General features: G+C 43.4%; 2 protein-coding genes across 10 annotated transcripts; one reads left to right on the top strand and one right to left on the bottom strand.

Annotated features, from left to right (window-relative positions):
- Positions 1 to 7,833: 7,833 nt before the first annotated feature.
- On the top strand, positions 7,834 to 29,570 carry LOC103638286 (DNA oxidative demethylase ALKBH2). Of its 7 annotated transcripts, XR_004852607.1 has the most exons (7): positions 8,110 to 8,480; positions 14,952 to 15,303; positions 21,500 to 26,748; positions 28,193 to 28,309; positions 28,500 to 28,686; positions 28,758 to 29,056; positions 29,141 to 29,570. XR_004852607.1 is itself a non-coding variant. In XM_008661241.4 (4 exons), exons 1-4 carry the CDS (start codon positions 8,145 to 8,147, stop codon positions 28,955 to 28,957), a joined length of 840 nt encoding a protein of 279 aa, XP_008659463.1. In that variant the 5' UTR covers positions 7,834 to 8,144; the 3' UTR covers positions 28,958 to 29,570. The 7 variants fall into 7 exon arrangements, 1 of the variants encoding a protein (XP_008659463.1); XR_558679.4 differs by lacking the exons at positions 14,952 to 15,303; positions 21,500 to 26,748 and having other exon boundaries at positions 7,834 to 8,480; XR_002749227.2 differs by having other exon boundaries at positions 28,500 to 29,570.
- Positions 29,571 to 30,644: 1,074 nt separating this feature from the next.
- LOC103638287 (sister chromatid cohesion protein PDS5 homolog B) lies at positions 30,645 to 50,115 on the bottom strand. Of its 3 annotated transcripts, none has more exons than XM_008661242.3 (33): positions 49,679 to 50,115; positions 48,082 to 48,285; positions 47,800 to 47,981; positions 46,242 to 46,368; positions 45,874 to 46,092; positions 45,484 to 45,700; positions 45,255 to 45,400; positions 45,006 to 45,151; positions 43,930 to 44,079; positions 43,790 to 43,838; positions 43,524 to 43,712; positions 43,136 to 43,318; positions 38,315 to 38,466; positions 38,091 to 38,217; positions 37,826 to 37,978; positions 37,681 to 37,746; positions 37,455 to 37,591; positions 37,258 to 37,375; positions 37,011 to 37,145; positions 36,715 to 36,914; positions 35,978 to 36,128; positions 35,737 to 35,880; positions 35,574 to 35,654; positions 34,927 to 35,478; positions 34,734 to 34,835; positions 34,505 to 34,578; positions 34,353 to 34,404; positions 33,166 to 33,252; positions 33,048 to 33,082; positions 32,799 to 32,858; positions 32,275 to 32,435; positions 31,195 to 32,177; positions 30,645 to 31,096 (listed from the first exon to the last, which is right to left on the bottom strand). In XM_008661242.3, exons 1-33 carry the CDS (start codon positions 49,766 to 49,768, stop codon positions 31,061 to 31,063), a joined length of 5,508 nt encoding a protein of 1,835 aa, XP_008659464.1. In that variant the 5' UTR covers positions 49,769 to 50,115; the 3' UTR covers positions 30,645 to 31,060. The 3 variants fall into 3 exon arrangements, with proteins under 3 accessions (XP_008659464.1, XP_020399459.1, XP_008659465.1); XM_020543870.3 differs by having other exon boundaries at positions 46,242 to 46,362; positions 49,679 to 50,091; XM_008661243.4 differs by having other exon boundaries at positions 45,006 to 45,148; positions 49,679 to 50,018.
- Positions 50,116 to 72,089: the final 21,974 nt, after the last annotated feature.

Genomic DNA, 72,089 nt, shown 5'->3' on the forward strand with positions numbered 1-72,089 from the left:
GCCCCTATCTAGCTAGAGATCCTTATCTCCTAAAAACTCTCAACAAACTACTAACCGATAACCTTCCTAGATAATCTCAACTAATCTCCTAAATAATCTCAACTAATCTTCTAATCTTATCTCTAACTATCCTTATCTAATCCCCCTTGAGGGCCCATGGCTGCTGCTACCGCAGCCCCTCCATGGGCCTCCTTAGGCCCTGACACTACACCCCTCCTGGACAAGCAGCTCGCCCTCGAGCTGCCGCATAACGGGTGCTCAAAGACCGAGTCTACTTGACCCAAAACCAAACACCTAGAAGACAAGCCTTTTACATCTCGGCTTATCTTATTATTCTGAATCTGATTTTTTACCCCATAAGATAAGGCGGACACGCACGTGTGCAGCCACCTGGATCCCATGGACGCCATCTGCACAAAAGGGGAGCACATGGATGGGCACCTGGAATAGGTCGCAACAATAACCAGCGGAGGCGCCCTCGTGGCGGTCGGTAGCGGAATGTGGTGGTGCTAAATAGTGTGCCCTTGTTGATGACGAGGTGAGTGCCTTCCCTACCGCCGCTGCCGTAGAGTTGAAGTCCGTCGCCCGCTGGACACGTATCATGCTCGCACTTGGAGATAGCGGCCTGGTGCCACTGCTGATGGCCATCCGACAAGGTGAGGTCGCGCCCACGTGTGCCGAGGTCAACCGTCACCAAGGCTGCCTCGAGCATCTGCCGGCACATCTCTCGCACTTTCTGTCGTGCAAGGAAGCCACGAGCAACAACTTGTATGCCCACAGCCACCGACGTCCGGAGCCGTGTGGACAACGCCAGCTGGTGTTGCTCATGTTGCACTGCTGCCTTGATTTGCAGCAGCCCTTGCTCAACCTTCTGGAGCGTGGCTTGCATCTTTGTGAGATCAGCCCTTATGTTGGTCCACAAATCTCCCATCGATGGAGCTGGTGATTGCTGAGTCGTGGCTGCCCCTAGTGGCGTCGCCCATGGGGACGAAGACGCCGTCAACGAAAATGATGTGATGAAATTTGGCGTTGTCCGTGGGGATGGGCACGCCGGCGTCCAGGATGTGGTGACAAAATTGGCAGGCGATGCTGCCCATGGATATAGGGACGCCGGTTGCCAGGATGGCGTGATGAAGGTGGCATACGGCGCAACCCATGGAGATGGGGACGTCGGTTGCCAGGACGGCGTGACGAAGGTGACATGCGGCATTGTCCATGGAGATGGGGACGCTGATTGCCAGGATGATGCCGCGAAATTGGCAGCAGAAGCCATGGGATCAGATCGAAACCCAAGCTAGCCGATAGCAGATGTTATGGCCGCTAGATCGGTGAGGGATTGGAGAGGGGTATCGATGGGCAGGAACACCGGCCGGGGGCCTCTGCCCACGGCCGAGCAAGAGGAGGGTTTCTCCCTTCTAATTCTTGCCTGCTTTATTTCTCATCCATTGATTACATAAATAGGCTGGTTGGCTGCCCCTATCTAGCTAGAGATCCTTATCTCCTAAAAACTCTCAACAAACTACTAACTGATAACCTTCCTATATAATCTCAACTAATCTCCTAAATAATCTCAACTAATCTTCTAATCTTATCTCTAACTATCCTTATCTAATCCCCCTTGAGGGCCCATGGCTGCTGCTACCGCAGCCCCTCCGTGGGCCTCCTTAGGCCCTAACAGTGATGGTCATAGGGGTCGCAGTCATTCTCGATTAGTTGGTATTGGTCCTTGTGACTGCAAATTTTCTTTATCCTTATGATCCATGAAATCACTGTTTTATATTCACTATCTTGTTTTATATTCACAATTTTTTCCATCCTCAAGGTTCCTGTTGCAAAGTATAGAAAACAACTAGTTTCTAGGCATGGTCTACTATCTGCAGTTTTAGTTTTGTTGATTACTAGATTCAACCCTTTTTTGTTGGCAAATTGCTTTGAACTGCCAACGATAGTCACTAAAATATACTTTAGGTGTTGTGTACTTCAGGTGTTGATAGTAGAGCTCTTGTTTGATAGTGTACTGCAGTTGCACTGACCACTCTTGTTTTCAGTTATGCGAGTTTACAGAAATGCAGTAGAGCTGAAATGTTGTGCGAGTTATGCAGTAGAGCTCTTTTCTCTCTCTAGAAATGTCGTGCGAGTCAGTTATGCAGTAGAGCTGAAAGTAGTGGTTTCATTATATCGGAATGGTAATTTGATAGTGTTTCTTGATGGATGAATCAAATGTAGAGTTGAAAAAATATTGGCGGCTGTTTGCACTATGTATTTTTCATTGGACATTTATGTTTGCTCTGCTTTTTCATATGGTATTTTCTCATTTTTCTAATTTTATGGTCATGAATTTTCTCATTTTCTAATGGTCTAACTTTTTTAGGATTTTATCTTATTGACTCGAGTTACCCTAACCATGATGGTTACCTAGCTTCTTACAAGGAACTAAGGGCGTGTTTGGTTCGACTTTTTTCTGAATAGCTTTTCTGAAAAGCTGGCTGTGGGGAAAAGCTGGCTGTTGAGAAAAGCTGGTGAGTAGAATTTAGGTGTTTGGTTCGCCAGCTGTGCAGAAAAGTTGTTCGTTAGAATTTACGTGTTTGGATAATCAGATTCTCATATTGCAGATTCTGTTCGAACAAACGATAAACTTGAACTCAGAACCAACAAAAGGTCATTACACAATAATTAGTGGAGTTCATTACATCATAAGTACCGTTACATTGACATAGTTAACTACGACACTAATGCATTAGCAATTGCATCTCGAAAAGCACTCATATCTAACTCATCAGATGTGCTACTACTACTCTCACCTGAAGGTACATCATGACTGACGGTATTAGGTCCTAGTTCATCAAAGTCTCTATCGTGTAGAGCACTATCTCTAATGAAGTTATGCAATGTCATACAAGCAATAATTATCTTGGATTGTTTGGTAAGCGAAAAAGAAGGGAGACTTAATAGCACTCTCCACTTCATTTTAAGCACCCCAAACGATCGCTCTATAACATTGCGTAGCGAAGAGTGTGCATAGTTGAATACTTCTTTGCTCCCAATAGGTTGCCTCGCATTTTGCCATTCTGAAATGTGGTACTTCTGACCCTTATAAGGTGCAAGGTACCCCTTTCTATTTGGATAGCCTGAATCGACAAGATAGTATTTACCTGCACAAACATGGAATACAAAAGTTAAATACTTAAGACATAAATTAATAGCGTATGATAAAAACAGTTCAACAAATTTATATAACTTCCGGTGGATGGGGGAACCTGTCCGCATAAGTTATCAAAGTATCTTGTAATACTCTAGTGTCATGTACGGATCCTGGCCATCCTGTGACAACAAATGTAAACCTCATATCGAAGTCACATACGACCATTACATTCTGCGATGCGTAACCGTGCCGGCCTATAATATTTGGCTTGCTCCGAGGCCGGGACTGCCGCTGGAAAGTGACTACCATCAATTGCTCCTATGCAATCCTTGAAGTGTGGCCAAAATCTCGCCTCGTGCAAACGAGGATGAATCTCGATGAAATTTGGGTCTTTGGGCTTGATTATGTCAGATGACATCTTATACAGTGCATTAAGGACTTCACTATACTTGCGACTAATTGTTTCCAAGGAGTGACCAAACTTATTCCTTATCTGCCTAAATGATTGTGGACCCCCACATGCCCACAAGAAAATGCCAAGAGCTTCCATAGTACTGACACCCCGGCTTGGAAGCATACCATAATTTTCCACCAACGTGTCATGCAATCGTCTAAAAACAGTTCGTCGCATGCGAAACATGTCGAAGCAGTCGTTACTATTCTCCAACGTTCTGTGAACCCATTGAATACCAGTTTCAACCATTGTTCTTCTAGGAACCTGACTAAAAGGCCTGCCCCAAATGTCTACAGCATATAGAGCAACAATCAATTCTGCATCTCTGTCATCCATTTCATGATCATATGTGTGTGCAGCAGGGTCACACATCTGCATGCACACAAACAAGAGCCACATATTCATATGTAACCACATTTTATAAGCCACAGATTAATGAACAAGCACAGTTTACAAGCCACATATTCATGTATCATAGGTGACAGAAAGTTCACAGAATCACATTGTTCACAAGCTTACAACTCAGATTATTGAAATACATGTTCAACTCGAATATTTGGAAAATTGTTTGAAAGGGAAAATGATACGTACGAAAACATAATGTTCTAAGATGACAATCCTCATAAAACTGAAACGACATGACTCATAAAACTGACACAGCTAACATAATACTGAACATAAGCCTCTGTTGTCGGACGAGCAGCATCTAATTGGACTTTTTAAGATCTATCTCGGAAGCTTTGCGAAGCCAAGCGTTCCTTCCTTCTTTTGTCTTCAGGGATGCAAATACATCTCTATACTTTTTCTCAATCAACAGATGAGTGGCAAACAAATGTAGGTCGCTGCCTTCTGGTGATCCATCATCGATAACTTGTTGCAACTGCGCAATAACCTCAACACGAACTGGGTCCGTGTCAGCAGAGGTAATGGACTTGTTAGTGGTCATTGAACGCGACTCAAAAGCCTCCACTAGGCGTTTCATGTACTCTTCCCTCGAATCTTTTTTCTTCTTTGGTTTAGGAGAATCATGCCGCATCTTACGCTTCCCAATCGCATTTGTGCATGGGTCAGGTGTGCTGTTTTCACCCCCACCTAAAGTGGCTTCCAAATGATCATCAGATGATGAATTAGCATCCTCGACGCCAGGAACAAGGGTTCTTTCATTTGTGCAGACAATGGGTCCAAACATAACCTTTCGCTCGTCCTCATTCTCTAGGGGGGCTGTTTTGAACATAATACAACATGGCATTGCCTGCAGCAACATGGTAGTTCCTAGTTTGAGAAGGCCAATACTATTGTTAGTCTAGTAAAAAAATTTCTACTTACTTCATTTTGCTTAGCCCACCACTCATCTGGCGCACTGATTGAACCAGTATGAGGGTCTCGACCAAGACATGTAGCCCTTTCATTAAGAGTTTTCCACTGTGTGAACATTCTCTTTAAGGAGTCCCACCTATTCTTCATTTGATCCCTGGTGTAAGTGCGACCAGTGCGTTCCTTAAACTTCCTAATGAGGTTAGCATACACTTCTGCATTAAGAAAGTGTTGTGGCCTGTTCCGGGCATTGACCTCTTCTACACAAATTTCTGTGTAATTTTTTGTTGCTCTACTATCCCACTTTGCAATCACTTTGCCAGACTTGTCCATCTAGTGCAAAAAAAGTGTAGAGTTTTGAAAAAATGTAGTGGTCTCGAATTAAGAAGAAAACAAAAACAACACTGAACTGACCATAATAACATAAGGTAGTACCAGAAGTAGTAAAATTCGGATTTCCTTAATTACACAAAGACTACGTTAATTAAAGAGGTACTGGACACAAAAGGACAGGGAAGACATTTACACCAGCCCATTAAGCAAAAGCCTGATCATATCCCTGTTTCACTAAGACCTTACTACAAGGTGAACGAAGTTCTAACTTAAACCTCATTGTCACTAAAGGAAGGCATTTGATCCGAGTCATATTCAATTCCCCAAAACCTTTCGAAGTGCTCGGCAAAGTCCCAGTCTGGACTAAGGTTGTCTTCCCCAGGGGGTGGTGAGGACAACTCTGAGGGTTCGTAGTTGCTCTCAGGCTGGTGGGTTACGTTGTTGACCTTGTCCAAATACTCTTGGAAAACCAGAGAATCTTGCTCCATCATGCAAGCAATGTCATCCAATGCTACACGAAGTTTGGTTGCATCAAAGGAGGTCAACCCGCGTCCAGGACGGATTGTTTCCCGAGCTACGGAATAAATCTTGTCCGCAATCTCTTGCATCCTTCTAATTGCCTTGTCGGCTATGGAGTCTGCTGAATCCATCTGATGTGGATTTAGGTGGTTAGTGAACTACACAAGGGGACAATCTACTAACTTCCATTTATTCACATGAATTGCGTGCTAAGATGGACAAACTTTTGGTTGAAGGTACTAACATATAGGTAGTAACTAACAAATTATGAACTCAACCCTGAACATACAAAAGGTTGTGACAAACAAAGTAATAAAGCCCCCGAGTAAACCATACAAACAACAGGTACTAACTAACAAAGTATCAACTAATCCGTCAACAAATAATAGTGAAACAACAGATGAATGGTATCCCAAGTAAACCATAATAAAAAATTGGGTCAGCACCTGTTGATAGTATACTGCGCAACAAATTGAGTATCACATTACCTTGGTTGAACTGGATCTTGGAACCGAAGACGAAGACCTCCGAGTTGATACGGTTATCTGAAGGCGACAATGCACAAAAAATGAGTTTACTACGTGGAGCTGTAACAGTACTGATGTACTGAATAAACTGGAGATCACTCGGCAGTGGTTCAAGCCTAAACAAATAGCAAACGGGGCAGGACGAACCCTAGCAACACGAGAGGAGGGGGCGGCGAGGGTCGGGATCGAGGCGAGGTACACCGTACCTGGGAAGATGACGGCGCGACGTGGGGGAGCAGAGGAACCTTCACGACGAGAAGCAACGGCGCCGGTGTGGGGGAAACCCTAAACCCTAGCGACAGTAAAGGGTCAACGAACGTCCGAGGCGGCGGCGGTGAATGAGAGGGTCCGGATGGAGGTGAGAGCCCGTACCTGCGAAGACGAAGAAGACGGGGGGAGAGGATCCTTCGCGACGGGGCTGCGGCGACGACGAGGGTGCGCGAACCCTAGAAAAGACGGGAATGAGACGTGGCGTAGGGAAACAGACGGTTGGGATGGACGAGTTCGCGGATGGAGGTCGGCCGTACCTGCGAAGACGACGGCGGTGGCGCGTTGGGTGCGCGGCGGCGGCGCGTGCTTGGGCGAGTACCCTAAACCCAACGCGAAGTGGACAGACTTCTATCCGAAGCCAAGTGAAGGCCGCTTCCAGCGGACCGTGCGCGGGGGGCTTCTTACAGAAGCGCGTCGGGCAGAAGCCGCGCCAAAAGTTGAGCGTTTGGTTCCAGCTTCTGCTTCTGGCGGCCAGAAGCCGAGCAGAAGCTGAACCAAACACCACCTAAGTATCATGTGCCAGAGTTTTGAAAAGGCCCTAGCCAAATGGGAAGGAGTTATTCAATTTTTGTCACTCGTCTCTTTGCAACGTCATCGAGCATCCGTTTGGCGTGTTGAAGATGAAATAGGTCTTGTTACCTTCATTAGAGAAAGCGCTATGGCAGATGCTGATTTTGAAATGTGTGACAATGATGAGAACTATATACTGATTCAGAGCAACAATTTGTTTGAAGAAGATGGTGATGAAGAACAAGGCATGAACGTTTTCTGTGATAACATTGCAAATGTGTTGTTCATCATGAGAGGGTGACAAGTTAGAGATGTTATTTGTGTTCATAAAGTAGTTCATTTTATACCGCTGTGAGACAAGCTTGTATGATTTTAAAATTTTTAGTGTTTTTTGTTGGTTGTTTGACTTTGAAAAAAGGGGCATTTTAAACTGTGACAGAACTGCTACTATAACATTTGAAAGAGCAAAATACAGGCTGCTTCAAAAACCAATGAACAACTGCCTCTCTCTGTAGAAAAAAAACACGAAAAAAACTATAGCCACGAGAACAAACTGAGAACGAATGTCTGCTTCTAGCTATTTCTCTCTGTAGCCGAACACTGTGCATGAACGGCTGCTTGTCTCCGTGAACGTGAACAAGGGCATGTTTGCTTTTCTTTCAATCCATATGGATTGGGTGGGTTTAAATCCCGAACAAATTAAAATCATTCATATTTTTTCCAATCTCATCCAATTCATATAGGATAGGATAACCGAACAAGTTCTCAAAGTTATTAGCTATGATATCCAAATAACACCTAACTAATATTTAGCAGCTAATAGTTAGCTAACTATTTTTGATAGTAACTTGTTAGCTAGCTAACTATTATCTCTAGCCCCTTAGTAACAAAGAATTTAAAGGGGTCTATTTTTAAATGGTTTGTCACTAAACCAGCCCTAAATATAAGAGAGAGATTGTGTACAACATTTGCGTAACGTGGTGACGGTGATTTCCATACGTCTTTACTTACCGTTTCCTCCCAAGCTTTTCTTTCCGCCTTCGTAGTTCCCACCGCGCCGCACCCGCAAGCCAGCATGGCCCCATCTACACGCGCCACTCTTTCCCTTCCCGCCGCACCGCCAATGGCTTCGCGCCTCCGCCTCGTCGACCCGACCCCAAGCACAGACGCGGATTCCGCTCAGAACCCAGGCATCTCCGGCAAGGCAGCGGGTGAAGGGGAGCGAGTGGGAGAGGCGAAGACGCCGCAGCCGCGGCAGCCGGATGTGACGGACCTTGGCGGCGGCAGCGAGGTGGTCTACATCCCTCGGTTCGTGGCTCGGGAGAAGGCGTGGGAGTGGTTCGACTACCTCGACAACGCCATCCCCTGGACACGCCCCGAAATCCGCGTCTTTGGCCGCTCTGCCATCCAGGTCCGTGCCACCTTCATTACTTCCCAGTCCGAAGTATCATACCCAATATCAAGAATGCCACATAGAATGCTGCCAGAAAGATACACCTCCATAATGTATAATATCATACTTATATGTTTATATGTTTGAACTAGTTAATTAGTGCCATGTTGTGTCTGTTAGAATAGACCCAAACATTATTTTGTTTTGTTTATAACCTAAGATATCGTGTCAAAGCAGTATTTTGTTTAGGGCATGTACGACTCTTAAGACCATGATTAGTTTTCTAAGTACCAGAGATAGCTAAAAGTTTGTATGATATAACTCTGAATCCTTGGATCATAAATGCACTTAAGAAACAATATGTATAGAGAATTATGTAGAGACAGGCTCTTCGCGAAAACCTCATCTCTTGTTTTTAACTAACCTCATAGAGACCCCTCAACATACCTCATTTATACCTCATCTTAAATGAGGTTGTACATGCCTTTAAGATACCGTTTTCTCTCTCTCTTATTAAATGCCTTGTCACATCAAAAAAATTCTACATGGCATCTCATTAATGAACTGGTACTACCGATTGGGAATAGCCTTAGTCATTTCTTGCACAGCGTTCGGAGGTTGTTTAAGCATTGGGCCGACCAGTGCCTGCTATTTGGGCGAAATTAAATGCTACTCTTGCAACAAATTTGATCTGGCATGGTGGGCCATTAGAAGGGGATACCATATTGTGATAGTGACCTTGATTGTTGACCATATATCTTTGCCTTTGGGCGCTATTGTCTTTAGTGGTGGAAACGGTTGGGATATATCCCGTTCCGCTCCGATTTCTGCATTGACTCGTTCGAATTCGTATTTATGGGCATCCAATTCGTTTTGTTTTTTACAATGCAAAAATAGGACGTAAACGATATGAGTGTTTTTCCGACCGTTTTCAATTTTCCCGTTTTTAGTCGGGATATCACTTTTTCACGTAGAATGTCTCTATTTAGATAATACAATGAATAAATCATAGACGACTATGTCATATCACAAAAACTAATTTGTAATTGATTATTTTCTTTGGTAGCCATATGTATATTATAATATATTGTTTCTACGTGTCTAGACATGAGATATTTCAATTGATCGCAATACTACTTTATTTTTATACTTTATGCAGTGATGTTTCCGCTTATGTCCAATTTCAATCCGTTATCAAGTTGTTCCGTTCTTTTTCGTTATCCCGCTAGTCCTGTTTTCGATCCTATTTTCAATAGTCCTATTTTTTATTCCGTTTCCGAAATAAAATGTGAAAATAAAAATGGGAGAGGGGTTATCCCAATCGATCCTTTTTGTTGTCATCCCTAATTGCCTTATTGCCTCTAACCCTAGGTAGCCAATGTAGTTTGTTAAAACATCAACCCAACTAGTGTAGAAATTTAGCTATAACAATCTGATCACGCCAGAAGATCTAGTTAGATCTGTACCATTATAAATTCACCGATTTTGAGGTGCGCCATTGGAACTCAAGAATTTGTGCCAGTACCGTTACAATTGTGCTGCAATTTGAGATATGCCATGAAGGCCCCTTAGACCCTCGGCCAGGTGTATGGATGTGTACCTTATTTTTATATGGACCCTTTTGCCCCTGTGCAAATGCAGAGTCACGGCTCACCCATGTATCACCGTTCCCCAATCTCTTCTCCAATTCTCACTCAGGTAAGGTAGTCTCTCCCTAGCTTTCCTAATTACTTGACCAAGGGTGTCTCATCTCACCCTTGTGGTAGCACTGTTTTCTCGGGTGGTTCTCCATGTTTCAATTAACACAGTAATCTTATCATGAACAATAATTAATCAACAATAATAATAAAGGATGATCATGTATCAAATTTATCTTAACACCCAAAACCACATATAGCAATAGCAGGACTACCCAAAAGTTCATTGGTAAACAAGGTATGAAGATGACCAAACTAGGGTGACCTATTGGGTCCCTTCAAAATTAAGTCTAAACATGCCATAGTGATTATAGAGAACATTATTGGGTAAATAAAAATGGTCAAGGGCACAACTTGCCTTCCACGAGCTCCTGCTCAGTAGTTTCACCTGTTGAGTACCGGGGTCCTCGGTCGCTTGCTCGTCTACCCGCAACAATACAAACAAACATGGTATAGGAGAAATTAACATAACAACAAACATCAGAACAGAATGCATGATAATATTCTGCGCATCGTAACGAGATCACAGGTTCGAGAACCACTAAATTCGGAGTTGCGGTTATAAAGTTATGATTTTTTAAAGATTTAGTGTTAATTATAAAACAACATGAGTGCTTGATTTTATCTCTATGCTACATAGTAAAACAGGGTTACCAGATGATAAGTAATATTAATAGGAGTCCAATGCGACTGGATTGAATTAATTTGGGTTTAAAACAAAGGAGTTATGGATTTATGAAGTGTTAGGGTTTAGTTAATACATAAAAACCATTTTCTTATTTAATTTATTAAATCTGAGATCTATATTGGACTGCAGACACGATGTCTTGGAAGCCTAGGGTCTTTTTCATAAATGAGAGGACCTAACGGTTGGATTCTTTTACTCTGATGGGGACGGCGAGTTTATTTCAAAATTACTGAGGGGCTCTTATGTTAAAATGGTCAGCCGAAGGGGTATTCTCGGATCACGATCGTTGGATCGCAAGCCTACAATCAGGATTAGATCTCCAAACATCTGAACCGGTATGCTACGTAGGCCCTTAGATCTAGATCTAACGGCCAGGGTTTTAAATCACGTGGATCGCACACCATTCGCCCGATCTCCGATCGATGGCCAAGGCACGCACGATTGAAACGATACGCAAGATCAAATCAGGACCGCCGGTTGGTTGATCAACGGTAGAGTTTCAAAACGCCAACGATCTAATCTGGTGCGTTGGTGGCGGATCCAACGGCCACCGATTCATCCCACTACACCTCCCACCCGCCGTTCCAGCACGGCGGCGCTGTCCACCCACGGCGGTGCGCTACGCCGGAGCTAGGCGAACGACCCTTCTGACAGCACCCTACCCCGGCTTACAGGTTCTGCGCACAGCGGAGGCAATCGCGAACTAGATGAAAAGTTTATTACCTCGATTTCCCGGTGGTGATGACCCGCTCTACGGCCCGAGGCGGCACGGAGGGCGACTGGAACTCCAGTGAAGAATTGACTTCACCACCCGACGCCCCGATGGCCAGCAATCCGCACGCACGAAACCACGAGATCCCGGAGTATACCCCTGACCTACTTGCCATCGATACAACGCTTCCTTCGTGACACCGACCACAGCGTGAATGGCGGCGGCTGAAACGTGGCCTACTCCCTACCCTGGTGACGGCTGCGGCTTGTGCTCTTGTGCGAGGAATAGTAGGAAAGGGGAGGAAGCCGCAGGACGACCGATTCTTTATGCCTAGCTTCAGGTGTCCTCGGACCCGGCTTCCTCGTGGTGGTTGCAACAGATCGCCCGCAAGAGGGGGAAGAGGGTTCTGACCAGAGGGGACCACCTGTTGGTGGCAGGTACTGGCGCAAGAGCACACATGCAGCTGACCTGCGGGCCTCTGGTGTCAGCACGCGCGGGCGCAACCTGGCCGCGTGAAGCCAGGTAAGTGGGCCGCCCGAGGCATTCGGCCCAGAGCCAACTCTCCTCCTTGTCCTTTGTCTTTTTTTTCCTTTTTCTTTCTCATTTTAATTCATAATTTGAATTCAAATTTTAAATTAGGATTCCTATTCCAAATTAAATGCATCACAATTGTATCTTCAATTTAAATATGGATGCAACAACCCAAAACACAACATGGAATGCACATTTAATTTATACATTTAGGTTATGTATATAATTATTGGTTGTTTAAATTGCTTCCATTGTTTAGATATGCAAAAAGAGAAGGAAATAAAGACTCACATAGAACCCTATAATTTCCAAGGCTTTATTGTGTGTATATATATATTCTCATAAATTTGGGTATTACACAGCCGGCCTTGGTGCGTGAAGGAGATGGTGTGGTCGATGAAGTTCCAACTGATTCGGCCAAGGGTGACCATCCACTGGGTCCCCAAGACCAAATCATACCCGGCGAGCGGCACGACGAAGAGGTCGACGGAGAACCGATCGCCCTCGATGATGATCGGGGCACGCCGGATGACGTCGGGGCAGGTCACGCGCTCCCCGTTGGCCATAGTCGCCGTGAGACGTGGACGGGGCTGGATCTGCAGTCCGGTGCGGCGCGACGCAGCTTCGGCGAGAACCCGTGTCGAGGAGCGCGACGAGGGTGGAGGCGCCCAACGATACCCGCACCTGCAGGGATTTGCAGATGGGGACGCCCGCAATAGCCTGAAGTGATAAGACAGGAGCGGCCTCTTCCTGTCCATCGGCTACCCGATCGTTGTCGGCGCCCGCGATCTGGACGCCTTCCACGAAGAAAATGTGGCGGCAGACACGGTTCTGGCCGCGGGAGTACGGTTCATTGCAATTGAAGCAAAGACCGAGGCGTCGTAGTTTCGCCTGTTCCTCCTGTGACAGGCGCTTCAACGGCTGGCCTTCCAGCCGAGGCGGCGCTGAACCCGCCGGTGGTGCAGGCAGCGGTGGGCGAGGGCCCTGCGCGCTTGGCGTGGCCAGCAAGGCGCGAGGGGCGCCGCGGACAGGGGGTTGAGCCGACTGGGCCAACCCCATCTTCTTGACCTACCGGGCGAGACTCATGGCCCCAGCGAGCGTCTCCGGGTTGTGGATGCGGACGACGTGGCTCATCGGAGGGAGGCTGCCCATGTATAGCTGGACGCGCTGGCCCTCCTCGAGGCGACCCGCGTGGGGCAGGAGAGCCTAGAACCGGTTGGAGTAGTCCTCCATCGTCCCCGTGCGGCGGCACTCCGCCAACTCGAACAGGGGCGCCGATCGGAGAGGCGGCCCGAACCGAAGGTTGAGCAGCTCTTTGAAATGCCCCACGGTGGCGTGCCCTCGTCCTCCTGGAGTTGAATGTACCAGAGTTGGGCAACATCCTCCAGGTTGTACGACGCCATCCACACGCGCTCCTCCACCATGGTGCGCTGTTGGCGAAAGTACGATTCGCACTTGTTGATGAAGAGCATCGGATCAGACTTGTCGTCGTAGCGGGGGAAATCCAATTTCTGGAATTTGGGAGGGCGCTTGAGATCGTGAGGCCCCTCCTGGCGAGCGCCCCCGCTGTTCGCCGATGACGGGGACGACTTCTCCTTCATCGCAGCCATCTCGACCTTTAGGGTGGACATCTCCGTGGTGATCGATTGTAGCGCCTCCATGACATCCTTGATGGTTGGTTCCGCCATTGGTAGCGGCTGCGTGGAGGAGGCAGTGGAGGTTGGCGGTGATGGCGGTGAGCTAGGATGAGGGGCGGCGACTGTGGAGGACTGGGTGGAGCAGGTGGGAGAGGATCGACGTGACCGTGATACCAGGTTGTCAAGCGCCTCAGCACCTAACAACGTCGGACCACGACTACGCAGTTCGTAGTCGCGCTCCAGGCCTTCACCGTGAGGGAATTCCTCATCGGCGGCTTGAGAGCACGCGGGAGAGAGAGCAAGTTTGGATAACTGATTTCTTGATTCCTTTTCCTCGAAGTTTGGTTACAATATATATGGCCAATGTCCCAACTAATCACTCCTAGATTTAAGGCATGGAAAGGAAACTAATCTTCTATTTCTAAATCAGGTCACTAAAGGTGGCACCTTCCTGTGCCGCGCGAGCAGCACGCTCTGCCGCGCGCCTGATGTCACGACGGCGCCTATACGTTTGCCCGTACATGACATATTAACTCTAATCCATGCAATCAAGTCTTGGTTAAGAATTTTATTGTAGAAACTTGTTCTGACGAGATTGCAATAGAGAATGAATTATTAAAGCAAGAAGTGGCTCGCCTTGATAAGGCTTTGTATGACAAGAAAGACAAAGTCAAACAAAAACCTAACATCAACCAGATAACACCACTGCGGGAGTGAAGAAGCCGGTTGATGGTGAAACCGTGGTTTGTTGGTTGTGTCATAAGAAAGAACACAAGTCTTACCAATGTAAGGGAAGACTGGAGGAAAATAAAAGAAAAATCCAGCAAGCAAGATCTTCAACACCTACACCAATAGGGATGAAAACGGGTACATATTCGTATAGTATTTTTTTGGCTTTTTTCTTTGATTGTGAATAAATAGGATATAAAATCATCTATGTAAATTGATATTCTTGTTTTTAGCATTGAGCTTGTAAAGTTTAATAAAAAGTATACCTCAAATTTTATCATATATCTTCTCAAATGATAGATATAAAAGTTGGGTACAATTCGAATAAGGATACGATTACTTTTTCACCTTTTTTGTTCTAGAGAGCAAATAATGTATAAAATAATTTATACAAAATTTTATTCTTATCTATAATAATGTGCTTGATAACACAAGAAAAGATTAGCATCAAATTTCATACATATCTATTTTAAAATATTAGATTTGTTCTAACAGTTCGGGTACCCGTTTTCATCCCTACACCAACAAGGTGGACAAGAAGGCGACTTCACCGTACTTGATCAAGAAGAAAAATGTAAAGGTGATAGCCATCAAGGCCAACAAGCAAGCCAACAACAAAGGAAAAGGGGCCAAACGGATTTGGGTGCCTAAGGATATCATCTCTAACATGAAGAGCACCAAAAAGGTTTGGGTTCCAAGAGGGAAGTGAGAAGTCCGAAGGACTTTGTGAAATTTGGAGACTTAGCAAAAATGGGATGCATATCATGAGATACATCATATCGAATCAAGTTTATTACCAAGTGTGTTAGTGAACACTATGAAACCAAGTTCTCCACCCATGACTAAGGTAACTAGATTTGTAATTTTTTTCTTTAGATATGCATATCTACTTTCAAATGTCTAGTTTTACATTTCATGCCTAGTTTTGCTTTCAATTGTTATGTCTTTCAATTGATATGCCACATGTTAAGTAATTATGAATTTTTGGTCTACATGTGGTATTTTACTTTCAATTGCATAGCATGCATACTAGGTAAATCATATGGTAGGATTGCTCACTTTAAATTCATATTTTGGAGCAAACCTACATGATTTTAAATGTCAATTAAAGCATGGCACATATATTAATTAAACTCCTAAATGAATGATACTCATGCTTGTCTTTCAATTAATATTCTATAACTGGTACCATTTTGAATTATTTTTTCTCGAACGCGCAGGAGAGTTGCGCATCATTATATTAAGAAGAAAGAAAAAAAGTCCAAAATGGGCCAGTACAAAGAGAACCACCCTACGGTGGCCAAACCCGCACATACACGAACTGATCCATGCTAACCAAAAAACACACCACTCCTGCACCAGAACTAGGTATGGCCATATCTTCCTTAGCCCAGTCGCCCCGGCCAAGCACCACATTCTCGTGTCTTCCTTGATGTCTTGAACAATAATGGAGATACTTGGAGACACTCCCTCAAAAACACAAGTATTACTATGTTTCCATAGCCACCACGCCACAAGGGCCACCATTGTGTTAAAACCTCGCCTTTTCTCCTTAGGTACCCTAGGAGAGGAAGCACACCACCAATCCTGGAACACAGAGGAGCCCAGTCCTGCCGTGAACTGTTACAAACCGACCATAGACAACACTATAAACTAGACCTGCCTAGCAAACACATATGTCACCAAGAGATGTCGCACGATCTCATCATCTTGGTCACAAAGAGGGCAATGGTCTGGGTGATCCATCCCTCTGCGGGGCAAACGGTCAACGGTACAACATCTGTTAAGCGAGGCAAGCCAGAGCAATGATTTCAAGTCGCCTGGTCGAACCCTGGGACCGACCAGGCGACTAGTCGCGATTAGGCGACGACTAGGGCGACTAGTCGACCCCTAGTTGGTCCTAGTCAGTCCCTGGTCGTCCTAGACTAGTAGTTATACTTATATAGGTATATATATAAATATACATGTATACATTATATAAATTAGAACAAACAACTAGGATAAACAAACATATTGCTTCATTGTGATTTGTGACTTACCTTAACCTGATATGTGACATGTGACATCCCATAATGGAGTACAGAGAAGGGGGAGAAGTGGGGGGAGCAGGAGGAACCTTCAGATGACGTGCTCATCTCGTCACTGGTTCGCAGCCACCGCCGGTTGGAGACTGCAGCAGTGTAGCAGGCGAGCAGGACTGCAGGAGAAGGGGCATGGGACGCAGGGTGCTGTAGCCGCCGGCAATCAGGAGTCCAGGACTGCAGGGGCGGTGCCAAGAGAGGAGAGGAGACGTGTAGGTTGGAGACTGTTGGCGGCTAGGTTAGAATAGGAGAGGGTACTCTAAATTAGACTGTAGATGGGCTAAAAAAGGCCCAATAACTAAACCCTAGCCGGAACAACCAGGACACATAACTCGGACGACTAGTCGCCCTAGTCGACGATTAGTCGGACGACCAGGACGACTAGGTCTTCTAGTCGAGTCGTCCAGCAAATCGTGTCCTAATTGCCGACCAGCCTGACTAATCGCGATTAATAGCGATTAGTCGGACGACTTGAAATCATTGAGCCAGAGGAAATATTTACACCTGGGAGGCGCCTAGGTCTTCCATATACGAGTTGCTGGTTCAAACCTTATTGATCCCACAAAAAAACTTTCATATGCTGATTTAGAGTAGCTGCCCAAAGCGGAGGGGAACCAAATATGCTGATCCAGGATCTCTGGGACTAGTTGAATGCCTTGCAATACATCCCAACACATAAAGAATTCAGAAAAAGCCTGTTGGGATGTGGCCCCCCAGACATCATTGACCCACTGATTGTTGACAAGAGCATCCCGCACCTTCCTTCTCTTGATAATGCATTTAGGGACTAAGGAAAACAGGTTGGCGGCCAAATAAGCTAGAGATTTCCCCTCCAATCATCTATCATCCCAAAAGAGAGTGTCGGCCCCATTGCCATTACCAACCACAACACACGGAAACATCAAACATAGCAGCAACACAACTACGCAAGGGTGAAACTTGAATGTCAAGGCCTACCCACAGACGATTTGGTAGGGTTTTCTTCAGCCACAACCACCTCATATGCAAAGACCATCCCAACATCTCCAAATTATGAATCCCCAGACCCCCAAGCTCACGTGGCCTGCAAACGCGCTGCCAGCCCACTAGACAATGCCTGCCTTTCACGTCTTTCCTTCCCTTCCACAAGAAACCCCACATGTTGTCTATAGCTTTAATCACCCATTTCGGACACTGGAGAGAAATGAGATGATATATCAGGATAGCAATGAGGATTGAGGACAGCCTGAATCAAGGTAGCCTGACCTGCCGGATGTATAAGCGCTGCCTTCCACCCGGGAAGCCGATTCGTGATCTTGTCAATCAAAGGAAAGAAATCAGACTTGTTAAGCTTCCTAATCCACAACGGTAAACCAAGATAGTTGAGGGGGAACTGCACCACATTGCAAGGCAATAATCTGCTGCACCACAGCCAAATCCTGCTCCTCACATCTGATAGGAGTGAAAGAACTCTTCCCAATATCCATGACCAGCCTGGACGCCTCCCCAAAGATCCTTAGGATTTCTTTGATCAACATTAAGTCAGCATTCCTGGGCTAAATGAATAAAACCACCTCATCGGCGTATAGAGACAACCTCTGCCCATTTCCTCTCTCCATCAACCACTGAAGTAACCCCTGCTCTGAAGCTCTAGAAACCATAGAGTTTAAAACGTCCATCACCAAAATGAATAACATGGGAGACAACGAGCCCCCTTGTCGGAGTCCACGCTGATGGGATATGAGATCTCCCGGCTCCCCGTTCACAAGCACTCTAGTCAAGGAAAAGCGCGGTAATTTCGAAAGAAGATTACACCAGATCGGTCCAAAACCCAAGTATTAAAGAACTTCCAGTAGAAACATATTATTGCTTTTAAAGTTGGTCAAAATTTTATTAGCAATTACTAAGTATAAGTAAATACCAAACCCAATTAAGAAGTAGAACAAAAGTAACAACATCACCTGCGATGCAATGCATATGACAAATTGAATTTAGTTCCATAGATTAATCATGTGAGGGTCCGAGCTGCTCATGACTGTGAGCACGGCTAGTATACCAGTTTTACACTCTGCAGAGGTTGCGCGTCTTTACCCACAAGTCATGTTACCCATCTGCCAAGGGATCGCGACTTCCCATACACCTCTACCGAGGAGGCGAGGCAGGGTAACACTACGAGGCCTTTACAAAGTTCCACTAGCTTCAGAAAACCCGCTACAGTTTATAGGAAGCTCCAATGCAGGAATCCCTTGCATGACCGCCATCGCAGCAAAATCATCCCGAGGGCCTCCCTACACTGACCACTCCCCTACTGCCCTTGCCCCTTTCGGGTAAGGTAGTCCTCCACTAGCTTTCCTAATTAATCAGCCAAGGGCGTCCCATTATACCCTTGTGGTAGCACTGTTTTCCCGGGTGGTCGCTCCATGTTCCAATTAACATAATGATCTTATCATGAACGATAAATAACAACGGATAACAAAAGTATAATCATGAGTAATGTATCTTCATACCCAAAACCACATAAAGCACTAGCAAGTACTACCCAAAAAGTTCAGTGGTAACAAGGTATAAAGATAATCAAACTAGGGTAACCTATTGGGTCCCATCAAAATTAACCTATGCAGATCATTATGATTAATCAGAACATGGCTGGGTAAAAAGAAGTGATCAAGGGCACAACTTGCCTGGGACTTGAGATTCCAGGTACCAACTTGCTCTTCAGATGACACGTGACCTCACTGCTAAACGTGGCAATACAAACAAAACATGGTATAGGCAAAATTAACATTACACCAAACATAAGCACAAACTGAATAATAATAATCGACGTGTTGCTACGAGATCGTTGGAACAAGAATCACTAAATTCGGAGTTACGGTTATTTAACTATGATTTTCTAAAGTCTTATGTGATTAAACAGGAAAACTCAATTCTAGGTCGATTATAAATCATGTGAGAAAGATAATCGAAATAATTAACTAACTTTCTGTTGATCAAATTATACTTGATTAGAAAACATATTCTAGCTCCCATTATAATCATAGACATAGTAATCTTTAGTTAGTGAGATAAATCTACTAAACATAGGATAAATAAATGACTAATATAAAAGTATATGATATGATATAATTAGGGCTAACACTGTGTAGGCAATTTTATTGTGAAGCTAACGCAACTGGAACGAGTCAATTCGGAATTAAAACGGAGGAGTTATGAATTTCCGAAATTATTAAGTGCTTAGCATAGAATAAATCAAGTGAATAATTTTAATTCAAGCTTCATGGCTAAACAAAGATACTAGATGATAAATAATATTAAAACAAAATCAATGTCACTGGAATGAGTCAATTTGGAGCTAGAATGAATTAAATACGAATTTCTCAAGTTTCTTGATTTATTTGTGTACTAAAAATCAATTTCTGTATTTAAATATTTAACTTCTCTTTTCCCTGGTTGCGCGCATAAAAACAGAGGAACTCGGGGTTTGATTTGTAAGAATCCTCCAGACTCCGCTACACCTAAGAAAGGATCGCGGGTTGATTTCAAAATAAGGCAGGGTCTCTTTAGCAATTTAACATGACCGAAGGGGTATCAACAAGGATCAGCCGTCCGATCACACACCTGCGGTTGAGATCAGATCCTGAACCGGCTCCCAACCGTGCCCCTCCGATCAACATCAACGGTCTGGATTTTATTTGACCGAGATCAACACGGACCCGTCCGATCTCGCGTCAACGGCTGGGATTCAAAATGTGAAGGGGTATCCGCATCTTCTAATCTTAGCCGTCCATCCCAATCCAACGGGCCACAGCGTTCTCCTTCCCTTCGACCACCAGAGCGGCGGCGGCGCACTCCCTTACGGCGGTGCCATTGCCGCCCAAGGCCATCCTTCGGACCGGCGCCCAAACACCACCGTCGACTAGTCCTACTCGAAGCTGAGGTCATCGCGAATATACAGGAGGGGTTCTTACCGACAGGGACGATAGATACGGGGCTTCCCACGACGTTGGGCGGATCCGCGGTTGTGCCCGACCACCAGCGAGAAATTCCGGCCACCCAGACCAACGGTGAGCTAAGCGAGAGTACCGTGAGTACTGGTGCGATCCAACGAAGCATCAGGGCTAAGATTCTAGGGAGCGCTAGTAATGTGGAGAGACCCTAAGGTGCGATGGCTCTCGTTCCCCTCCTTATCTTCTCTGCTTGCCGCCATGGCTCATGTCGCAGGTTTTCCTCTCGTGATGAACCGTGGTGGAGTTGGCCAAGGGTGGTCTTGGATTTATAGCGCGACGGTAGAGTCCGAGGTGGGGAGAACGGCCAGCGGTGGAAGCGGAGAAGAAATCGCGGTTTGTTGGAGGTAGGAGAACGAGCTGTCCGAGCGGGCCCACCTGACAGAGTCACCAGCACACATTGCCGGTTCGTGAGGCTGAACAGCAGCCCCCCGGTAGTAGTTAGCGCGCGCGGGCCACTTGGGCCGAGGAAGACCGCAGCTGGGCCGAGCCAGGGAAGAAATCAGCCCATGCGCGTTTTCCATTTTTCTTTTATAATTTCTGTTTTATTTCCAAATCAAAAACTCAAACTAAATTCGAATTCTGGTTTTAATTTCAAGATTTCAAACATCAAACCAAATTCTAATTATTCTATTACTTGCACTGAAATTATTTATTTATTATTCTCCATATTGTGTAAATATGGAAGAAAAGAATGACTTTATTAAAATTTCCTTTCTCCCCTATATTTTATATTTTCATTTGAGGTCAATTTAAATTATGATTCCTTGATTCAAATAAGATGCATCACATAAATAACATCAGCATGAGGTGCACATTTCTTTATTTATTTGTTTGTTATTTGCATAATTTAATGCCATTAGTTGAGTATGTAGAGAAAATAAAAAAGGAAATCAAGGAGTCCCTAAAAACACCCACTTATTTATTTATCTAATTATTTTATTATTATTTTTTCTTATACCAATTTTGGGCTTTACAGAATGTCAGCAGCCACGACGCGGCCAGGCTAACATCGCACAGGCGGAGGCAAAGGAGGAAACTTTGCTTCTAGCACACTCAATCTCCAGCGGCACCGGCCGCAGTGGCACTCCACCTTGATGAGTCGAAGGCACGCGCTTTCCTCGGCGATGGCTCCAGCAACGACATGATCGAAGGATGGTGCCTCGACACCGGCGCCACTCATCACATGACCGGCCGACGAGAGTTCTTCATCGAGCTCGACTCTAGCGTCCGAGGCTCCGTCAAGTTTGGGGATGCCTCCGGCGTAGAGATCAAGGGCGCCGGCTCAGTCGTATTCACCGTCGCGTCTGGTGAGCACAGGCTGCTCACCGGAGTCTACTACATCCCTGCGTTGAGGAACTCTATCATCAGCTTGAGACAGCTGGATGAGAACGGTTCGCGCGTGGAGGTCGAGCACGGAGTCATGAGGATCTGGGACCCCTCTCGTCGCCTTCTTGCCAAGGTACACAGGAGTTTAAATCGGCTTTACATCCTTAACGTGAAGGTGGCACAACCTTGCTGCCTTGCTGCTCGTCAGGACGACGGGGCATGGCAGTGGCACGAGCGCTTCAGGCATCTTAACTTCAAGGCCCTGAAGCGGCTCAGTGCCAAGGAGATGGTACGAGGCTTGCCGTGCCTTGACCATGTGGAGCAATTCTGCGATGTCTGCGTGTTGACAAAGCAGAGACGGCTCCCCTTTCCCTAGCAGTCGAGCTTCCGAGCCAAGGAGAGGCTCGAGCTCGTGCATGGGGACTTGTGTGGCCCGGTGACACCAGCCACACTAGGAGGACGACACTACTTGCTGCTCGTCGATGACCTCTCCCGCTACATGTGGGTGATGGTCCTTGGCAGCAAGGGAGAGGCTGCGAACGCCATCAAGCGTGTACAGGTCGCTGCGGAGGCGGAGTGCGGCCGCAAGCTGCACGTGCTGCGCACCGACAATGGCGGTGAATTCACGACGGCTGAGTTCGCTTCGTACTGTGCGGATGAGGGCGTTCAACGCCACTACTCCGCGCCATACAGCTCGCAGCAGAACGGCGTCGTCGAGCATCGCAACCAAACGGTTGTGGGGATGGCTCGGGCTCTCGTCAAGCAGAGGGGAACGTCGGCTGTCTTCTGGGGAGAGGCGGTGGTGACAGCGGTCTACATCCTCAACCGCTCACCCACCAAGACACTCAACGGGATAACACTGTATGAGGCTTGGCATGGGCGCAAGTCGGCGGTCTCTCACCTACGGGTCTTCGGCTGCCTCGTGTTCACCAAGGAGCTTGGCCACATTGGCAAGCTCGACGACAGGAGCACCCCAGGGGTGTTCATTGGCTACGCGGAGGGCTCGAAGGCGCGCGACGTAGTGTTCGACGAAGGGTGAGGATGGGCCTGGGACAAGGCGATGGACGACGACACGACTCCGACGTACGACGACTTCACCATCGAGTACGTCCACTTTGAGGGAGCCGGGGGAATCGGCAACTCTTCTTCGAGCAGGTCTACCCCAGTCCCCAAGTCTCCAACTCTAGCGCCACGCTCTCCAGCTCCGGCTACAACGAGCTCTTCGCCACCATGCAATCCAGCCACGACTCCGGCTACAGCAAGCTCTTCGTCACCACGTACTCCAGCACCGACGATACCCTCTCCGGGAACGTCATCGCCGACACCAGCCCATGTCATGCACGACCCGGTGGAGCTCGTGACCCCGCTTTCCCACGACGAGGAGTGCGTCGACGCGTGCTACGACGGCAAGCCGTTGTGGTATCTTACGGTGGAGGGCCTTCTCATCGACCCGTCGGTGCCGGACTTGGCCTCTCGCATTCTGGCGGGAGAGTTGCATCTTGCATGCAACGATGGTGAGCCTCGGTCTTTCACAGAGGCCGAGAAACACGCGGCTTGGCGTGCCGCGATGCAGTCGGAGATGGACGCGTTGAGACGAACCGCACCTGGGAGCTCGCTGATCTCCCTCATGGTCATCGCACGATCACCCTTAAGTGGGTGTTCAAACTGAAGAGGGATGAAGCCGGCGCCATCGTCAAGTACAAGGCTCGCTTGGTGGCACACGGTTTTTTACAGCAGGAGGGGATCGACTTCGACGATGCTTTCACCCCCGTGGCATGGATGGAATCCGTGCGACTCCTCCTTGCGTTGTTAGCCTAGGAGGGCTGGCACGTTCATTACATGGACGTCAAGTCGGCGTTTCTTAACGGCGACTTAAAGGAGGAGGTCTATGTACACCAGCTGTCAGGTTTTGCGATCCCTGGCAAGGAGGGCAAGGTGTTGCGCCTGCGCAAGGCCCTTTATGGCTTGCGACAGGCACCGAGGGCGTTGAATGCCAAGCTGGATTCCACGCTCAAGAGGATGGGCTTCATGCCAAGCCCGCACGAGGCGGCCATCTATCGGCGGGGCAATGGAGACAATGCCCTGCTGGTGGGTGTCTACGTCGACGATTTGATAATCACCGACGCCAAGGATGCAAAGGTGACGACGTTTAAGGAAGAGATGAAGGCCACCTTCCAGATGAGCGACCTGGGGCATCTCTCCTACCTGGGGATTGAGGTGCACCAGAGTGACACTGGGATCACACTTCGCCAGTCGGCCTACGCCAAGCGCATTGTTGAGTTGGCTAGGCTCACTAATTGCAACCCAGCTCTCACTCCGATGGAGGAGACGCTGAAGCTGAGCCGTGACAGCACGACGGAGGAGGTGGATGCTACTCAGTACCGGCGTCTTGTGGGGAGCCTTCGCTACCTCGTCCACACACGACCGGATCTGGCATACTCTGTTGGCTACGTTAGTCGGTTCCTGCAGCGACCGATGATGGAGCACGAGCAAGCTGTGAAGAGGATCGTCCGCTATGTTGCGGGGACTCTCGACCACGGTCTCTACTAGCCGAGGTGCCCTGGGGAGGCACATCTTGTCGGGTACAGCGACAACGACCACGCCGGTGACATCGACACCAGCAAGAGCACAAGCCAGATCCTCTTCTTCCTCGGCAAGTGCCCCATCTGCGAGGTCAAGCAGCAGGTGGTGGCCATGTCCAGCTGCGAGGCCGAGTACATAGCGGTCTCCACCGCTTCAACTCAGGCGCTCTGGCTTGCTCGCCTGCTCGGTGATCTTCTCGGGAGAGACGTTGGAGCAGTGGAACTCTGGGTGGACAGCCAGTCTGCCCTGGCGTTGGCCAAGAACCCCGTGTTTCATGAACGGAGCAAGCACATCCGGGTGAGGTACCACTTCATCTGTGACTGTTTGGCAGAAGAGAGCATCAAGGCGCGCTACATCAACACCAAGAATCAACTTGTGGACCTGCTCACCAAACCCCTTGGGAGGATCAAGTTCCTTGAGCTTTGTTCCAGGTCCGGGATGGCTAAACTTTTCCACAAGACGACACACAAAAATTAGGGGGAGAATGATAGAATAAGTCATGTGGTTTTCGTGTGGAGGACAACATCTCTGCTACAACATGTGGAGGGCAACATTTCTGCTATAGGCAGGCAGCACAGCAGCAGCAGTCTTTTGACTGTTGTAGTGTGGCAGCAGCAGGCAGTACAGCAGCAGCGGCAGCTGCAGTGCAGTCAAAATGCAGTCTTTTGACTGCACTTTAGCATCTAGAGGATAGCACCTATGTGCTGTAGTGTGTAGTGTAGTATGTAGTGTATTCTAGTGCAGCCTATAGGGCTATAAATATGTGTCCCCGACCCTTCTAAGGTTATGTCATTGTGTAGTGTTTGAGAAAATAAACAGAAAATCGCCCCAACTCATAGTGTCATCCTTGATGAGAGTAAGAGTTCCGTTGCTTACACTTACAACCGTACACAGTTTGATGGAGTTTACAACTCACAAGCACAACAAGAGAGGGGAGAGTACACACACAAGAGCAAGCGCAACAACACAACGCAAGAGAGAAGATCACAAGAGCGCAATCACACGAAATCACAAGAACAACCTAGAACGGCGCTCGGATCTTACTAGAATCACTAGAATGCGTTGTGGCAGAGTACCGGAGTGAAGTATTGCTCTTGGCAGTGCTTGGGGTGCTAAAGGAGTGCGCCATGGGGCCCTTTTTATAGCCAAAGGCAACCCCATAGTTGTTGCTCCTTCCATCTAAAAGATGCCAAAAATCTGCTGTCTGCGGGGGCACCTGATCGATCCGGGTCCATGTGCACCATCTCCGAGATCTGACAGCCTCCTTCCTTCTGGGGAGCGCGCCGGACCGGGTCCATGCACCACCAGACCGCCACGTGTCGCCTTCCCGTGAAGTAGTCGTTGGCGCCCGGAGCTAGCCGTTATTGGACGGTCCGGTGCGCCACCAGACCGTGCAGAGTATCAGTCCAATGATTTTATAAAATAACATTTCGAGACCTCGAAGTTCAACCGTACAAGTGGTCTGGTGCACTAGGCCGCCAAAGCGCCCGAGTCTGGACTCTGGCAAATCGGTCCGGTGAGTCCCAGACGGTGACCGACAACAATGAAGTTCCGCCAACCCACAACGGCCACGGCAGTACCAGCAGAGGTGGTGAACCTGATTATTGTCTTGTACCTACGTTGTTTGGCGGGTGATCGACCCAAGACTTGGTTATAGTGGCTTCCTTTGGCTGAATTTTTTTTATAATACCTCATACCAAACTGTTGTCAAATGTACTCCATTCAGAATTGTGTATGGTCGTGATCCTCCAACCATGTTATCCTATAAGCCAGGGATGGCCAATGTGGCTGCAGTAGACCAGCAACTCCAGGATCGGTACGTTTTCTTGGAAGACATCAAACAAAGGTTACTCCAAGCTCAGGTAACAATGAAGAGTACTCAAGGTAAAAGTCGCCGAGAGGTGCAATACAATGTTGAGGATTGGGTTTGGCTACGTTTGCAACAACAGTCAGCAGTTGGTGTCACAACAGCAGCATCCTGCAAACTAGGACCTAAGTTTTATGGTCCTTATCAAATTCTGCAGCATATCGGGGATGTCTTGTACAAGCTCCAGTTGCCGGCAAATGCTAGGATCCATGAAGTGTTTCATGTAGCACTTCTCAAGAAGTTTCAAGGGGATCCTCCGGCAGCACCAGTGCCCTTACCGGCGGTCCTCCGTGGCAAGATGCTCCCTGTTCTATCAAAAGTGGTGAAGGCTCGCTTGAACAGAGGTGTCTGGGAGCTTCTGGTACAGTGGATGGGGCGCGCGCCATCTGATGCTACCTGGGAACAATGTACTTAATTGAAGAGGCGTTATCCAGAAGTCCAACTCGAGGGTGAGTTGTTTGTCGGAGAGGATGGAAATGTTATAGATGCTTTTGTGGGCCGCCACTTTTCTAGGCGTAGGAAAGGGAAGTAGAGCCGATCAGTTCATGAATAATAGAAGATAAGTTTTCTTAGAGGATTGGTTTCCTTTTTGTATGATTTCCTAAATAATAGCAGAGGATTAGCTCTACAGTAGGATGCGCCAGGGCGCCTTCCACTATAAGGGCGGCTGGGCATCGTTTGTAATAGGCATCCAAGAAATAAAGATATTCCCTCAGAGCAGGATCATCCTGGCTAGGCACAGCGCGGGCTCAGGTGATCTAGGAGATCAACGTCCTCCTCACCCCTACGCCCTACACCATTCACAGCTCCCTCTCCACTCCCCCTTGAGAGATACCAGGAGACCCAGGTCATGAGCTTACTAGAGGGAAGTTCGTAACAGGGTGGTAATGGATTATGATCCAAATGTTTCTTCACAATTTGTTTGAGGTCTTAATTAATTTTAGTTCAAAAATGAATAGAAATAGAGTCTGATCCTAATCCATTATGATTCTTAAATTTTATAGTGTAAAATTTAGAGCTTATTATCACCCCTAGGTGTGGATAGTGACGTACCTCAAACTTTGGTACAGTTATAATAGCATTGGCACAGTTTCTTGAGTTTCTCAATGGCACTTTTCAAAAAATAGCTAGCTATAATAATGTTGGTACATGCGCCTTGCTATGTTGGGGTTTCTTGAGTTTCTCAACGGCACACCTCAAAAAATAGCTAGCTATAATAATGTTGGTACATGCGCCTTGCTATGTTGGGGTTTTGGAATTTTTGCTCCTAATGAAGTCTAAGTTATGTGAAACAGTTGCAGATCATGTAAACTGATTGATCGTCATACCATAGTTCATCAAACTAAACGCTAGTGTTGAGCAGTAGTACAAATTCTGTGGCTGAAAGAGGCTGAGGGTGGAACTCATATGTAGGGTCATTGAGACAAAAATCTCCATTAATACAGCTTACTGGTAAGACCCTTGCCAATCATACTAAGGGCAGTCCCAATGCATGGTTTCTACAGGTATTTTCTAGACAAAGTATAATTTAGACCCGATGCTCCCAATGCATGATTTCTTGTAGTAATTTCTATGAAGCCAAAAATTTATTGAGTACTTGTATGCTCCGCAAACAGAGAAAAATCAGGTGTGGCAAAGAAACATGTAGGAGACCATGTCGCCACATCTCACTGTCTCTTCTGTCTCCAATTACGTTAATAAACAAAGCAAAAACGTCAAGTTTTGCCAGATGGACATTGGTAGAGTGGTAAACGAGATTTGTGATTCTTCGATTGCTGAGGAGAATGTATTTCCCATCAGTTGGGGAAGCGAACTTTTATCTAATAATAATTGTGTAGTGTTGGTAGGAAGCCACTGATCCAGGTACCTTTTCCTCTTGCTTTTTTCCTGCAGCCTAGAGATGTGTGCTATGTTGCAGATGAAGGGTTGACAGATTTGAGATATAGTGGCCATCAGCCTCTTGCACATTCTTGGGATGAATTCCCCGTGCTCAAGGACGTCTTGAAAGTGGTAAGGAGTGTTCTATAGATACTCTTTCATGTTGTTATTGTAGCCGGTAAAAATTATCTGCTAGACTGGCACTATGCTTAGGTGTCCTCTAGTTTGTGCCTGACAACTCCTCTACTACAGTAGGAACACCATTGCAAGATATCAGAATGCATCATTTCTTGTGATCTGCTGATTCATTAATGTTCATTAGGTCCATGAAGCCCTTCCCGGGAGCTATTTCAACAGCTTGCTCCTGAACAGATACAAGACAGGTTCAGACTACGTTTCATGGCATGCAGACGATGAGCCCCTCTACGGGCCGACTCCAGAGATAGCATCTGTTACCTTTGGGTGTGAACGTGACTTCTTACTTCGGAAGAAGCCTACCAAATCGCAAGGTGCGGTCGTAGTGTTTTGTTATCGTAGCACATCATTTAGCCGGAATTGATTCGCTGTAAACATCTGCCAGCCACTTCTGGATCTGGAGAAGCTGGTCGAAAGCGGCTCAAGGTCGATGCACCTCAAAAGCCACATCATTTTCTTCTGAAGCATGGCTCGCTGCTTGTGATGAGAGGCTACACCCAGCGGGACTGGCAGCACTCGGTTCCGAAGCGAGCCAAAGTGAGCTCACCAAGGATCAATCTGACTTTCAGGCATGTACTGCGGTGACACACTCTCTTTAGCATGCCATTGAAATCACAATGAAGCTGTCACTGAATTCGAATCTAAGCCCAACAATTTTGAGTGGATTGACAAGCAAAAAAATAGGTGATATGTTGTCTCCTTCCTTTCCATATCATAAAGAATGCAATCGTAGTCATTGTTCTCAAGCTGATAGTTCTTCCTTCTTAGAATGTTACGTGTGTGAAGCCTATCCATAAGGAGTAGCCAGATAAAAACTCTCAACTTATTGCAGCACTTGGATTTCCATATCCAAACAAAGTGATCTAGTGGTTGCATGTTTCTGTATGGAAGACGATAAATTTTCTTTGAGCTAAAATTGTGTGCCCCCCACCCCCCAAAATATGTAAATACATTGATCTCTTGAATTGTTGAGGATCTGTTCAGTTGCAAGCATTGCGTTGAGATCTTGGAATTCCTGATACGCTTGTGAAGACAGGGGTAAATAGAAGTGCTACTCCAAAGACTGATGAGATGAACTTGGAGACAGATGTTTTTGTTCTTGGCATAAGAGAAGAATATGGGATAGGTTTGCTGTAGCAACTTATCATTCTGCAACAATACATTTTGCAACTCCTCTGTAAAGATCTTTTAGCCAAAATGATGTCCTTCCACTAGAAAGGTTCTCTTTCATTTTTTGCATGCGGCACTTTGCCATTAGTGTAGTGAGTGTTCCATATTAGATTGGGTTTTTTAAGATGGTGCCCTCGATTTTGGTGGTGTGCTCAGTTTTACCCTCAGTGGTGTTTTTTGCTCAGTTTTGCCCTTCTGTTCTATAGCACTGGAAGGGCAAAACTGAGCAAAAAACACCACTAAGGGTAAAACTGAGCACACCACCAAAATCTAGGGCACCACCTTAAAAAACCCTATTAGATTGACCCAAGGGATGTTCCCATAGTAAAGGGAAGACAATTGACAATTCAATACTCTTGCAAGAATAGAAGCATTTTGCTCATCCACATTTAAGGGAACCATGCAAGATTTATTGTAGTTAACTTTGAGCCCAGTTGACTGGTAAAATGTTTCTAGGAGAGATTTTAAGCAGAATAATTGACGCTGAGAGGCTGAGAATTAAAATTGTATCAACATATTGAAATATAGGAAAGCCTGGACCATCCCTTGAGGGAAGAGGCAGATGCAACAGATTAAGTGAATGAGCCTTGTTTATAATGCATTGGAGTAAGTCATCAACAAGAACAAATACAAGAGGTGATAAAAGTTCCCTTGCCGCACACCCTTTATGCAGTGGATCTCTGAGTACAGATGTAATGTCAGTATCCATAATATATTTAACCCATTGAACCTAAATCTTAGGGCGCTATGTTCTAGGATGTCAAAAGCTTTAGTAAAGTCCAGTTTTATAATAAGAAGCTCCTTCTTAGATTGTTGACATTAATGAATACATTCAAAAGACCATGCAAGACAGCCCTGAATTGTCCAAGATTTGATAAAACCATATTGGACACCGATTTTCGGACCAAACAATGCAAGTCTCCGGAACGTTCTTTTTAGCGTGTTGATTATATGCTCTAAAGCCAAGCGAGCTGGAATTCCTGCCACCTTTACCATCATGTCTCGTAGATTGTTCTGCTAAACATCGAAAACACGCACAAGATTGACAGTACAAAACTTGTGCGGTAATTATGCCAAAACTCTAAACAGAAACCATACCGAGTACAAATACTAAACCTCCAGCGTCAGATTCTAGATCCAAAGTAATATGGCAAACGAAAAATGGATGCCCACAGGTAGTTCGACAAGTGTCACTGGTTTATTGCCTACAACATTTCTACAAGAGTTCGACGGCATAGCACTATGTCCTGCAAAAGAGCTGACGCTCTCCAAGATATACAAGAAACCAGGGATACCATGCCATAGCTTAATGGGCAACAGGTGCCCGCATCTAATAACATTACAAACAAATCCTATTCCACTGTTGTATACTAACGTGTTGCTATCCAAACAAACATTTTCTACAGTACAACTGTCAAATTGCAAAGGGTCAATCAATGAGATATCCACATCTCCGAACGTTTGCCTGCCTGTGAAATCTGCAAATCCTACTATGAATGGTCAGCTGAGAAAGCAAGACTATGTTGCTTTTGCTGTACGTTTTTTCCACACGCTCTGCACATTCAACAGGAAGCAAATTGGTGAGAACCTTAAATTAAAAGATGGGAAGATTCTGCTCATTATCGAGACATAGGTTAAGTTAATGCACTCACAAGAGTATCGTTGTCTGATTCCTCGTTGCTCAAAGTATGGCCATCCAGCTTTTCCACATCTTTGGGCTCCTTTCCTGCCATCCCTTCCATTTCCACATCTTTTGGGTCCTTGACTGCCTTTTCTTTCACTTCCGCGTCTTTCGACTCTTTGCCTGCCGCATTCTCTTTCGTTTTTACATCTTTTGAGTCCTTCCCTGGCTTCTTCGCTTCGCCATGTTTGGATTCTTTCCCTGCCTCCCCTTTCACTTCCAGGTCTTTGGACTCTTTCCCTGCCTTCTCTTTCGTTTTTACATCTTTTGAGTCCTTCCCGGGCTTCTCTTTCATTTCCACATCTTTGGATTCTTTCACTGACTTATCTTTCATTTTTACATCTTTGGACTCCTTCCCTATCTTCTCTTTCATTTCCGAGTCTTTGGACTCCTTCCCTGCCTTCTCTTTCATTTTCACGTCTTTGGAGTCCTTCCCTGCCTCATGTTTCAATTCCACGTCTTTGGAGTCCTTCCCTGCCTTCTCTTTCACTTCCAGATCTTTGGATTCTTTCCCTGCCTTCTCTTTCATTTTTGCATATTTGGATTCCTTCCCTGTCTTCTCTTTCATTTCCACATCTTTGGACTCCTTCCCTGCCTTCTCTTTCATATTCACGTCTTTGGAGTGCTTCCCTGCCTCCTCTTCCATTTCCACGTCCTTGGAGTCTTTCTCTGCCTTGTCTTTCGTTTCCACGTCTTTGGAGTCCTTCCCTGTCTTCTCTTTCACTTCCGCATCTTTGGATTCTTTCCCTGCCTTTTCTTTGATTTTTACATCTTTGGACTCCTTCCCTATCTTCTCTTTCATTTCCACGTCTTTGGACTCCTTCCCAGCCTTCTCTTTTATTTTCACGTCTTTGGAGTCCTTCCCTCCCTTCTCTTTCATTTCCATGCCTTTGGAGTCCTTCCTGGTCTTCTCTTTCTCAGCTAAGCTAACTATTACTTCCTCCATGTGGCCAACTGTGGTATAAAAGAACACATTAGGCTCAGCTATGATGAAGGAATGCATATTGTGAAAACAACAGGCTCATACAATCAATTATAACTAGGATCATACCAGAGTTTACATCTTTGTCAACATCTGAGTGCGCAAGAGGACTGGATGAATCTGAATCATTGTCACCAGCTCCAATACCCTCCTCTTCTACAGAATTGTTTCTTTCTGCAGTCTTTCTTCGCTTATCATTGGGTTGCCCTTTCTTCTTTGGAGGCAAGGACCTATTATAAAGATGGAGTAAACAGATGAATCACACCATATGCTTACAAGACTGAACTATTAAGTTACATGTACCAACCACAACCTAAAAGCTTAAGCTGACGGGGAGAGGTGAGCAATTCACTTGTATTTTAACACTCATCATCATGTCGAGGCTCTCTCAGGCCTCATACATGGAATAGAGTGATACAATTATGTTATTTGATTGCGCTAACCACAAACTCGAGACATCTAGCTCCGATACCATATTAAGTTGCATACATCAACCAGTTTAACCCAAAAACTTAAACTGGTGGAGAGAGATGGGCAATTCACTTGTATTCTAGCATGAATCATTACAATATTTCAAATCCATACTAGTTTACCTCTTTTTTGACTTTGGTTGGCTAGGCGGAGACTTGTTGCTGCTAGTTCCCTCCCATGCTCTGCAAGGTAACTAGGGGTCAATAGTTTATAAATGACACATGTTACTATAGAATACAAGGACTTCAATACTAAATTTATGTTTAGTTATTTATGTTAATCCAATACTGCATGGGCCTGTTTCTTAGCTTCCAACAGTGTCACAGCAGTTTGCTATAGTAGATTCTAAAGCAAACAAAATACCAGCTTACCTTCCTTGGTTTGTCCCAAGATCCTTCTTTTGCTTCTACAATATTGAGTAAACAAAAATGAGTCAACAGTATCTTCTACATTGAAAAAGTAAAGGAGAAGGCACTAAAAATACTCCACCTTCACTGATGAATCATTACTTTCAATCAATATCCACTTCTCTTTAGCCAATATAAGCACTTCAACATCTCCGTCATCATATAGCACCTACCAGGGGAAGTAAATTGCATAAGTACATCCACTGTGTCTACAAATTTCTAACAATTTGGACTGAAATTATCATCTCTAGAACTTCCACATGTTGAAATGGCATTGAGTTGATACTATGTGTAAATGAAAGTTGTTACTGTGAGCACCAAGCACTCAGTTCAGTGGTGTAAAGAGTAGACAATGCTAAAGTAATACCAGTGCTTCCGTATTCTTAACCTTTTGGAAAGATAACCTATAGCATAAATACACAGTGCTAAAGCACAGCTATTATAGTGGTTTTGGTGATTTGCAAGTGGCTTAAATAGCAGCAGCTCATTGTCATTTTGTACTTGCAAAATCCTATGTACAATCATCAAGTGAGGTTAGGTAATGGTACCTGAGTAACAATTCTTTACACGATGAAATCACATATGGTGTGTTTTTTTCTCAACCAACACAGAAGAGTTGTGTGTCATTTCATTAAGTAAAGAGAAGCACGAGAGGCTAAGCCTGCTCCCCAAACACCCAGCTATACATATGGTGTTTTGTATATTATTTTCAGATTTAAAAATTAAAATGATCAAATACACACTATGCTACTTAATGGAAATATTTTCTTAAACATACTTAGTCGAAATATTTATTTGTAAACTTCAAAATATCAAACTATTTATCTAAGAAATTCCATTTAAAAATTCTATGGAAATAACATTTTAACTGAGATAGATTGAAACGTAGAAAAGTGTTACATAGGCAATAAACAACAAAGGCACTACACAGCAGACACTATAAAGAACCCAGATGTTTACAACAGCTTTAGATGCGACAGGTCATTGCAATAATCGTTATTTAAAATATAAGTATAAACTAATATTATGTGTCACTAAAGTTTTTTTTGGAACAACAGTAGTACCTAGTACCTACCCTACTCATTTAACAAGAATCCAAGGCCGAACAAAGAAGTCATTACATTCACAAATACTCAGCTGCATTCACCAACAAATAAAGTGTCCAAACACAAAGTAAACTGTTCTTTACGGTTGTACTTCACAGCAGTAAAGATGGATGAAACAAAATACAAAGAATAGATTATTAATGCATCATTTGCGGGAGCTTACCGTATGTTTTTTCTTGGATGAATCGTATGATTGAACAGTACCTTCATAAAATCTAATGAACAAAATAAACTTAAAAGCAACCCCACCTTCAGGAATAACCTAATTGCAATAACATAAGTACAGATAACAATAACATTTACTAGACAACATACCGCTTATCCAAAGGCCACCAAACTTTTATTCGGTGTCCTACCAAGTCGGTACCGCTTGAGTCCTGTGTTGAGCACTGCAGGCATAAACACATTCTTAGCAGCCAAAGACAACAGAAGGAAAATTGCTTGCACAATAGAAGGAAAATGCTTCCTTCCAATGATTTGCACAAAAGCTGTGTCTAACACAATGGGCTTATAGATAGAGTAGAATTAATCAACTAATATTTACCTGTACTAACCCAGAAATCGGTTTTGACTTTTGACTTTTGAGTGACCCATTTAGACTTCTCGGCTCAACAGTTCTCTTAGTACTCTCTGCATCAGCAGACTTCTGAAAAGGTTGAATACGAATTGAAACAATCATAAACTAAATTTCAAAAGTTTTGATGATACATAGATATCATAGAGATGTAATAAATCACCTTTGGAACACTGCTCAAAATATCAATATGAGATCTCTTAGCACCCTTATTTCCTTTAGATACAGGGGTTCTAATGCTGGGAGATACTAACAGTTCCGTATCGATTGAATCATCTCTGTTTTTCTCCTTCAATTTAGTTTCCAAGGAGATACTGGTCCTCTCTGTGTTAGGAGTATGTATTAGACGGTCATCACTGTTTTTACTACCTTTTGCTGAATGTGGTCTACTCTTAGAAATTGATCTTTTGCGTTTAGGTGAAGAAAAATCAAGTGGCTTCTTGTTACTATTTTTTGTATCTGTCTGGCGCTTCTTAGGCTTGCCCTTTTGCAATTCCTCCAAATCTTCTTGGTTGCTCAAGTTAATTTCTCTTACTAAACCCAGGACATCATCATCGTTCTCGGCATTTACTGAACTACTAGATGGTGCCTTCTGCTTTTTCTCCGCCTTCTTTTCTCCTCGCAATTTAAGAAGTTTGACAATTTTCCCAAGAGGAACTTCATTTCCAAATTCATCAGTCATATCAATAAGCATCTTATGTTTGGGAGATTCAACCTGGAAATACATTAAAAAAAACAAAATAGTGCAGTTGAGACAACATGTAAAGAAAGCTGAGCTACAATATCAACAACCTATTATGCATTAAATACCTTATCCATGTTTGCAGTCATTACAGCCTCAAAATGAGCCAGTACTTTCTCACATCCCGGCCAAATCTGCCCATAACTCTCCTGCACAATATTACATAACTATCAATACCAAAAGCCTTATGAACTATCAAGCAGTTATTTCATGCTTTGTTGGAGCACACACCACAGAATTTTCATTTTGGTTATCCTGAAGCGGTGCATAAAGTTGGGGAGGCAATGGAACGGTTTGAGCTTCTGATAAACTCGTTTGGTCTTGGCATAGCCTCTTTGCAATAAGAGTACCAAGATCACATATAGCCCACAGAGTCTGCAAACAGCATATCAGAACATTAAGTCGCACTCAGTAGCAACGATCATGTACAACAACTCAAATGAAGAGTGAACACAGCCCAACACATTTTTACCTTGTTCTTATTTCCATCAACCACATCCTGTGAAGATTTGATACTTTTGAATATAGATATTATTGTAGTGAAGCTATCCTTTTTCATGCCTGGAACACTATGTTGCAAACCTTCTTCCCCCAGGAGGATTGAAAGAATCAGGTAAAGTCGCCTGCAAAAGGTTTTTTTCATAAATATATGTATGTACAACCACATGTCATTTCAGCTAGAAGGGTGAAGTTAACCACATTTTGATTCCTTAGCCCAATGATTCCACGATTTTCAAAATAAACTAGAATGGACCTTACATTAACATCTAATGGTGCATCATTAGGGAATAACCCACATAAATGCAATCTTTTAGCAACTATGCGGGATTTAGATGGCCTATCAGCCTATGCCAAGCACATCCTACACAATCTTGAAACCCATTTTAGGACCCAACAATTAAGCTTTTCAAGACTATTGTCAAAATGCGAAGTTTGTTGACATCAAAAAAATGCCTTGTGTATAAGGAACACGCCAACATTACAAAAGCACATGATGTTCAAACATGGTATCAAGTAAAGTAGACTTGAATAATATTATGACGATAACAAACTAGAACATACATACTATCAGATACCAGTAAATTGCACCGAATCCTTGTTATCCTAACATTTCAATGCAAGGGTGCAGATCATGAAATAATATTCTTGAACAGGACAAGTAAATCCATGATAACAAGAGAACAGAACAGAAAGAGTTATATTAGATACCAGTAAGTTGGACCAAATGCTTTGACATTTTCATGTTCTTCAATGTCCGGGGATGAAGGATCATGAGCAAGGGCATGAACCAAAAAGGAAATTATATATTCTGGGTAAGCCGTCAACAAATTCATATCTGCTTGGACTGAAAGTTGGCGCATCTTAACTTGTTGGCATATCTGAACCACTTCAGTCAGATTGTACTTGAACTGAGCAATGCATGGAAACAAGAGAAACTAAAAAATGAGACTCAATCGATTATCTTTCAAATAAAATCACTTAGTAGGCTTGTTAACAATATGAACCTCTTCTAACTGTGGGCCATGATAATCGTTAACACCAAACATGAAGGCGCAAGCATATTTTGCATCCAAGGCCCTTTCCTTGATATATTGAAGTACTTTACAAAGAAATAATTTCCTCACCTGAGGAAAATCGTCCTGGAAAAGAATAGAAATATGAATTTACAAAGATGGTGACATACTACAGAAGAGTTAAAAATACAGAACAGGACAATAGAAAGCATGCCAGCAGCATTTCCCAAAGAAATACCTGTGAAATCCTCAAAGTCAAATAAAATACATCAACAGGCACTTTATGGTCCCATTGTTTTGATAAGCGGAGAACAGCTTTTGCTGCTGCAAGCCTCAAATGGGCCTTATCAGCAGCACTGCAGTGACATAAAATATTCAATATTATATAGTGCAGAATATCTACATCACAATTGAAGGGTATGTATCTACTGGTACCTTGAGACCATATTTGGAGATATATCACCATAGGTAAGAATATTCTTCAGAATATCAATTAACTTCTCTATTCCTGGCTGTGCATGAGCATCCTTGCAAGGTATATAGCTCTTCACCAAAGTTTTGATGCCATAAATCTGCAAGATAGAATAACACAAGAGACATAACCAACAGTCAAGGGCCATTGGTGGTTGGATTGTAAGTAGAATACCTTAATTTCACTGACCTTCAGCAAACAATTATGTGTACTATCACCCCATTCAGATTTATTAGAAGAATTTTGAACCATATCCTGTGGGCACTTGGAAGTGTTATGAGTGATGACAATGGTATAAAATAGAATTGAGAATCTAAAGAGAGCGAAATCTTACATCATTGCAGTCAAGAATTTTTTTAATTATGAAACTTAATATCTCTTCTTTCCGTGTTTCAAAAATCGGCATCGCTATTTGGGCTATACAACCCAAAGATTGCAAGATAGATGGTATATTCACTTTCTTCTCTTCCAACAAATCCACAAGCCTCTACAAGGTTGCAAATGCAACAAATAATTAAATAATATACTTGAATTGTCAATAGTATATGCTTATAGCATTGAGAAATAGCAACAGGAGGAATTAAGTTTGTAATTGATACCTTGTAAAGAACAGATAGTGACATAAGACCATCATCTTTTGTAATGGCAGCAAGTGCATGAACAGAGTATTTAGCCTGCCTCCGCGTACCCTCTAAGCATAAACGCTCTAATAGAAGATCAAGGGAACTGAAATAGAAGCCACATCAATTTAGTTTTGTAACCTTAGTAGTATCAAGACAGAAAATAGGATCCCAAGAAACAAGATGTTCTTAAGGAGTTGGACCTTGTTGAGGCTAACTGTTCACGAATATTGACACCAGCCTTTGATAACACATGTGCAATACCCTCTTTAAGCACTTCATTATCCTCTTTCAGGAGTTCAACAATGTCTTCTTCAAGTCCAGCCAAAAGAGATGGAAAGAAACTAGATATTGCCTGCACAAAAAACGGATTAAGAGGTTAGAAGCATTAAAACAATATTTGGACGAAGAGACATCAGACAGTATTGGAGATACAAGTACTTCCACTAAGAAAACATCAATGCACCATTAGTTAGAGATCTTATATAAACATGAGTAATATACTCAGTGATGTTAGGGGATGCTATGAACATTGTGTCATGCTCCTGGGGTTTGGTGAAGTGAGAGAAAGTAACCATCGGCGCCAGGTGCAAGAGCCTAGGAGCAGCAGGAACTTCTCATTCTAATCATTCTTTTAACTTTATAGAAGCTCCTACCAATATATGGAGATATAATTTGGAATCTTCAGATATTGGATATTATCTAATCTAATCCTAAGCAGCTCATAGATTGGAACAATATAGCCTAAACCCAATGATCCATGTTCAGGAAAAAATCAGATCACTGGGGGACCATTGAGGTAGTGTGTTAAGAACATGATCTCCTGCGATAACTGAAACAGCACTGCTTGGTTCTCGCTTCCTTGGAAAGAACCATTGCTCAATTAAGATCCCGAGTCCATTATTTGAAGGAGGGTGATGCCAACACGTTTTTCTTTCATGTGCAAGCTCGCTATCGTAGTAAGAAGAACCTCATATCTAATCTTCTGGTTGGGGATCGGTTGGTCTCCTCTCATGTTCAAATGGAGGAGGAAATACATGGGTACTATTCGAACCTTTGTGGTTCTGAGTTCCAAAGGCATTTCACGCTTAATTTAGCAGGTTGTCATAGAGCTCCCTTGGACTTATCAGTTCTTGATCTTCCCTTCTCCGAGAAAGAGGTTAGGGACACTATTGTATGCCTCCCTTCTGATAAAGCGCCTGGGCCAGATGGTTTCACGGGTCGTTTCTATAAAACCTGTTGGCATTTAATTAAAGCTGATCTCATGGAGGCCCTTTATTTTCTTCATCAGGGGAATGCTCATCAGTTGGGGGGGCTGCTAAATTCTGCCTATCTTACTCTGATTCCCAAAAAGGCGGATGCTTCTACTGCTGCCGATTATAGACCGATTAGCCTTATCCACAGTTTCGCTAAATTGATCACCAAAATCCTTGCTAATCGGTTGGCTCCCCATTTGCATCTTCTGGTTGCAGCCAATCAGTGTGCTTTCGTGAGGGGGAGATCGATCCATGATAACTATATGTTAGTTCAACAATCGATTAAGGCGCTACACAGGAAAAGGCTTTCCAGTTTGTTTTTGAAATTAGATATCTCTAAAGCTTTCGATTCAGTGTCTTGGGCTTTTCTTCTCGAAGTATTGTCTCACCTTGGTTTTGGAATTAAATGGCATAATCTGATTTCCAATATTTTGTTTACTTCTTCCGCTCAAGTTATGCTTAATGGTGTCCCTGGAAATATTATTATGCATCATAGAGGACTCCGTCAAGGAGACCCTCTTTCCCCTATGCTGTTTGTCTTGGTGATGGATGTCCTTAGCAGCCTCTTCAAATTGGCCGAGGATAGGGGTTTGTTACATGAGTTAGATGATGCTAATGTCAGATGCAGACTCTCCATATATGCTGATGATGTGGTGCTGTTCGTAAAGGCCACTTGAGGATGATCTGAAATGTGTTCGCCTCATTCTGGACTGTTTTGGTGCAGCATCAGGCCTGGTGTCCAGTATGCATAAAAATTGTGCCATTCCTATTGGCTGTGATGTGTCAGCTATGCAGGAAGGTTGCGGGACTCTTCGGTGTGCACCGGCTGCCTTCCCTTGCACTTATTTGGGACTTCCAGTATCAGATAAAAAGCTTAGGAGGAGTGATCTAATGATATGGGTTGACAAGATTGCTGATCGTCTACCAAATTGGAAAGCACACCTTCTTAACCTTGCTGGTCGCACAGCTTGTGTGATTTGTGCTTTCGGCTATCCCGGTTTATCTTTTGATTGCAATGAATATTCCCAATTGGATGGTTAAATCTATCAACAAAATTAGAAGAGGGTTTATTTGGAAGGGGAGGAAAGAGGCTAATGGAGGTAGCTGTCTAGTTTCCTGGGATATTGTTACAAGGCCTAGCCTATTAATCTTGGAGGTTTGGGAATCCCTAATCTGCAGTTCATGAGCTGGGCTTTGCAATCAAAATGATTATGGCTGGAAAAAATGGACCCAAACAGGCCTTGGCAGGGATTGAAGCTTCCTATACAACAGCTTGTCAAGAATCTGTTTTCAGATTCTCTGATCTATATAGTTGGGAATGGGACCAGCACTCTGTTCTGGACCGATAGATGGCTAAATGGGGCTGCAATCAGGGATTTTGCCCCTGAGGTGTTAGCCAAGGTGGGAAAAAGATCCTTATATTCAAGAACTGTAGCGCAAACCCTTGAAAATTGGTAGTGGGTTAGGGATATTAAAGCTCCTCTCTCGCTGGCTGGGCTGCAGCAGTACCTTCTGTTATGGGATTTGGTGAGGGGAGTTGATCTATCCCATGTTCCTGATCAGCACAGGTGGAGGCATGAGACCTCAGGGATCTTCTCATCCAAATCTTGTTACAAGAGCTTATTCTCTGGTTCAACCACCTTTGAGCCATGGAGAAGGCTTTGGACGACCTGGGCTCCTCCTAAATGCAAATTCTTCCTTTGGTTGGCTATGAGGAATAGGTGTTGGACCGCTGACAGGTTAGAAAAGAGAGGGTTACCTCATCCGGCTGTTTGTCCATTATGTGATCAACATCAAGAGACAATTCAGCACCTCCTAGCCTCATGCATCTTTACCCGTTAGTTTTATCTCCTTTCGGCTTGGGCCATCTTACTCCTGTTGATGAACCCTCTTTCACGGAGTGGAGACGTCTGGTTCTTAGAGTGCCCAATGGCAGGAAAAAGGGGCTCAACAGTATCATCATTTTGGGGGCGTGGTGTGTTTGGCTGCACCGCAACAAAGTGATCTTCAATGGGGAACCCCCTTCCCTAGCCAATCTACAGAGAAGCTTCTTAGATGAATGTGTATGTTGGGTGATGGCTGGAGCTAAAAAACTAGGTTATCTAGACCTAGCTAGAGCCTTGAATGTAGTTGGCTCTGCTCCCTAATGTTTAGGGCAGCTGTGGGGAGGGTTAGTCTAAGTGACTCTTTAGACGGTTTTTTGAATTCTTGTTTTCTGACCTCCATGAGGATCTTGTATCTGGGTCTTCTTTAGACCTTTGTTTCTTCTTAATATATAACAAGGCGCAGTTCTCCTGCGCTTTTGAGAAAAAAAAAAAGAACATGATCTCAACATAGGTCCGAGAGAAGGGGACCCAAGGCCAGACGTCTGGTAACACACTAAAAGTGGCAGAACCCAGCAAGGCCCCTTCTTGTGAGACCTAGCCACCTAGGGTTTTAACCCTTATTGCCTTATTGGTGGCATCAGAACTGCACATCCTACCAGTGGCAATCCATGACAAGCTCAAACTTCCTTAGCTCATCCTAATTAACTTAATGGGCAAGCTAATCAACGTGTTACAGGCCTGGGACTCATGCATCATAACATCTTGCAACGCTATTTAACCATCATCAGCAACTCCATTACCAAAATCATTCATCCATGAATATTGTTACAGATGTCATGAGACATTTCAACTAATGCCAGTCCTCGGTAAACCAAAATAGAAAGAAAGAAAACCACATCTTAAACCCATGATAAAAGATCATTAACCTGGACCTGGAATGGCATATACACCATTAGAATTGCACAGTAGCACCGCAACAAGAGTTTTTGCTCGTGAATTCATATGTGCTGATGTTATAAATTATATAAAATAACTCAAAAAAGCAGGAGAGCTGTGTTTCTTTGCATTAAGAAGAAGAGGGGTGAGAACCCTTACAAACGCACACAACACAAAACACCAAAACAAAATGGAACACACAGAGTTGTGTTACTGCAATTATATGCAGCCCTCCTGTGTATTTGAAAATAGAAACGATTAAATGCCCTAGGCCCTTGTCATCAGCCATCACCAAATAAAATAAGAAAACCCTTTGTGATTGATAACCCAGCTGCACCACAGGCTATCAGACCATGGAAAACTAGAAATGAAACTGATTCTAATTTCTAAACTTATGTGATTATCTTACTGTACCTTATCTTTATATAACTAGTCTGTCATAAATCATCGCCTACCTTTTAGCTACATTGGGCCTATTTGGGACAGCTTTTTCTAAAGAGTTTTTCTGAGAATCTGGGTTCCTGTCACGAAAACCTGGATATCGCAGGGCTTGGGTGCGGAGAAAGATAAAGGGGTCTGCACGGTTCAGGGTTTAGGAAGTGACGGATTCTTCCCGTTGCGACGACTCGGCAGATTCTACATTTACGTTGATTTAGACGATTTTCACATAAGCAATTCTCACGGAAGCGGGCTGAGAAGCGAAGCGTTTGGCTGCCAGAAGCTGATTATAACGGTCAAAATCCGACCAGAAGCCGAAACAAACAAGGCCATTGTATATAAAGCATTAGAGTATTAGACAACAACAAACGAATTGATCTCAAGATTTCAAACATTCAATAAATCTTCCAAAAGAAACAATAGTACAATCTGAGACATACAAGAAATTCAAGAAGTTATTCCAAACTTTCTTGATACCCAAAATATGAACAAACGGAAAAATTCATTTACAAAGCAATGGCAAATATGTTGCACGGAAAGAAAACAGTGACTCAAGAGAAAATTTTACCGTTAGAAGATTCATGCACGATGAGATGAGTTTTGTATTCCCAGAAGTCTTCTGTGCAGAAGCTTCTGCAAGGATCTCTTTTGCATACTCCTTGTTTACAAGTAAATATGAACATCTCATTGTTAATGTGCCAACAAAATTATAAAGCACATGGTTTTCACCAAGTATCTTAAGCAACTCTGCCTGCAGATTACATATCAATTCAAACTGTCTTAGTATAGCATATTCATAACAAGCCAAACAGGTAAAGTTATTGCAGATATCTTTGACCACTGGCAGAGTATACACAGGTAACTACTATTGTCTATGTTTAGCTTGCAAACATCTCACTCCTATGTAGCAACTGTTGAGTGTTGAAAGCAACCAAAAGTCTGAATCAGAAGTGTACCCGAAGAGACCAAGCCTTCTCAAATGTAGTTGAACAATTAAGCAGGCTAGTGAATATTTTCCAGAAATCGGCATCTTTTAGCTGATGAAGCATGTTCAAGTTCTCCTCGCACTTCGCGGAGTCACTAAATAAGCGAGAGATGTTCCGGAAACATCCAAAGATTCTTTTTTGCAGATCAGGGGCATCTTCCTGCGTTAAAAAAAATTAACAAGGTAGCCAAATCAATCACACAGTGACTTTGCAATACGTTCAAGATTCAAACTAACCTGGCTTGGTTCCCGAAGCGATATGTATTTCAGCATTTCTTGTTGCAGTCTGATATTAGAAGGTGAAAATATACATATCAAAATAATTTTCAGAAAGAGCTCAACATCAATGTACACAATCTATTGACAGAAGATGAGACCTTTGCTTGTGCAGGAGAATTTGTTCAAGGGCTTTCATCTCAACTTTATCGAAGTATGTCGCAGCTGTAATCCAATGTTTCACTCTTCCCTTCATTTGGTACTCTGGTGAGAACAATGAACCACTCAAAATAGAGTCGATTGACTCTGGCCTGCACCAAATAAAGCAATCATATGGGCAGATCTCATAGGCTCACGCTCCATTACACAAATAACACAATAACAATAGGGATCTCCCCTACGGCCCTACTGCATTTCAAAAAGAAGGCGATAAAAAACATTTCACCTCAACAAAAAACTATACCATTAAACAAGTTTACACATAATAGTGTACAAAGCAAATGTCTACAATGGAATAAATATGAATGTGTGCACAGAACATGAACATAGTCTCATAATAAATGTTCAAAAGGCTACATAGCAGCAGTGAACTTACAAAAAAAAATGCATGAAGCGTGTGTCTAACTCAACAATATCGCAGGGGATTTAATTTGTTCATCATTTGGTAGTATGGTGGATATGGAATCATAGAAATGGATGTATCTTTGAGGGTGCAGAGCTCAATTTCAAAAATGAAATAAAATAAATCATGCAAGATATCAGTGATGAGTTTGAGTTGTGTGGCAAGAGCCAAAGGTCTTAGTAGCAAATGATCATGTGTATTCCTATTTTGGTCGCTGCTAGTAGTCTAGCAGTTTTTTAAGCATATGCAAGCATTTATTCCGATGCAGTATGATGCATAGCAACACTTTTACAACACTTTTGGTGACTATCACACTTTGTCACCCTTACACGTGGTAAGCATGGACACACATATTTGAATAATGGAATAAGTACAGCAAGGCATACAAATTGAATAAATTAGCTTGTTTGAATAACTAGCGCATTTTGCTGCAATAAGTTTAGTGAAGTGTGGCAGACACAACGTTCGAGGTGAAAAAACCAGGCACCACAATCAAACTGAGCTTAGCTAGAAAATGTGTCTATCACAGATGGATTAGGTTTGGCATCCCACAGTTTATTGATGTCAAATGATATGGCAAGAGAAAAATATTGCCCAAGAATAATCATATCTTACCTAAACTCTTTGTCATAAAGACATCTTAATATTTTTCCAGGTATCCACTCAAAATCATCAGAATTTGTTGAGCTATCAGAATCCCTCTGGCAGTACAGCTTGTAAATATCTGCCAACCTCTCCATGGTATAGCACTTCACAGCCTGCTGCAATTTTTTTAACAAGAATACACATACTTTGAAGTAATCATACAGATTAAAACAAACAAGGAAAACACAAGCATGTGGAGAATAGCAAAGAAAAACCAACCGATTTATCGCGGACACGCTCTGCTACTACTTTAATTGTATCAATTGGAATAGCATAAGGAGAATGGGTAGCTACATCACAAAGTGCAGCCACCACTCCCTTCCGCACATTTTCTTCATAATCCAACAATCTGTCACAAAGTGCCTCTGCCAGGAAGACAGCCATCAGTACAGGCACAATTTATTGATCAGACAGATCAAATGAACAACTACAGGGGTAACCTCCTTACTGATGATTTCAGGAGCTTCAGCTCTGGAAGGATTTGATATTAGACATCTCTTCAAATACTCAACCACAGAAATACGGATTTCAACAACTCTATCAGTCAGTCTCTTGAGGAATTCTGTGAAAAGAGTCTTGAAACATTCCACAATAGAGGCTCCAGGTAAGGAAAAAATTTCCCCAAGTAATTCAACTGACTTAGACCTGTTATCTACTTCATCTGCCTATAAAATATCAAATATGAACTTTAATCAACAAATACCATCTAAAAGAGATAAGTCTCTTAAACACAGAATAAGAGCACTTTGTTTTGAACTAATCTTTGAGAAAAATGTAACAGTTTTTGTTCACAACTTTCATTTAACATCTTTGAGAGAAGTGTGAGACAAATTCATACCAGTAGCTCCCCAGTAATATACGGCACGATCGCCTTAAGAACCTTCGGAGCACACTGATATAAATCAAATACAACTCCCTGGTGATCAATTTGATCATTAGAAGAACTGCCATTCCCAGCCCATGATGACGTTAGAAACTTCTTTATGTAAGGTTCAAGCTTTGTAGCGGAATGCTCAATGACACTGCGAGCAAGTTTACGAGCAGACATTGCAGCACCCTAGTTATAAGAAGTTGCATAGTAGTATTTTAGAAGACAAATCAAATATATGAATATGAATATACTGAAACAGCAGAGGAAGAAGCTGCCAAAAATCTTCTTAACATCTGTAAAATGTATCAGATCATCTTAAAAGAAAAGGTACTCACAGTTTTTTTCTGCCCCAATGCTGACAGCAGTACACGTAGAAGACTCTCCTGTACATCTTCACTCTCATCTATAATAAGGATCATTATTGCCTGCATTGACTTTACAATGTTTTCTTCATGACTGTCGCTGATTACACAAGAAAAGTGGAAAATTCAAACAAGGAGAAATAAAATATAAAATAATAAAATAATAAGTAGTGTACACATTTCTACCACAATACATGGCTAACAGTAATATTGCATGAAGAAAGTTATCTGGCATTATGTTCACAATAATAAGTTCAAGTCCTCTTCAAGAAAACTTTAATTTGAGTGCTTATTTCTTCCTAATTACAATGTCACCTAATTCATCATAAGTTGTTCAAGATTTGTCTTCTTTTATGAGTGGGTGTGTGTGGTGGTGGGGGTGGGGGTTATTAAGTTGCATGCACCAATCAATTTAACCCAAAAGCTTAAGATCGTGGGAGGAGGTGGACAATTCACTTATATTATATTCTAACACTCCCCCACACATTGAGCCTCTTTTGGGTCTCTGACGTGGAATATAGGAGTGAGCAACAATTATTTTATTTAATTGTGCTAACCAGGATTCGAACTCGAGACATCTGGCTTTGATACCATATTAAGTTGCATGCATCAACCAATTTAACCCAAAAGCTTAAGCTCATGGGAGGTGGACAATTCACTTATATTATATTCTAACAGGGGTCACTAGAACAGTTTTGGCCAGGCCAAAGTATTCAAAAGCATCAATCAAGGAAATCAAAGATTCAAAGCTGCTAACTCACATGCAGGTACTCTTATCAAAGCTGCTAAAGTGCTAGCCCACATATCAATATTGTGACAAAGTAGTGTGTCATTCGCAAATAGCTATTCCAGACACCAAAACACCCACAGATGTACAATAGTACTCCATAAAGAAAATGATTCATTCATAGGGTTTAAATTTTTCAGGAGTGTTGTACAAATCAAAGCAGATCACTATGCATTAAGAGTTTTATAGTAAATTATCTACTTTCCCCTAAATATCATTCAGTTAAATCCCTATAACTTCAACCTGCAAACGAGTTCCCCATACAATTCAAGTTCTGAAGTGGCACTCCATACACATCTTAACTTTATAAATCAAGCCATCCGCACCATTTAATTTCCTCCAACTGTATTTGAAACAATTATTTTCCTTATGATTTTATCTATCAAACAGTTCCGTGATAGTGTTTCACACCATAAAATGATAGTAATGGTTTAATACATATGTTCCTAAGCAGTATATGTTTTGGGCAGATCTTGAGATCTTCAAATTCAGGCCTCAACACACATTTATAAGTTTAGAAATAAATATGACAAAAATATCAAAAGGAAATTATATGCATAGTGAAGTAGAAAAAACCATGTTCAAAGGACAAGTAAATTCTATTGAACTATCTTTCTTGTAGGATTTCTTTACAAAACAACAAATAGTGAGAAAATAAACAAAAGTAATATTTGAGCATTCATGCTCTGCCATAATAGGCACTGACATAGCTGACATGGTATGATGGTAGTGCTGTTAAATTACCTGACAACTCCTAAAAATGTTTGAAACATGTTTGTAATAAGATCATCACATTCAAGATCTAACATCACAACACATGCTCGGTATCTAGCAACTGTTTCAAGAATAGCAACTCTCCTGCCAAAGGATTGACTATTAACATCACTGAGTCCGCCAAATGTACCCACAATCAGATAGAATATATCCTGCACATGGAAAACAATCTCAAATCACAAATAAACATGGTAAAACTCAATAAAGTTATATAAAACAGTCACCAGGTGATTTGAAGGGTATGATAGTTACCCTTAAAATGTCATCGTTGTAGGGAGCATCAGGTGCAGTTATTCTTGTAATTTCACAGAAACATGTTGCCAAGAGAACTTTGACATTGTCATCCTCATGCTTCAGCAATTCTTCTCTGGTAACAGCCTTAAGACTTGGTTGAATAGCTTCCATCACTGAGGACCCCGGTGATTGCTCTATTCCACGTAAGCATTCCACAGCTTTCTGCAGCACTGTTAGCATCAATAAAGCATCTAGGGCATACTTACCAAGAAGGAAAAGAATTTCAATCAAACAGGTATGTATGACCAACCTATTTAATAGTAAAATAAGACATGACAGTGCCTGTGTTGAGAGATCATGTCAATGGTAAGCAGTTAATTCCTGGTGGCATAGTGCTACACTAACATTGGTGACTGCTCTATTAGAAGTGAGCATTCCACAGTTAAATCCTGGTTCCATAGTGCTATCGGTCAGGATAGCTATTATGTATGTTTGCAATTGCAACTACAAACTCCTCTTAATAGAGATCGATACAACAAGTAGCTATAAATTATGCTATTTAACACACGAAGGTTGAACCCATGGAGCTGTCCACATCCTAAATTCTAACATAGAACAGTCCACGCCAGAACATATAAGGGTCCAATACCAATAATGTGGCCAAATGGCACAAGATTCACTGGACAGTTTCCTTCCCTGACACATATGGATGGGCATTTGGTCTTTCAACACATGCACAGATGTCAAACATAATAGAACTGTCTCCTGTGATAAATAGCATCGATATTACCAAAATTAAACCGCCGTATAAACACAGCATTCAAGGTACTGCTAGAGCTAGACACTTATTGCAATGGCATGCAGCTCTCCTGTGTATTCGAGGAGGTACTGTTAGACAATAACACATGTAAATGGTATTCTTATAAGAGCATTTCCATGCAACATGCACTGGTTTTTTAGAGAGAAAAAAAGATATTCACATGAACCCACCAAAACAATTCAAAGATTAAATCTCCAGCTTCCATTGGCTACTGTAAATCCTGTAGTGTAACTGATACAACAACCTAACACTCGAAAGGTAAGGCCTCTTTAGTGCTAAAACCCCATAAACCCGAACCAACAGGAATCCCTTCTAACACTGGAGAAACTAACAAGCCTACGGGTGCCAAATTGCAACCACAATTTCAGCAAATAAAACTTAAGAGAAGCACATGAGTTGGACCTCAGCACTTCCTCTGACCCAAGCCAAAGGATTCCAGCCAGAATAAGCAAAATCCACCAGGAATCTAACTATTCAAGAGCTACAACACCATGTACAGCACAATCTTGCCACAACAAACTTCTTGCTTCCTAATTACCCAACCCACCGCAAAAAGCTCACTCCTTCAGAACCCTCTCCGCCGCTCAATTGAAGCCTAACCGTCCAAACCTAGCACCCCGAGCACCCAATTCGCACCAGAAACCCTATCACTAGCGCCTTACCTCCAGCAACCTAAACCCTAAACCTGCCGAATTGTACCGCATGAGCCACGGATCCACGCAAAGCCCGCCCCTACGCCGCGGAGTCCATGACTAAGGTTCGCAGCCAACCAAAACGGAGAAGCTAGGGGCTCACCTCGAGGAGCTTGGCGAGTTCGTCCGCAGGAGCCGGCGCCACCGCCTGCAGCTTCTCCCCCAGCTCCTTCAGCTGCTCCGCGGCCGCCATACCCGGCCGCCGCGCCGGATCGACCGCCCAAATTCGCGCAGCAAGCTCGCAGCCTCCGCCTCCAAGCGCACTCGTTAGGTTCTAATCTGAGAAAGAAGGGCTCCCTCGGCTTTTGCTGCTCTCGCGCTGTTTCGAAATTTGGCGTGACGGGGTGGCGGAAAAGAGCGAGAGAGAGAGAGAGAGAGAGGCGGAGAGCTCGTGAGCGGAATGGCAAAGCAGAGTGGGTTGAGATCGGGTTGTTCTGGTTTCGGTGTCTCGGAGTCCAGCCCAGCCAGTGTGCCGTCCGGGTACGCTGCCCCACTGGTGCGGTAAATCACGGAGCCCGTCTGTCGCGCGGGTACTGCGCCGCGGATGGTCATGCACTCATGCGGCTGATATGTGACGCAGTCTCCTTATACGTCAGCACTGGTGGAGCAGGACCTAAAAATAGTGTATGGCAATGGCAAAGACATATCTTGGGTAAAACAAAAGTTTAATAGAAAATCATTATTAAGAAATACCTTAGATGAAAAATCATTTGTAGATTATATGCCAAATCAGCAATTTAACCAAATATAAGCTGTCAAACAAAAGGAACATAAATTAGCACTGAAATAAAAAGCTAAATTTAATACAAGATATTTAAGTAGACTCTAGTGACACGTATGATTATTTTAGTTACGTCTAGGAGACTTTGATAGTTGCATATTCCTATTCTACTCTTTTGAAATGTCTTTTTAATAGATTATATAGATCAATTCCTTTAAATATATCCCTCTCAATATACACCACTTCCACGAGTACTAGGATGTGTGCTGCTAGCACGGCTAAAATAGCTCTTCAAATCTGCACAATAAACTTAATTAGTCCTACTCCCACTACGAAATACGAATAACTAAAATATATAGACAATATTATTACACATAACATAACTACAGAGCCTTTCTTTTTGTCGACCGAGCTTCAATCCATTGCAAGCAGCCAAGCAAACATGCTAGCAGGGAGTTCAGCTAGCAGTAAAGCAAGCAGACAAGCCAAACAAACAGGCTAGCGGAGAGCAAGAAGCCAAGCAAGCAGGCTACTGAAGAGCAAGCAACCAAACCAAGCAAGCTAGCGCGGTCGTGATCAAGCATGCAGCAAGCTAGCAGCGAGGCTGCGAGACGGCGACTCGGTAAGGCTCGGGCGCGCTGCTGTGCTCGGGTGGGCGGCCAGGCGGAGGCGGCCGCGGCCGCATACGGAGCGAGCAGGCGGCCGTCTTGTGCGCCTGCGGCTGTGCCTGTTGCGCGGCCATAGAGGGGAAGCACTAGCAGGGAGGCTGCGGCTACCGGGCCTAGATGCCTGCTGAATACCTAGGTTTTGCTCTTTTACTTGGCCGAGTTGAGGTATGGCGTGGGCCATACTTGGCCATAACGGGCCCTTCACCCCTGTACGTCAGTGAAGTTTGGAACAAAGACGGTAACAATGGTTTGCGGGGCCGGTCTAGGACTAGGATACTCTTCGAGCATCTCTAACAGTGCTTTCAATGTGCATACCTACCACACACAGGGTTGCAGGTGAACAAGATCAACAAGATTGTGGTCCTGTCAAGCTTCACCAACTATGGTGACGCGTGCGGCCATTGTTCTTACACGTTGTCTGCCAACCCCCGATAGAACATACGATACGACAAAGAGTATAGGTCGGCCCTCGGACGCAAACTCTGGCTCGTCTGAAGTCGACCTCGGTCTCAAGAGCTTGGCCTCGGTTACCTACTACCCGCATGTAACACCTCGTACAATCCATGGACCGGCGGTACTCACTCCTGGCAGCTCTCTAGCATCATATATCGTCCCCACAGACCAACACAGATCTTTTGTGTGCACTTTGTCCTCACGCATGCGCACCCAAGAAAACTTCCCGGTTAGTCACCCATCCCAAATTGCTCCAAGTCAAGCACGCTTAACCTGGAGGTTTTTTCGAGATAGACTTCCGAAAAAGAAGATGCACCTTCGAATAATGTCAGGATCAGTCACCTAGTAATGGTCATAAGGACTCTAAAGTCGTTCAAGTGAAAGGCAAAGTCGTCATAAAAAATGATCCTGAAGACCTTCGTATGAAGGCAGGATCAATTCACCTACTAATGGCGACAAAGGCTCTGAAGTCCTTCAAATGGAAGGCAGAGTCACAATAAAATCAAGTAATGACAAAAAGGTTCCGAAGTCCTTCAAACAAAAGGCAGAATCACAAAAGTTTGAGTTTTTCGTAGCAAAATGTGTTTGTAGAGAAGGAACAAGCGTACCATTTTCATTATTCATTTCAAGTAATGTATGGTTAATCTTTGCCATCTTTGACAGAATACCTTTTTCTTTTTTTTTGTGCAAGACATTGCATGTGTTGTAAACGAAACTCAAAGCGGTTTGTTGTCTCTTATAATTGTATTAAAACGTTCAACCTTAGTTTCAATGGCGATAATATAGCGAGTTATAACGCCAAAGTTGTTCAATGCCTTTGTTATGCGTGAAAAAAGGGAATGTGTTTTTTGCCCTCGGCTCAAAAGGCACTAGTTTTGTTTCGCACATCACAAAGCATAACACAACAAGCATATGAAGCCTCTTATATTACACAAATGGATGTACATGGTCCTTTACAAAATACTTAATTCTCTTCTTTCAAAATTTCGTTAGCAATTCATTGCAGATTTTCAAGACGACTTCATCTAATGTCTTGTTCATATGATCAATAAGAGCCAATGATTCCTTCAACTCCTCATCTTCTTCAGGATTGTACTCTTCAACTTCCCGTGGAAGGGCATCTTTTTTGCAACCTTGTCAAATACACATAATTAGAATAAGAGCTTCAGTCAAGGTATAGAATTAATACCTTCAAGTTCTTTTCTCCTTTGAGATTCTCTTATCGCCTCCGCCTCCTTGGCAACCTTTTCCGCTTGCAAACCACAAACAATATAAATAATCTAATTAAAACATGTGAAGCAACAACAATCTACAGTCTGACCTTCTCCAAGTTATCTCTTGTTGTGGCTTCGACCAGATCCCTTCCCCCAACATTCTAGATCTGTGTAAAAAAACTTCTTCTCCACACTGGAGGCTTCAGTTGAGGGTCTTTATACGTCTTCGAGTGACATTTTAAAGCTTGGTTGCCCAATAGTTTTTTAAATGGTTGCAACTAGCCTTTTCAATTACCGAATATGTGCTTCGAGCACCTATCCATACGCATTAGTCTCCCCGAGTAGATAAAATCTCATCAAAAGCTTATATTTCCCCGTCCACCCATGTGACTGCCCTGGCCGCATCGCCATAAACAAAATCAATCTTGCTCGATAAGGAACCAACCAAATAAAACATGTTTTCTATTTTTTGTAGCTCTCAGTGGTTGTGGAGAAGCATTTCTCCGAGGACCTTCGTAAATCGATAGTCCTCTAAAGTTTGTTATTGTCATCTTCAAAAACCTCTCTTTTAGCCTTTTCAACCTCAAAATTTTCTCATATGTCTTCCATTTCTTCTCTCAATTTTGCCATTTTAGCTTTATGAGCTTCAACAATCTTTTTCATTTCATTTTCAAAGTTATTAATTCTATCTGAGTGACGAAGGTTCTTGGCCTCAAGCTCAGCAATCCTGACATTTTTCAATCTGGCATCCTCCAATATTTTTTCTCTTCACCAAGGGAGTGGGGATCAGATCGACTTTCAATCAGGTCAATGCCAATATATTGAGCATCTCTTCTTTTTCTTCATTCTTATGACAGAGTTCGATAACCTTCGAGCAAGGTTGCTTATTGCCATTTGAGCACTGTTTTCTTAGGAGTCTTTCTAAATTTTCTAAGATATATTGTAATAATATTTATGTAATCTTTATTTATGCTTTTAAACAATGTTTATGATATATTATTGAAAGTTGCCTAGAGGGGGGTGAATAGGCAAGCGAAAACTTTTTCAACAAAAACTAGAAACAAATTGGGTAAAACCGGTTCAACCGGTGTCAAAACCGGTTCAACCGGTTTACACGAGCTCAACTAAAAAATGAGATATAAAACTAAATTGATCTCAAAATTCACTCAGTTATCTTTGGAAATGAAATGTCCTAGATGATCCACATGGTTCAAAGTAGTAGATCTGAGAAGGTGACTTCTCAAAATCCACACACCAAAAAGATATGAACAATTCGTTCATGTAATGGTGAGATAACGAAGAACACAAACAAACACAATGAGGAATAACACAAGAGACAAGATTTGTCCCGAGGTTTGGTCACACCACAAAAGATGTCCCTACTTCCTCGATGAGGCACCCACAAAGAGTCGGGCCTCTTTTAACCCTAATCCTCCCTTTGTCAACCACAAACGCCAAGTCCACACACTAATATTTGCTCAAACGAGCGGGTAATACAAACTTTCTTGTGGTCTTCTACAAGATTTGGAGACTCACAAGCGACACCTAGTCGTCTAGGAGCTAGAGGCTCCAAGAGTAATGAATCCCACAAAGAACTTGATGTAGTACCAAAGCTCAAATCAAGAAGAACAAGAAGGATTTGGAGATGAAGCACAAAAACCGCAGCTCTTCAATCTCACTCAAAGATTTCTCCCCAAAGATTTGAAATGGAAGAGGCAAGAGGTGTGTGAGAGAGAGTGGGAGGTGTTTCTCAAGTTAGAAATGGAGTTTGGTGTGTGCTCGTATGTGGGGAGAGTGGTAGGAGTGAGTATATATAGGTGGGGCTTCAAAACTAGCCGTTGGGCTGATTTTGCTGTGGAGGACCGATTGAACTGCCCCTAGCTAACTGTCAGTCTGTCTGCCAGTCTGACTGGCAGACTGCTGGACAGTCTGGTCATATTGACTTGACACTGGTTGAACCGACCCTAGGGGGCGGTTCAACTGCCCTGGTGTCAGCTGACAGCCAGTTTGACTGGCAGACTGCAGGTCAGATTGGGCAAATGTCCCAGTGACCGGTTGAACCGCCCCTAGGGACCAATTCAACCGGTTTTGACCAGAAAGTTTAGGAGAGAAACCAAGTTCAACTGGCCTGGAGGCAAGTTCAACTGGTTTTTGGTCAGAGAGTTTCACAGTTGAAGTTGAAGTTTAACTCAGCTGAAAAAACTTGACTCAGCTGAATAAGTTCAACTCAGCTGAAAAAGCTCAACTCAGCCGAAGAAGTTCAACTCAGCTGAAAAATGTCAACTCAGCTGAAAAAGCTCAACTCAGCTGAAGAAGTTCAACTTAGTTGAAAAAGCTCAACTCGGTGAAGAAGTTGAACTTAGCTAAAAAAACTCAACTCAGCTGAAAAAGCTCAATTGCTTTTCAACAGGAACACTCTCTGTTTCTCAATCCTTAAAACAGTCATACACAGAGTGTCCAGGGGATTTTGGTTTTTGAAATAGCTTTTGAATTTGGAGGCTTGAGCTTTAGCAAACACCAACCTTATTTTTGGATCCCCCTTGATAGTATGACAATTCCTATACTCAAGTTAAATAAAATATAATTAAGTAATCTCCTTTAGTAATTGGTGTCTCATGTGTGATTTCTCCATCGCGTTGCTTCATAAGGATCACAAACATCTTTGTCTCACCTTATGAAGCAAACACAAATCAATCCCTGTGACTTGGACCATTTCACCATATATGAGTTCAAATCATGGCTTCAAGTCACCTTACTAATGCATCAACACAATGTAACTTTCCATATTTGATTAGTTCACCGACTTAGTGCAAGTACTCTCTTCTTCACCTTAGCCATTGTACCTCGGTCCACAAGCTGTCGCTTGGCCTTCACCTTCGTTTAGTCCCTCGAAGCCCTTTCCTTGCTGTCTTCACCCTATCAAGCCATTCTTAAGTCACATCATATTGAGCATCCATTGAGAGAATCATTTCTTCAATATTGTGAACCTTGCTTGAATGTCATCTAGACATAAATGCTAAGATCAGTCAAGCTCTAGTTTGATTCTCATAGAAGCATATATGGACGAATAGTAATATGGTCAAGCCAATTCACGATTCATCATATCTTATTCACTTTGGCTTGACCAATCCTTTTAATCACTTCAACCTCTATTCTGATCATATTTATGCATAGTGATTTCGCAGGTCTTGTCCATATATTGAAACCAATATAGAGACCATATTATATCCATTTGCATTGTCTTATTGGTTATTTAACCTTGTGTTGAACCTTTATTCACTGATCATGATACACTATTCAAGTATGTTCATCATACTGAATTTCCTATTCAACACTTAGCAAACTTGTTAGACTTTTAAATATGTTATTATCCAAATCACCAAAACCCACAAAAGGGATGAATGCACTTTCAATCTCCCCTTTTTTGGTGATTGATGACAACACATTTAATCTTACATAAGATTTGATAAATAAGATTTTTAATCCTATGATATAGTTTCCTCCCCCTAAATATGTGCATTTCAGAAAATACCATTTTTGGCCTCAAATGTCAAAAGCACATATTTGGATCAAAGTATGGAGACAAATTATACCATACTATTCGTGGGTGCATTGTGTCATAAAATAAACATGATGCTCATGACATACTATGCACTCATTGACTTTCCACATCTTATGTTTTTCTTATGATTCTCCCCTTTTGTTAATTATTTCTCCCCCTTTTCCAAAAGTCTTCTTGCACTAGTTACATAAGACTAAAGGTAAGCTTTAATGTAAAATTTATCCCCCTTTGTCATAAATCTCCAAAAAGAATACAAAAGATATAAAGGGTACAAATTATGATTAAGCAAGATTTAAACACACTATCATGAAAAGGGTCCTTAGATGGCACAAAGGTAATGGGGAAGTGACATGAAGTGATGTACCTTTGCATTATTCCTTTGTAAGGGGGTTCTAGACTTATGTGGGACTTAGAATTCATTTGCAAGCTCTTGTTGGCATAGTTGTGACATAGGTCCAAGATATCAAATGAAGATTTTCATACTAAAGCGAAGATGAAACTTGATGCCTGGAGTCTAGATGTCACCTAGAATTTTCTTATCACAACAAGAGGCAACATGAAAATTGCACAAATAAGGACTGAACAACTAGTGATCATGTACGAAAAATACCAATTGAAAATTACCAGTTGATATAATTTGATAGATAAACAGATCACTAATTTCATATTACGCTAAGTTCTCCTCAAGTTTTAGTGCACACATATATATGATTTCAATTGATACCTGTTGAGAGTACTTATTTGCAATTTAAACTACCATTGGCATAAAAGGAGTATCAATTGAATATAATCATGCAACATAAGAAACATACACACTATTTAATCAATTAAGTTATAGATAGGAGAATTTATAAGCTAAGCTACTTCAGACATTTGCAATTCAAAAGGATGTGATAAATATTTACCAATTTTAGATGATGTTGGAGTAGCATATACAAGATAAACTCATTCTCTTATGAAATGTATAAAAGAAACATTTATTAGAGCAAAGAATCTTTGATACCCATCAAATTTGCAGTGGAAACTATGACGAAACCTCTCAAGTTATTAGGCCCACTGAAAGGAAAATAGGGTCAAACCTTTTCCTAAATGATTTTGGTGGTTGAAATGCCCAACACAAATAATTGGACTAACTAGTTTGCTCTAGATTATATATTCTACAGGTACTAAAGGTTCAACACAAACCAATAAAAAGATCCAAGTTAGGGTTCAAAAAAGGAGCAAAAGAAACCGAAGAGAACCCTGGTCTGGCACACCGGACTGTCCGGTGCCCCAGGGTTCGTACAGGATGAACTTTTCATCTTCAGGTTTCTAGAGAGATGCTCTGCTATAATTCGTCGGATTGTCCGGTGTGCCAGCGGAGCAACGGCTCCAGCACAACGGTCGACTCTAGGGATGGCAACGGGTCGGGTTCGGATCGGATATTAGAAATATCCGCCCGCAGTCATATCCACGATCATAGATAATATCCGCCCGCGACTATACCCACGGGTAGAAATTCATATCCATATCCATGCCCATCGGGTTTCAGATATCTATCGGATATCCGTCGGATATGACAAAGAACCATTTTCAGCAATTCAATAACATAATTAATCAAATTTTTTCCCAATTCACCATCATACACAACTTAAAATTTAATAAAAAATTAAACAAATATACATGCCCTTCAACAATCAACATTCTCAACATGACAACAAATACATGTCTCAACATGAAAACAAATCCATGACAACAAATACATGTCTGTTTTGGCCTTCAACCTTTTGCCTTTTGATTCTGATCCTAGTGTAGTGTTGAGCACTTGAGCTAGCGCTATAGTAGTCGTGTTTGAATTTTTTTTAGTCAATGATAGTAGAATCATGTTTATTCGGTGATCGGTGGAGGCTGGCCGTGCGCAGGGGGCGGTGGCATCTGGTCGCTGGCAGGGAGCACGACGCCTGAGTGTTGACCAAGAGTGAAAGACGACATGGGATTAGGGTTTGGGCATTTGGGTGATTGGTGCCTTGGTGGGCTGGCGGTTAGGCTCATTGGTGGGCTGGCGGTTTGTTCATTGGTGTCCATGTGTGGGCCGTCAATAATGGTTAATTTCGGATATCCAACGGATAACCCGCGGGTGAGGTTTAATATCCAAATCCATGCCCACTTTACCTCGGATCGGATACGGGTCTAACCCGCGGGTCAAAAAACATATCCATATCCTGGTCTGTCGGGTCGGATATCCAACGGATATCCAAATCCATGGATTAAGTTGCCATCCCTTGTCGACTCCAACGGACACCTGCAAAAGTGCTACAGTGCGCGGACAGTTCGCGTAGAGTCAGAGCAACACCAGAAGGTGCACCAGACAGTGAACAGTGCCTGTCTGGTGCGGCACCGGACTGTCCGATGCCCCAAGCTGTCAGAGCTCCAACGGCCGAAACCGTCAGAACCCTAATGGTTGGGTGACGTGGCTGGCGCACCGAGCAGTGTTCGGTGGCGCATCGGACTGTCCGGTGCGCCCATCGACAGACAACCTCCCCAACGATTGGTTTGGTGGTTGGGGCTATAAATACCCCCAACCACCACCACTCCAAGCATCCAAGTTTTTCAGACTTCACATTCAATACAAGAGCTAGTGCAATCAATACAAGACACAATTCAATAGAATCAAAGCCTCTCCAAGTCCCAAATCCACTCCGACCAAATAGTGACTAGAGAGAGAGTTTTGCTCGTGTTCTTTGAGCTCTTGTTCTTGGATCGCTTTCTTCTTCCTCATTCTTATTCTTCAAGCACTTGTAATCAAAGCAAGAGACACCAAGTTGTGGTGGTCCTTGTGAGGGGTCTAAGTGACCCGTTTGATTAAGGAGAAAGCTCACTCGGTCTAGGTGACCGTTTGAGAGAGGGAAAGGGTTGAAAGAGACGCGGTCTTTGTGACCACCTCAACGGGGACTAGGTTTGCAAGAACCGAACCTCGGTAAAACAAATCACCGTGTCACTCGCTTTATTTCTTGGTTGATTTGTTTTCGCCCTCTCTTTTGGACTCGACTTTATTTCTAACGCTAACCCCGGCTTGTAGTTGTGGTTAAAGTTTGTAAGTTTCAGTTTCCGCCTATTCAAGTCTAACCACTCGAAGTGATGTCGGGAGGATCCGCCAAGAGGGAGATGAAAACGGCCACAAGCCACGGGAAGGCTCCATCAAGGGAGTCCGGCGCCAAAGGAAGGGAGGAATCACCTCCCCGCGTCAAGTCGCATCGGAGTGGCGACAAGAAGAAGAAGATGAAGAAAGTGGTCTACTACGAGACCGATTCTTCGTCGCCCTCCACCTCGGGATCCGACACCGCGTCCGTCACTTCTAAGCGCCATGAGCGCAAGAAGTTTAGTAAGATTCCCTTACGCTATCCCCGTATTTCAAAGCGCGCTCCTTTACTTTCCGTCCCATTGGGCAAACCACCGGTTTTTTATGGTGAAGATTATTCTATGTTGAGTGTTAAAATGAAAGGTCATCTAACCTCACTCCACAAAAGCATATGGGATGTTGTTGAGTATGGAGCGCAGATACCATAGGTGGGGGACAAGGACTATGACTCGGACGATGTCGCCCAAATACGACACTTTAACTCCCAAGCAACTACTATACTCCTCGCCTCTTTAAGTCGAGAGGAGTATAACAAAGTGCATGGGTTAGAGACTGCCAAAGATATTTGGGACGTCCTCAAGACCGCGCATGAAGGGGATGAGGTGACTAAGATCACCAAGCGGGAGACGATCGAGGGGGAGCTCGGTCGATTCATCCTCAACCAAGGAGAGGAGCCACAAGCAATGTACAACCGGCTCAAGACCTTGGTCAACCAAGTGCGCAACTTCGGGAGCACAAAATAGGATGACCATGAAATGGTCAAGGTTATTCTTAGATCACTCGTATTTCGTAATCCTACTCAAGTTCAATTAATACGTGGTGATCCTAGATATAAGCTAATTTCTCCCGAGGAAGTGATAGGAAAGTTCGTGAGCTTTGAGTTGATGATCAAAGGCTCCAAACAAATTGTCGAGCAAGGCGGCACCTCCACACCCGAGGTGCAACCCGTCGCATTTAAGGCGACGGAGGAGAAGAAAGAAGAGTCTACATCAAGTAGGCTCCCCATCGACGCCTCCAAGCTCGACAATGAGGAAATGGCGCTCATCATCAAGAGCTTCCGCCAAATCCTCAAGCAAAGGAGGGGGAAGGATTACAAACCCCGCTCCAAGAAAGTGTGCTACGAATGTGGTAAGCCCGATCATTTTATTGCCAAATGTCCATTATCTAGTGATAGTGACAGGGGCGACGACAAGAAGGGAAGAATGAAGGAAAATAAGAAGTACTACAAAAAGAAGGACGGCGATGCCCACGTTTGTCGGGAATGGGACTCTAACATGAGCTCCACCGACTCCTCCGACGAGGACGCCGCCAACATCGCCGTCACCAAAGGCCTCCTCTTCCCCAACGTCGGCCACAAGTGCCTCATGGCAAAGGACAGCAAAAAGAAGGTAAAATCTAGAGACTCCACTAAATAAACAACATCTAGTGATGAGGGTAGCTCTAGCAATGATGAGGATGATTTGCTTGCCTTTTTTGCCAACCTTAACATGCAACAAAAGGAAAAAATGAATGAATTGATAGGGGTCATTCATGAGAAGGATGAACTCTTGGATAGCCAAGAGGAATTCCTTATTAAGGAAAACAAAAAGCATGTTAAAGTAAAAAATGCTTATGCTCAGGAAATAGAGAAATGTGAAAAATTAACTAGTGACCTTAGCATTTGCCATGACACTATCTCCAACCTTAGAATTGAAAATGCTAATTTGATCACTAAGGTTGAAAAGAGAAATGTTTGTAACAATTCAATTGCCAATCTTAAAAATGATAATGCTAGTTTAATTGCTAAGATTGACAAATTGAATGAATCAATTTCTAGCCTTAAGATTGAGAATGATAAATTAATTTCTAAGGCTAAGGATTTAAATGTTTGCAATGTTTCTATTTCCTGTCCTAGAGATGAAAATGCCATGCTAAAATCTAAGATAGATGAATTAAAATCTTGCAAACCCTCTACATCCACTGTTGATCATGTTTCTATTTGCATGAGATGTAGAGATATTAATGTTGATGCTATTCATGATCACCTAGCTTTAATTAAAGAACAAAATGATCACATAGCTCAACTAACTGCTAAAATTAATGAGCATGAGATAGAGAATGAAAAATTTAAATTTGCTAGAAGCATGCTCTACAATGGGAGACGCCCTGGCATTAAGGATGGCATTGGCTTCCAACAGGGAGACAATGTCAAGCTTAATGCCCCCAAGAAATTGTCTAACTTTGTTAAGGGTAAGGCTCCCATGGCACAGGATAACGAGGGTTACATTTTATATCCTGCTGGTTATCCTGAGCACAAAATTAGGAGAATTCATTCTAGGAAGTCTCATTCTGGTTCTCGTCATGCTTTTATGTATAAGAATGAGACATCTAGTTCTAAGCATTCTACCCATGTTAAAATGCCTAAAAAGAAATCTCCTGTTGCATCAAAAGATCATAACATTTCATTTAAGACTTTTGATGCTGCTTATGTTTTAACTAACAAATCAGGCAAAGTAGTTGCCAAATATGTTGGGGGCAAACACAAGGGCTCCAAGACTTGTGTTTGGGTACCAAAGGTGCTTGTCTCTAATGTGAAAGGACCCAAGACCGTTTGGGTACCTAAGAACAAGGCCTAAATTGTTTTGTAGGTTTATGCATCCAGGGGCTCAAGTTGGATCATTGATAGCGGGTGCACAAACCACATGACAGGGGAGAAAAGAATGTTCTCCTACGAGAAAAACGATGATCCCCAAAGAGTTATCACATTCGTGGATGGAAATCAAGGTTTGGTCAAAGGACTTGGTAAAATTGCTATATCACCTGACCATTCCATTTTCAATGTTTTTCTTGTAGATTCTTTAGATTACAATTTGCTTTCTGTTTCTCAATTATGCAAAATGGGTTACAACTGTCTTTTTACGGATATAGGTGTTACTGTCTTTAGAAGAAGTGATGATTCAATAACATTTAAGGGAGTATTAGAGGGTCAGCTATACTTAGTTGATTTTAATAGAGCTGAACTCGATACTTGCTTAATTGCTAAGACTAATATGGGTTGGCTTTGGCATCGCCGACTGGCCCATGTTGTTGGAGACTTGTTCTCAAATGCTCCAATTTGAAGGAAATGAAAGTACAAGCGTGACGCAAAAGTGAACACCAAATCAGCGTGAACAGTACGGGGGTACTGTTCACCTATTTATAGGCACGGGGTACAACCCATACAAAATTACATACATGCCCTTTACATTTGGTGGTAATTCTATAGTAATTTATCGAGGTCTAAATGGCCTTTTCATCTTCAAGTCGGTTCCCTTTTCTGCGAACATGCCGAAGCTTTCCTGCTTCACAGCTTCGGCGCTGTGTCAACCTTCGTATCTTTTGAGCTTCTCCCTCTCTGATACGAGTCCGAAGATACCTGTTCACACATTATACTCTAGAAACACTGTTAAATCATGTTTTTGAGGACCTTCGGAAGCCGAAGGCCCCCAACAGTAGCCCCTCGCAATATTAATTTGTTAAAATAATAAATTTAGATTGCGACATGGACGAAGGCCTTTCGCCGAGGGTCCGAAAAAACACCTTCCCTTTGCTAGAATAGCAACATTCACTGACAAGCGGGGTCTTTCAATTTTCAACGCCCTTGGCGTATATATACGGCCACACCGCAGACTCATTTGATACGCTCTCTGGCCCACTGCTCCTGCTCACTCAATTTTTAGCTCTTGTGCATAACGATTTGCTAAGCTTTTTGTTTTGAAGCTTCGGGTTTGAAAATAGTTTTTTAGTGTCTCCGAAGATGTCTGAAGATAAGAAGACTGCTGCTGAGACGAAGCTGAGCCTCGACGAAGAGAAAAACTTGGGGTTTCTCATAGCGATGTCCAAGACCAATACAGAAAAAATCACCAAGGAGATTCTGGAAGGTTTGTCTGAGGATACTGGTGATAGTGACAGCTATGATGTAGATAGTGGCGGTGAAGACTCCGAAGATCGCCCCTGGCGACCAAGTCATGCGGTTTTCGGCAAATCAGCTATCAAAGAAAACCATCTTGCCAATATGAGGGGAAGGTATTTCCGGGATCTGTCCATTGTGAGGGCGGACGAAGGGGAAAAGACTTGTCCACACCCTGAAGAAAATGAAGTTGTGGTGTATCGAAGCTTTTTGAAAGCTGGATTGCGATTCCCCTTGAGCAGCTTCGTCGTGGAGGTGTTGAAAATCTTCGAAGTCTATCTTCATCAACTTACTCCCGAGGCAATTATAAGGCTAAATATCTTCGTGTGGGCCGCGAGAAGCCAAGGTCTGAAGCCTGATGCAAGAAGCTTCTGTAATATACACGAATTATTATATGAAACAAAGCCTTGGGGCAAAGAACAGTATCATAATAACTTTGGCTGCTACAGTTTCGTCTCTCGGTCCGGGGCAAGCTGTCCCGTACCAACCTTTCGGAAGAGATGGCCCGGGGATTGGATGACAGAATGGTTTTATGTGAAGAATGACCTATCAGCTCGAGAAGATATCAAAGGTATAATTATGCGTCCTATTTGGCAAAGCTTCGGCCTTCGGAGGCCGAAGGTGGAAATGAATGAAGCTGCCGAAGAATGCCAGAGGGCCTTCGGCGTCATCTGCTCTTTTATTGGAACAAGAGATTTAGCACAAGAGCATATTGCCTTCCGGGTGTGGCCTCTTGCGGAGAAATGGGAAATGCCTCAAGAAACCATAAAAGAGGCCGACGAAGGTGGGCTTGTGAGACTGAAGTACACCTTCAAGTTTGGAGATAAATTTACTGAGCCAGATGATGACTGGCTAAAGAGTATTGAAAATTTAAGTGACGAATTGCTTGGTGCTTATTCGAAGGCCGAAGATACTGCGATGTCAGCAGCCTTCGGAGGCCGAAAAAAGAAGAGGCTGAATCGGGTATTTGATGCAATTGGGTTTGTTTACCCTGACTATTGCTACCCCGTCCGAAGGCAGAAAAGAAAGAACACAACCTCTGCAAAAGAAGAAGCTGCAACTGCTCCTAGCGAGCCAGAGCCTGAAAGAAAGAAAATAAAAGTCCTCACTCACCGGCCGCGCTATATCGAACCAGCTTCGGTGCCGGAGTTTACCGAAAAATCTTCTTCGGCTACCGAGGCTAAAAAGCCAACCAGACCAGTCACGCCGCCTGCAGCTGCAGGGATGACCGAAACGGCGAAAAAGATAGAACTAGAAGAACCGAAGGTTTCGCTGCCAGAAACCAAAGAAATGGCCGAAGCGCCATCCACAGAAAAAATTGCAGAAGTGAAAAAACCAACTGAAGAAAAAGTACCAGAAATTGTGAGTCCTGCAGCAAATGTTGAGACAATAAAAAATCAAAAAGTGCCAGCAGTGACTCCAAAAAGAAGAAGAATGGCCAATGTGCTAGATGTACTAGAAACAATTAAAACTTCAAGCACACCTCCGAAGAAGGCTGCTGCCATTCCTGAAACGACAACTGAAATTTCTTATAACAAAACTCCAGTGCAAGGGACTGAAGCCGAAGCTGGGTCCTCAGAGCCCGCGAAGATAGAATCCTTGGAAACTGAGGAAAAAATAACAAAGCCAACTTTTGTTGAAGAGATCGGAGTCATTGCCCCCGAAGCATCCATCAGAGTTCGTGATTATATTGTTCGTCATGCTTCGGGGAAGAAACTTTCAGAAAAAGAGGAGCAAGAGGCCCAGCATTACGCCCAAAAGCTGAAGTATCCAAAGGGGGCGTTAATATTCAATGGTAGTGGAGAAGAAGACTTTTTGTATTGTCTCCCTGACAACAAGGAAATTTCTGTTTGCCGGGAGATGAGCAAGAGCTTCGGATTCCCAACCTTAGAAGACGGGCTCTCGGTGCTGTCGAAGAACGATTTGGCCGACAGCCTGGCCTACAACAGCTTAAAGGTGCGACAAATGGGATCCTTGTATTCTTTGTTGATACCAAAAAACCTTTTGCTTGTTTTATTGAAACACACATACTTTTCTTTGCAGGGCCTGATACTTAGTAATGCCCTCAGGGCACAAAAAGATACTGAAGACGAAGGGTGTACTATAGCCCTGAGCAACCTTCGTTCCGAAGTAATTGAACTGAGGAACGAAGGCCTCGAAAAAGATAAAATATTACACTCATTGGTAGATAAAATAAAGGAAGACGAAGCTGCGTTCAAGAGTCAGGCTGAAGCTCAGAAACGCGAAATAGAAGATCTTCGGAAACAACTGGCCAAAGCCACGGAAGAACGTATACTTGAAGAAACAAGGCGAGAGCTCAGCGACCAATGGGCGGATCACTTGGAAGCAACTGTTGAAGAGCTTCGTTCATCCAAGAAGAGGTGCTATAACAAATCTATAGAATGTGTTAAGAAGTTGAAGGCTAGCTTCGCCAGGGTCGGCGCCTTCTCTAGTGAAGAAAACTTTATAAGAGGCAATCCCGAAGGTCCTATTGAATGGATCGACCACGAAGCTGAAGCCTTCGAAGAAATTTTAAATAGCCGTGGGGATATATGTGCTTTCTCTGGGGCCAGAGGAATTGCCACCATTCTAGAGAAGAAGGGCTGTGAACACGTAAAAATCTTAGCACAATCCGAAACTGCTTTGTCCTTTGAAGACGCAAAAGACCCTTCGGCCGAAGCAAGCATAATTGGTGGAAAGTTTTTTACTGATATCTGGGATAATGGTGGCCGAGAAATGGCAGGAGAAATTATTCAAAGAAGTGAAAAGGGCATTCACGATGCTAGAGAAGTGGCTAAGGCTGCTGAAAAGAGCACAGAGCCCGAAGGTCAATTAGGTATTAACTAATAGTTTGTATTGTGTTGTAATTTTTGGTTTTAAGCTTCGTTTTCCGTTTGTAATAGCAGCATAGCCGTGTCCTGTCCTTCAGATCCTGCTGAAGCGTTTCCAGGCCCTCAGCCGAAAGGAGACGATGAAATTAAAAAGATGGCCGAAGCAATCATGGACGAAGTCGTCAATCGACTCCTGAATGAGGCTGCAGAAGTTGTTCTAAAAGAAAATTGAACACTATTGTAAATTAAACTTCTGAATTGTAACATTTTGTAATCCTGAATGTAATATACCCTTTTTATTGCTTAATTCTTTACGATGCATGAAACTTTACACGTACCGCTTTTTGAGTCTTTGACGAAAAAACACCTTCCCTTCTTTTCATGCTTCGTGAAGAAGGATTTTTGTTTGTCACAACAATATCCAGTGTTCTGATGAATAATATCCCGGCTTCTTGACAATGTGAAGCTACTTAGCATGGTTTGCCCTTTTCAAAACATTCTTCCGAAGATCAATGTCACGTCCCCTTCTTGTGCTTTATGCAATATGATGTATGATGCTTATGTTATGCGAAATGATGCGATGATGTTATGCTGAGTAAGATGTTGTTTATTCCGAAGATACACGCGTTCCTGTGACAAAACATACAAAATTTTTCATTATAAGCCTCCCTTAGGAGCTTCTTCGCCTTTTACTTCAGCGGAATCAGCGTTGACTTTTCGCTGTAAGCTCTGCATTCCCTTAGGAACGTCTTTGGAGCTTCTTCGCCTTTACTTTTGGCGGAATCAGCGTTGACTTTTCGCTGTAAGCTCTGCATTCCCTTAGGAACGTCTTTGGAGCTTCTTCGCCTTTACTTTTGGCGGAATCAGCGTTGACTTTTCACTGTAAGCTCTGCATTCCCTTAGGAACGACTTTGGAGCAAAAAACTTACACTGCGTTCCCTTTGGAACGACTTTTTTGTCACTTCGGCAACTTACTCTGCGTTCCTTAGAACGACTTTTTGCTGTTTCGAATAATTTTCGGTAGTCCGAAGGTCCTCTTGATTATCACAAGTCTTTAAACTTTAACAATTTAAGCCTGAGAAAAATATATTTTCCTTGTGGGAATCAACGAAAGTATTTATATGAAACCTAAACAATATCCTTTATTACAGAAAACAAAACTGGATAGAAAAGATTGCTATTAGGGTAGGATATTTGTCAATAGATGTGCTTTGACTCTGGCACGGTGCTGTTGACTGTACGAGCTTCGGACTGCTCTCGGAAGTCCCTTTGGTGTGGAGCATACTGGCTCCCTTCTGGCTGCTGTCCTTGCTGTAACGGAGGTGGAGGCGGAGGTTGTTGCCAAGAAGCTTGAGATTGACTCGCCGAAGCAACAGAAACTGCAGGGTGGTTGCCCACATACTCTGGGATGTAGGGCGAGTGATACGAAGCTGTATGCATGACCTGCTTCGGCTGAGCTTGTTGTGCTGCAGCTTCGGCTATTTCCTTTTGCTTCTAGATGGTAACATGACACATCCTGGTAGTATGGCCCTTGTTCTCACCACAGAATAAGCAAAAGATTCTTCTCTGTTGATCGCCAAATCTTCCTCCGAAGCCCCTGGCACCTCTGCCTCTTGGAGCTGGTGGTCGGAAGGGAGCTTGCTGTTGCCCCGAAGCCTGTGAGGAATATTGTGGCCTTTGCTGTTGGCTCCCCTTATCATCACTTTGTGTAGGGTTATGAATTGATCTTACATGCCTCGGGTAAAACTTCCCTCCGAAGCCCCTGGTCATTTCAGAAAACCTGAAAGCCTCCTCCCTTCTCTGGCGAAAATCATTATCGGCCCGAATGTACTCGTCCATCTTCTGGAGCAGCTTCTCCAAAGTTTGAGGGGGCTTCCTAGTGAAGTACTGAGCTGATGGACCTGGCCGAAGCCCCTTGATCATGGCCTCAATGACAATTTCATTGGGCACCGTCGGTGCCTGTGCCCTCAAACGCAAGAACCTTCGGACATACGCCTGAAGGTACTCTTCGTGATCCTGGGTGCACTGGAACAGAGCCTGAGCAGTGACTGGCTTCGTCTGAAATCCTTGAAAGCTAGTTAACAACAAGTCCTTCAGCTTTTGCCATGAAGTGATCGTTCCTAGTCGAAGGGAGGAGTACCAGGTTTGAGCAACACTCCTGACAGCCATGACGAAAGATTTGGCCATGACTGAAGCATTGCCACCATATGAAGATACTGTTGCTTCATAGCTCATCAAAAACTGCTTCGGGTCCGAGTGACCATCGAATACGGGAAGCTGAGGCGGCTTGTAAGACGGAGGCCAAGGTGTAGCCTGCAGCTCAGCGGACAGAGGAGAAGCATCATCAAAAACAAAATTTCCATGATGGAAATTGTCATACCAGTCATCTTCGTTGGGAAAACCCTCCTGATGAAGATCTTGGTGCTGAGGCCTTCGGTGCTGCTCATCCTGAGCAAGATGACGAACTTCTTCAGAGGCTTCGTCTATCTGCCTCTGCAGTTCAGCCAGCCTGGCCATCTTTTCCTTCTTCCTCTGTACTTCTTGATGAAGCATCTCCATATTTCTGATTTCTTGATCTATCTCGTCCTCTGGTAGTGTTGGGCTGACAGCCTTCCTTTTCTGGCTTCGGGCCTCCCGCAGGGAGACTGTCTCCTGATTGTGGTCCAGTGGTTGCAGAGCTGCAGCCCCAGTCGCTGAAGCTTTCTTCGGCGCCATAACGAAGGTTTATGATCGCCGAAGGTGTTCAAAAAATTCAGAGTGGAAGTGAGTTCACCGGAGGTGGGCGCCAATGTTGGAGACTTGTTCTCAAATGCTCCAATTTGAAGGAAATGAAAGTACAAGCGTGACGCAAAAGTGAACACCAAATCAGCGTGAACAGTACGGGGGTACTGTTCACCTATTTATAGGCACGGGGTACAACCCATACAAAATTACATACATGCCCTTTACATTTGGTGGTAATTCTATAGTAATTTATCGAGGTCTAAATGGCCTTTTCATCTTCAAGTCGGTTCCCTTTTCTGCGAACATGCCGAAGCTTTCCTGCTTCACAGCTTCGGCGCTGTGTCAACCTTCGTATCTTTTGAGCTTCTCCCTCTCTGATACGAGTCCAAAGATACCTGTCCACACATTATACTCTAGAAACACTGTTAAATCATGTTTTTGAGGACCTTCGGAAGCCGAAGGCCCCCAACACATGTTGGGATGAAGAATCTTCACAAACTTCTAAAGGGAGAACACATTTTGGGACTAACAAATGTTCATTTTGAGAAAGACAGGGTTTGTAGCGCATGTCAAGCAAGAAAGCAAGTTGGTGCCCACCATCCACACAAGAACATCATGACGACCGACAGGCCGCTTGAGCTACTCCACATGGATCTATTCGGCCCGATAGCTTACATAAGCATCGGCGGGAGTAAGTATTGTCTTGTAATTGTGGATGATTATTCTCGCTTCACTTGGGTATTCTTTTTGCAGGAAAAATCTCAAACCCAAGAGACTTTAAAGGGATTCTTGAGACGAGCTCAAAACGAGTTCATATTAAGGATAAAAAGATAAGAACCGACAACGCGACGGAGTTCAAGAACTCACAAATAGAAGGTTTTCTTGAGGAGGAGGGCATCAAGCATGAGTTCTTATCTCCCTACACCCCTCAATAAAATGGTGTAGTGGAGAGGAAGAATAGAACTCTATTGGACATGGCAAGGACCATGCTTGATGAGTACAAGACTCCGGACCGGTTTTGGGCTGAGGCGATTAACACCGCTTGCTACTCTATCAACCGGCTCTACCTTCACCGAATCCTCAAGAAGACATCATATGAACTCCTCACTGGTAAAAAGCCTAATGTTTCAAATTTTAGAGTCTTTGGTAGCAAATGTTTTATTTTTGTTAAAAGAGGTAGAAAATCTAAATTTGCTCATAAGGCTGTAGAAGGCTTTTTACTTGGTTATGACTCAAAGACAGGGGCATATAGAGTCTTCAACAAATTCACTAGATTAGTTGAGGTTTCTTGTGACATTGTGTTTGATGAGACTAATGGCTCTCAAGTAGAGCAAGTTGATCTTGATGAGCTCGATGATGAAGAGGCTCCATGCGTCGCACTAAGGAATATGTCCATTGGGGATGTGTGTCCTAAGGAATCCGAAGAGCCTCCACAAGCACAAGATCAACCGTCATCTTCCATGCAAGTATCTCCACCAACCCATGATGAGGATCAAGCTCAAGATGATGAAAATGAATATCAAGAGAATGAGCCACCTCAAGAGGAGGACAATGATCAAGGGGGAGATGATAATGATCAAGAAAAGGAAGATGATCAAGAAGAACAGGGTCAAAAACCGCCACACCCAAGAGTCCACCAAGCGATACAACGAGATCACCCCGTGAACTCCATCCTCGGCGATATTCATAAGGGGGTAACAACTCGATCTCGTGTCGCTCATTTTTGTGAACATTACTCTTTTGTGTCTTCTATTGAGCCATACAGGGTGGAAGATGCATTAAGAGATTCGGATTGGGTGTTGGCAATGCAAGAAGAGCTCAACAACTTCACGAGGAATGAGGTATGGCATCTTGTTCCACGTCCTAACCAAAATGTTATAGGAACCAAGTGGGTATTCCGCAACAAGCAAGATGATCATGGTGTGGTGACAAGGAACAAAGCCCGACTTGTAGCCAAGGATATTCACAAGTCGAAGGTTTGGATTTCGGTGAAACCTATGCACCCGTAGCTAGGCTTGAGTCAATTCACATATTACTACTTACCATGGCTTCAAGCTTTATCAAATGGATGTGAAGAGTGCCTTCCTCAATTGACCAATCAAGGAAGAGGTCTATGTTGAGCAACCTCCCGACTTTGAAGATAATGAGTACCCTAATCACGTTTATAAACTCTCTAAGGCAGTTTATGGGCTCAAGCAAGCCCCAAGAGCATGGTATGAATGCCTAAGAGATTTCCTTATCACTAATGGCTTCAAAGTCGGAAAAGCCGATCCTACACTCTTTACTAAAACCATTGCAAATGATTTGTTTGTATGCCAAATTTATGTTGATGATATCATATTTGGGTCTACTAACAAATCTACTTGTGAAGAGTTTAGTAGGATAATGATTCAGAAATTTGAGATGTCTATGATGGGAGAGTTGAAGTATTTCTTAGGATTTCAAGTGAAGCAACTCCAAGAGGGCACTTTCATCAGCCAAACCAAGTACATTCAAGATACACTTACCAAGTTTGGAATGAAGGATGCCAAGCCCATCAAGACACCCATGGGAACCAATGGGCATCTCGACCTCGACACGAGAGGTAAATCCGTAGATCAAAAGGTATACCGGTCGATGATAGGATCTCTACTCTATTTATGTGCATCTCGACCAGATATTATGCTTTCCGTATGCATGTGTGCAAGGTTCCAAGCCGATCCTAAGGAAGTTCACCTTAGGGTCGTGAAAAGGATCATGATATATTTAGTTTATACACCTAAGTTTGGTCTTTGGTACCCCAAGGGATCCACCTTTGATTTAATAGGTTATTCATATGCTAATTGGGCAGGGTGTAAAATTGATAGGAAGAGCACATCAGGGACTTGTCAGTTTCTAGGGAGATCCCTCGTGTCTTGGGCTTCAAAGAAACAAAACTCAGTAGCTCTTTCTACCGCTGAAGCCGAGTATATTGTCGTAGGCCATTGTTGTGCGCAATTGCTTTGGATGAGGCAAACCCTCAGGGACTATGACTACAAGTTGAGCAAAGTCCCTCTCCTATGTGACAATGAGAGTGCAATCCGCATAGCGGATAATCCTGTTGAACACAGCCGCACTAAGCACATAGCCATTCGGTATCACTTTTTGAGGGATCACCAACAAAGGGGGGATATCGAGATTGCTCATGTTAGCACCAAAGAACAATTAGCCGATATCTTTACCAAACCATTAGATGAGAAAACCTTTACCAACCTTAGGAATGAGCTAAACATTCTTGATTCTCGGAACTTTGATTGACACTTTGCACACATAGCTC

The sequence above is a fragment of the Zea mays genome, chromosome 9 (assembly GCF_902167145.1).
Source record: "Zea mays cultivar B73 chromosome 9, Zm-B73-REFERENCE-NAM-5.0, whole genome shotgun sequence".
NCBI lineage: Eukaryota > Viridiplantae > Streptophyta > Magnoliopsida > Poales > Poaceae > Zea > Zea mays.

Bases quoted from the DNA above. Each gene is read 5' to 3' on its own strand.
- LOC103638286 (XM_008661241.4), top strand. From the start codon at position 8,145: ATGGCCCCATCTACACGCGCCACTCTTTCCCTTCCCGCCGCACCGCCA. The intron at 8,481-28,192 runs GTCCGTGCCACC...TTTTTCCTGCAG, and splicing joins TTGGCCGCTCTGCCATCCAG to CCTAGAGATGTGTGCTATGT. The intron at 28,687-28,757 runs GTGCGGTCGTAG...AACATCTGCCAG, and splicing joins GAAGCCTACCAAATCGCAAG to CCACTTCTGGATCTGGAGAA.
- LOC103638287 (XM_008661242.3), bottom strand. From the start codon at position 49,768: ATGGCGGCCGCGGAGCAGCTGAAGGAGCTGGGGGAGAAGCTGCAGGCG. The intron at 46,093-46,241 runs GTGAGTACCTTT...TCTTATAACTAG, and splicing joins CATTGGGGCAGAAAAAAACT to GGTGCTGCAATGTCTGCTCG. The intron at 31,097-31,194 runs GTGAGTGCATTA...TTGAATGTGCAG, and splicing joins AATCAGACAACGATACTCTT to AGCGTGTGGAAAAAACGTAC.